The sequence below is a fragment of the Enhydra lutris genome, unplaced genomic scaffold, assembly GCF_002288905.1.
Source record: "Enhydra lutris kenyoni isolate GAN:26980312 unplaced genomic scaffold, ASM228890v2 scaffoldscaffold12, whole genome shotgun sequence".
Lineage (NCBI taxonomy): Eukaryota > Metazoa > Chordata > Mammalia > Carnivora > Mustelidae > Enhydra > Enhydra lutris.
The window spans coordinates 3,623,028-3,695,116 of NW_019154096.1; the positions used below are offsets into that span (position 1 = coordinate 3,623,028).

A 72,089-nucleotide genomic window follows, 5' to 3' on the forward strand; every position below is an offset into this window, starting at 1 on the left:
TCAACAGATGAATAGATTAAAAAAAGATGTGATACACATACACATACACACACACACACACACACACACACACACACACACCAAGGAATATTACTCAGCCATCAAAACAAATAAAATCTTGCCATTTGCAAAAATGAAGATGGAACTAGAGGGTATCATGCTAAGTGAAATAAGTCAATCAGGGAAAGACAATTATCATATGATCTCACTCATATGTGTAATTTAAGAAACAAAACAGGCTCATCGGGAAGGGAGGGAAAAATGAAACAAGATGAAATCAGAGAGTGAGACAAATCATGAGAGACTCTAAGTCATAGGAAAAAAACTCAGGGTTGCTGGAAGGGAGGGGATGGAGGGATGGGGTAACTGAGTGATGGACATTAAGGAGGGCAGGTGAAGTAATGAGCACTGGCTATTATATAGGACCAATGAATCACTGAACTCTACCTTTGAAACTAATAATACATTATATGTTAATTAACTGAATTTAAATTGGAAAAAAGAAAGCAGAAATTGAAAGAAGAAGAAGAAGAAAAAAAAAAGAAACCATGGATGTCAGTTTAGAGTGGAACAACAACTGTAAAATGTTGAGAGGGGTATCTGGCTGGCTCAGTTGGTAGAGCACACAATTCTTGATCTCAGGGTCATGAGTTCAAACCCCACACTGAGCTTGGATCCTACTTAAAATTAATTAACAAATTAATTAATTGTTTTAAATGCTAAAGAAATCTACCCAGAATTCTGTATCTTAATGAAAATACTCTTAAAAAATGAAGGCAAAATAAATTTTCAGAGGAAAGAAAACTAGCAGAATTCTTTGCCAGCATATCTGCTTTATATGAGATGATAAAAGAACTTCTTCAGGATTAATGGAAATTATATCAGACAAAAACTCAGATCCACAGAATAAGCCAAAGCATAATAAAAATGTTGTGTCAAAGTAAATTTAAAAAGTGAAATAAATTTTTTTTATTCTTCTTCATTTCTGTATAAAACACATAACTGTTTCAAGCAAATATATAACATTTCCTTGGGGTTTATAATCTATGTAGATATGATATATAATAATTACAACATGAAAAGTTAGGGGTAGTCATGGCAATATACAGTCACAAGGTTTGCTATATTTTACATGAACTGATACAGTAATAATAATACACTTAAAAGTTAAGGGCATATGTTTTATACAGGAGAGCAACCTCTTTTTAAAAAAAAATTTAGCTGAAGACCCAGTAGAAAAATTAAAATGAAATTCTGAAAATATTCAAATAAAAGTCAGTAAAGGAGAAACTGAGGAAAAAAAAATAAATAGAAGAGAGAAGTGGGCAATAAATAATAAAATGGTAACCCCAAATTCAAACATATGAAGAATTATATCAGATATAATGGACAAAGACTGAAAGAGGTTATCGGATGGAATTAAAAACTAGTCCCAACTATAGGATATCTATAAGAGTTACAAATATAAAGAGAGGTGACATGAAAGGGAATATATGGAAAACACTTGTCATGCAAACAGTAAGGACAGGAAGGCTGCAGTGGCTAAATTAGTAGTTGCTAAAGTCACCTGTGGGAAGCAGGTGACTCCAGGGCAAACCACTAACACAGGTCCAATAAGGATGATCTGTGTCTTTAGTATAGTCAGGGGCTGCGGTAGGAGCTGGGGTTGGGTCTGGGGTTGGGGCTGGGGTTGGGGCTGCAGTGGGAGTCACTGAGTTCAGGAAGCTCTTGTGAGCTTTTGGTTTCCCACCTACACAAAGGAGGAAGCACTCAGGCTTGCTTTTCCCTAGGAAAAAAAGAAAAATCGAACAGCAATATGATCTGTCACCTACCCTAAGGAATTAGAAAGAGAAGAGAAAGTATTCCCAAAGTATGTTGAAGGAAGGGGAAAATAAATTTAAGAGCAGAATTCCATCAAAGAGAATATAGAAAAATAGAGAAAATCAATGAACCGGTTATTTGAAAACTGGTTATTTGAGAAGTTTATTAAAATTGATAAACCTCTAGCAAGACAATCTAAAAAGAAAAAGAGAAAAAGCTGACAATTTTAGGAATAAAAGTGAGACATAGCTATCTTACATACATTAAAGTGATAATAAGGGATTATTATCAACAACATAATATCAGTAAGTTTGACAGTGTAGATACAATGGACATAATCTTCAAAAGGCAAAAATTATTTGAAATTGACTTGTAAAAATTAGAAAACTTATAAAAGCTCTATATCAATAAAAATAATCAATTAGATATATAAACCTTCTTCAAAGAAAATGAGGATATGGCTACACTGGTATGTTCTTCCAAATATTTTAGGCAGAATCATTATTCTGTTAACACAAACTTACAGAAAATAGAAGAGGGCCGTTACCACCATGACACCAAACCAGTCAAAGAGGAAAAGAAGAAAGCTACAGACAATTATCCCTCATGAACACAAATAAAGGCCACCTGTACCCCAATGTCCATAGCAGCAATGGCCACAGTCGCCAAACTGTCGAAAGAACCAAGATGCCCTTCAACGGACGAATGGATAAAGAAGATCCGGTCCATATATACAATGGAGTATTACAACTCCATCCGAAAGGATGAATACCCACCCAACTTTTGTAGCAACATGGATGGGAATGGAGACTATGCTGAGTGAAATAAGTCAAACAGAGAGAATCAATTATATGGTTTCCCTTACTTGTGGAGCATAAGGAATAACACGGAGGACATTGGGAGAAGGAAAGAAGGGAGTTGGGGGGAAATTGGAGGGGGAGACAAACCATGAGAGACTATGGACTCTGAGAGACAAACTGAGGGGTTTTGGGGGGGAGTGGAGGGTTGGGTGAGCCTGGTGGTGGGTACTAAGGAGGGCACATATTGCATGGAGCACCGGGTGTGGTGCATAAACAATGAATTTTGGAACACTGAAAAAAATTAAAATTATATTAAAAATTTAACAGAATTTTAGTAAAATGAATTCAATGATATGTAAAAAGAAAAATATTGCATGACCATATAAGGTTTCTTTCAGAAATTACAGATTTTATAAGAATTAAAATCATCCCAGGGTCCTGGGATCGAACCCTGTGTTGGGCACTCTGCTCAGTGGGAGCTTGTTTCTCCCTCTACCTGCAGCTCCCCCTTGCTTGTACTCTCTCTCAGTCAAATTAATGAATAAAATATTGTAAAAATAAATTTAAAGAATAAAATTATCAAATGTAATTCTCCATGTTAATGGAATAAAGAGAAAAAGAACACATAATCATTGCAAAAGATGCAAGGAAAAAAAGCACTTGACAAAATTCAACTCCCATTTAAGATCAAACCTCTCAGGAAACAAGGAATAAAAGGGAACTTAACCAAATTAAAGTCATCTGCGATAAAATTTGCAACTAGCATTAAAATACCAAGGTTTGGCTTTCTAGCTAAGACCAGGATCAAGGCAAAAATGTCTGCTTTTGAAACTTCTATTCAGTATTATACTGAAGGCCCTAACCAGTGCAGTAAGACAAGAAAAAGACATACAAATTTGAAGGGAAAAATAAAACTCTTAATTTGAAGTGACATGCTCAAACAGGCAGAAGTTCTTAATGACTCTACCAAAAAAAAAAATTAAATAAAATTACTAGAATTAAAAAAATAAGTTGGGCAAATTCACAGGATACAAGATAAATGTACAAAGATAATTAGTATTCACATGCAGTAGCAATGAAAAATTGGAAAATAAAATTATAAAACAATTCCATTTATAATAACATCAAAATACTTGAAATAAATTAATGAAAAATACACAATAAATATACTGAAAAATATAAAATATTGCATGTTTTGTAAAACTCAAGGTAGTTAAAATGGCAATTCTCCCCAAACCAATGTATAGAGTCCACACAATTCCAATTAAAATACCAGCAGGATTTTATTTTTAAAGAAATAGACATGTTGATTTTAAAATTTATATGCAAATACAAAGGACTCAAAGAACTAAAAGGAAAAGAGGACCAGATTTGAAGAATTTGCACTCCCTAATTCCTAGGGTTATTACAAACTACATTAATCAAGTCAGAGGGCTATTAGCTTAATGAGAGAAATACAGATCAGTGGAACAGAATAGGGTCAATAATAAACCTATATTTACATGATCAACTGATTTTTCCAAAAGTTTAAATGTAATTTAATAAGTGAAGGCAATGTTTACAACAAATGCTGTTAGAACAATAGGATATCTACTTGGAAAATAATAATGCTCCCTAACCTCACACCAGAAATAAAATTTAACTCAAAAATGAATCATAAACTTAAATATGTCAGCTAAAACCATAAAACTTCTAGAAGACACTAAATAACAAAATCTGAAACTGGGTAAGGAAAGATTTCTTATGAAGAACACAAAAAAATCTGGAAAAGAATAAAGCAATTAATAAGATAAACTTCACAAAAATTAACACTATATCTTCTTTGTATTAGGGTTTTCTAGAGAAACAGAAGCATCAGAATATGGATAGATAGAGGACAAATATAGACAGACAACAGATAGATGATTAAATAGATTATATAGAGGGGCACCTGGGTGGGTTAAACCTCTGCCTTCGGCTCAGGTCATGATCTCAGAATCCTGGGATGGAGCCCCGCATCGGGCTCTCTGCTCAGCAGGGAGCCTGCTTCCCCCTCTCTCTCTGCCTGCCTTTCTTCCTGCTTGTGATCTCTCACTCTCTCTGTCAAATAAATAAATAATGTCTTTTAAAAAATAGATTATATAGATAGATAATAGGTAGAGGATAGATAGGTAGATGATGATAGATATTTAGATGAAAAAGAAGAAAGAAAAAAGAAGGAGGGAAGGAGAGAGGAAAGAATGACGGAAGAGGAATTTTAAGAAATTGGCTCATATAATTTTGTGGAGACTTGGCAAGCCCAAAATCTGCAGGGTAGGCCAGCAGACTGGAGACCCAACGAAGCTACAGTTCTAGTCTCTGGGCCACCAATTTTAATCTATTTAAATGTCAGTTCAATCTAAAAAACACCTTTACTGAAACATCCAGAATAATGTCTTACCAAATATCTGAGTACCACTGTCTAGCATTGCAAAGTTGTCAATAAAACTAGCTATCATGTCTCCAAGTTAACAAAAGACAAGCTACATTTGGCAGAAAATATTTGCAGAGCATAAATCTGGAAAAGAGCTTGCATCCAGAATATTTACAACACAATATTAATACGACAAATAATCCAATAAAAAACAGGCTACATACTTGTTTGAAGCTGAAAGAACTAATATTATGTTGGCAAGAATGTGGAGCGATTGGAAAAATCATGCCCTGTCAATGGGAATGACAAATGGTACAACCACTTTAAAAATACTATGTCAACACACTCTAAGTTTAAACATAATTTTACCATTTGACCTAGCAATCCCACTCACGGCATTGTGCAATACAACAGCCACTAGCCACACGTGACTATTTAAATTTAAATGTAAGTTAATTAATTTAAGTTAATTAATTTAATTAAATTCAATTGAAATAAATTAAAATTAAATAATAAATAATATCCAAATAAATAATATCCAAATTTAGCTTTTTCAGTCACACCTGTCGCACTTCAAGTTCCAAAGAGTCACATACGGCTAGGGACTACCGTGTCATATAGTGTGGCTATAGGAACATATCTATTATCACAGAACATTGTATTACATCGTACTTCATTAAAGATATTATCTGAGAGAAACCCAAGAAAACATATATCTCCACAAAGACTTGTCTAGTGATATTCACTAGCAGCATTATTCATAATAACATCAAATTAGAAGCAACACAATTGTTCATTAACTGAAAAATGGATAAACAAAATGTGGTATATTCGTCATATGGAATGCCAGTGAACAATACAAAAGAACCAAATATTAATAGACACAACAGTAGGGATGAATCTCAGAAAAACGCCAGAGAAATCAGTCTAATACTAAATTCATGCAGTATAGTACGTTCATACAGTACGAACATATGTACATGAAATTCTTGAAAATGCAACATTAGTGACAGAAAGCCTGTCTTTCTGTCGGTAGTTGTGCCTGGCTGGTAGTCTGGAGGGATCTTCCTGCAAAGGGGACTGAGGAAACATTATAGAGTGACAGTACTCTATATCTTGAATTGATGGGGCTCCTCTGATCGTATATAATTAGTGAAATCCATATCTAATATCAGTGGTTTTTTTAATATATAGAGTATATTTCAATAGGGGTGCCTGCGTGGCTCAGTTGGTTGAACCACTGCCTTCGGCTCGGATCATGATCCTGGAGTGCCAGGATAGAGGCCCACATCAGGCTCCCTGCTCAGCGGGGAGTCTGCTTCCCTCTCTGACCCTCCCCCTTCTCATGCTCTCTCTCTCTCTCGTCCTCTCTCTCTCTCTCAAATAAATAAATAAAATCTCTAAAAAAATAAAGTATATTTCAATATAACTAAAAGAAACATGAACACACATACACATAGATACCAAACCACTATATATGACTTAGTTTACCCGAGTTTTGTATTTTTCAAAAGAGAGACCAACCACACACCCGCATAGGTATTTTGATAAAGATGTCATTGCAATGCAGGATGAACTTTTTTTTTAAATAAATATTACTGTGTCAATTGGATATGCGTTTGGAAAAAGTGACTCTTGATCCCAACCTCACACAGCATATCAAAATTAATACCATATTCATTGCAGATCTAACTGAAAAAGGTAAAACATATAATATCTTCGGAACTTTGGAGGAGGCACAGATTTCTTTCACAGGGCATGAAAATAAATAATCATAAATAATAACAAAAACTTCAATGGGTCAGAACATACTATAGTTAAGGACTATCATGAATAGAGAGAAAAAGGCATGTCATGGAGTGGGAGAAGATATTTGTGATATCTGAACAAAGGCTTGCATCTGTAATATAAAGAATTTTTACAAGGTGCTAAGAAGTCAAGATAAAATTTAAATATTGGCAAAAACTTACTCAGGAAATTTGTGCAAGTATATTCCACTGGCCAAAACGCATATAATGTGTGCTCAACCTCTTCGATATGAGGAAAATGCAGGAATCATGCCATATAATTATATTCCTATGAGAATGGATACAATGTGTAAAGAGGATGAAGGAAAGGGAGAAGAAAATATATACTAAGTTTTGGTGAGAATGTAGTAAAACTATGACTCTCATATATTGTCAGTAGTGTTTATATTGATGTATTCACTTTGGAAAACCATCTGAGAGTGACTAATAAAGCTGAGTATGAGGTGCCTCGTTAGTGCAGTAGGTAGAGTGCTATGATTCAGCAATTCCACCCATAGGTATATATCTGATACATATGCATTTGCATTTACCAGAAGACATGCCAAAAAAAAAATTGTTCATCAATAGTGAAGAAAGAAAATTACCTTTACTATTAGTTACTGTTACTTCTTTAACAGTGAGAATGATCTGCAACTATACGCAATGATATCATAAACTCAATGTTGAGTGAAAGAATCCAATCAGGGGGTGCCTGTGTGGCTCAGTGGTTTAAGTGTCTGCCTTCAGCTCATGATCTCAGGGTCCTGGGATGGAGCCCTGGGCCTGGCTCCCTCTCCCTCTGCCTCTCCCACCGCTTGCGCTTCCTCTCTCTCTCTCTCTCTCAAATAAATAAGTAAGACCTTAAAAAAAGAAAGGAAGGAAGGAAGGAAGGAAGAAAGAATCTAGATAAAAAAGGAGTACATAGTGTTAAATTCCAATTCCTAAAAATATCAAAAAACAGGCAAAACTATTCAATGCTGTTAAGAGATTAGGACAGTAGTTGCTCTTGGCGGAGAAAGTCACTAGACATTAAGGAGAGTTTGTGTTTTGTTTTTTTATCTCTATGCTCTATATAAAGATGTGAGCAATTTGTACAGATTTTATTAAACTGCACGCTATTTGAATGTTTAGTATATTTTAAGAAAAGTTGCTTTTAAAGACAGCAATTGAAGAAAAAGAAAGAAGTGGTTTATTATTGAAAGCATGGCATCAAAAGCCCAAAGGGCTGGAGATGGGACAGAAAACAGGAATTTTCAAGCTACACAGAGAAGCATTATTTATGGAGGTATGAAGAGCAGTTTTCTAGATACTCATCCCAACTTCCTCAGAGATCTATTAGCTAATTGAACAACATCACTTATTTTGCTCCCATTTTAAGTTGGTCCTAAAAACTAAAAGATCTCTGGATCTTCACACTGCAAATACTGAAGATGTCCACGTTAGTATCAGATGGCTGACAATGAGAGATAGTACAGTAATGGCTCTCCCTTGATAGGCAGTAACATCGTGTGAAATACAAACAAACATCTGCTTGTCTATTTGTGCAAAGTGTTTTCAATTCCTTATCACATTTTTTTTCGAGTTGAAGTTTCCTTTCTGCAAGAGGCTGGCAAAACCTGAAGGAAAAGGTCCGAAAGAGAATGTCTTTCAAATTCAGAAGGAGATAAAACACCCTATATGTTAGAGAAACAAAGAGAAAAAAATCTGCCTTCAATTGAGTCATTTGCATGATGTTATGAAGAGAAAACTCAGAATCTTATTCATGAAAAGTGAGAGATCATTGCAAATAAATGAAAAGGGCATGCAAGTTGTATGAGCTTGAAAAACCTAATGCAAACATATTAACCAAATACAATGGTTCCTATAAATAGAACAAAGCCAACGGGACTTTCCCTTTGTGAAACTGACATAGCAGATTTTCCACACAAATGGGAATCACATGAATTTTTGTCTACTTTAAAGTTGATAAATAGGATAAAATATTAAAGTGTAGGCAATCCATAGTAAAAACCAAATGGCAATGCTATTTCTAAGTAAAATGTCTTCCAATTTGCATGTGAATTACCTGTGGTGAAGAAAGGGAAACACACATAGGCACACAAAAGAAAAAGTTGCCCTGATGTCCATTATCTGCACAAGCTATCCAATAATTTGAAGCCTCCTTCAAAAGGAAAAGTGGTTAAGTATAACTTTTTCAGGAAGATTTTCCCCATGAAGAGCTTCTCCCCACCAGAAATTTAGCAATTAAATCTTCAGAAATTAATGTTAAGTCTACTGAAAATGAATTTCACAAAACAAAGGAACAGTGGCACATAACTCTTGAAATCCTTGAAGAAAAAAAAAATGGAATCCCAGAAGAAAAAAAAAAGCAAATAAGAAAAAAATCAGGGTAAGTTTCAAGGAAAACACACAAGAGTTTTTAAAGTATTTTATACTATTTTTTATTTTCCATAAGGGTGAAAGAATTTTTGAGGCTTAAAATTCAAGGTAAGCCCCTTCAGTTCAATTTCATCAGTTTAAATAAGTGGGAAATACATGACCAGCAGAGTTAGATCAAGTTCTCAAATCACATAATAATCCTGTTTCAGAGGCAGCCCTCGCCCCCAGCCTCCTGATTGTCTCATCCACGATTCATTGACTCTTCTACACCTCGTCTCTTTAGGACTGAGATACAGTGGCTTGCTATGCATTGCTGCAAAAAAATGAATGAAATTTTTCCCAAACTCCCAGTGCCCTGAATCAAACATTGCTGGCTATAAAAATCAAATTATCTCCCCAGGCTTTGCCTTCATGACATCAACTAGAATCACTGTGTGTTTTTTTCACCGTGATTCTTGGAAGGTCAGTCTCCCTTCTTGTAAATAATTCTTTAAATATGAGAGTTCTGTATCTCCAGTTTGTCAACCCACTCTATCATGCCTGCACTAGTATATTTGCGAGAGCTGATAAAATCCTGTTTTTATTCCCTCAGAAGTAGCCCTACACTAAGCCTAGTACAAAAGCTGACAGGAGGGTAGAGGTTAAGTGCCAGGGTTTGAGTTTAGGCTAATTGAACAAGAAAGCCATCTACTGGATGAAACATTGCATTTGAGATCTATTCCAATCTTGCCCGTGAGTGACGGTCCCCTGCAGCAGCTCTCTTTCCCTCCTTTCTTCTCCAGATAAATGAGATTTGGTAATAACATCTGAGAGCAGAATGGCAAGGATTAAAAAGCAAGCAGTTCCTTTCACGTACTTCCCATTTATCAAAGATACATGGAAGCTGGCATAAATAGTACAATTTCTGGATTCCATCCACCTGAATTGAGCAGTAAGAAATAACATAGAGAATCTGTGTTCACTCTTGACTCTTTAATCTCTCCTCTAGACACTCGGAACACCCCAGAGGTAGGTCTCAAACTCTCAAGCTATCTTCCTGTTGATGACGACGATGCCTCCACTTACCTAAGCGTAGGTACTGCTCACTATTTTCTTCTAAACAGTTCCACGTAGTAAGGACCGATAGGATTATATCATTGCCATGCTCAAGGCAATGGAAGTCTGCTCACCATAAGATACAGAACAAAGTCACTGGCATAGCACCCAAAGCCATCTACCAACTGGTTCCAACGTCTTTCTGTCTGCCAATATACCCTCAACCCACCACGGAAATTCACATTACTTTTCAAGTATTTCAAACACCTGTAGAACACTATCCTTCTATTGATTTTTTTTTTTTTTTTTATTTTAAGGAGTCTCTATGCCCAGCATGGGCTCCCACGTGGAGCTTGAACTCATGACCCTGAGATCGAGTCCTGCCTGAGCTGAGAATGAGTTGGATGCTCAACTGACTGAGCCACCCAGTTGCCCCCTTCCTTTTCTTGAATTCTAGCTGTATCCCTTTGTCAGCTTTTTAACAAATAAATTCCATGTTCCCTATGAAGTTTCCCCAAACCTCCCCTGTTCAAATATTTTTAATTTCCCTTTGTGTTTCCTCTATTCTGCCTCTCAGATCATGTCGCAGGGTGTCTTACATAAGCTGTGTGCTTTCTCTCTTCCAGCACGTGTCCTTTGAGCTCCTGAATCGTATTTATCTCCATGCTTGATCAGTACCCCGGGCAATGCTCCTCATAAATAAATAGTACACACACACTGTGGCAACTCGAGAAGTATGTATGTCACACTAAATTGAGAGGTGAATACGATGAGGCCTCGTCTGACTTGGCAAACATAGAAGGATTTACTCTGGAATGAAATTTGAGATCCGTTTTTTTCAGAAATGAAGAAAATTAGTGTATCAGTGTTTCATTAGGGAAACGGACATTACAGCAGCTCTTCCAAGAAGGAAGGTATTCGATACAGAAAAAATAGCAGCTCTCAAAACTATTTGGAGACCTCGCAAGCAAGGTCAGGAAAAATCTACTGATGTTCAAGAAATTAGGAACTGCAGGAGACAACAGCCAGTGAGCTCACAGCGACCTGCCGCTAGGTATGAGGGATGACTCGCAGGGGGATGCCTGGAATCACTGGAAATGCCAAGGCTTCCAAGGCCAAGGCCCACACTCCTGCCCCAACCTGCCAAGAGGCATCATGACTTCTGTTTGTTTTCCACCTCCCAAATTTCATACAAGTGTCTCTAACTGATGCCTCCGAGTGCTGGCAGAGGTTCTGAGAAATGTAGTTACACGATTCTAGGCCCTATTATGTAAGAGGCAATATTGAAAAAGGAACAAGATTGTTAAATGTTTAATGGCTAATTGGGCACACAAAGACCCGGAGGTCACCCTGAGTCAGGACTGTTTTTTTGAGCCGTGGAATTGAGATACAAACATACAGGACTAAGTGAGAGAATTATATGCAATGGCCCAGAACTTTAACCCAGTTCAGCTAAATGAGTTGACTCAGGATGTCACAGTGTAGTTACTTAGCTGACAGAGACCCAATTAAAGACTCAAAAAACAATAAATTATGCATTTCTGAAATGTGTCTTATTGCAAATTCTAAGTGATACCATTTTAAAAGAGGGGAACTAAGATTAATTGAAAAGAAGAAAAAAAAAACTTTGAAATTTCATTATTTTCATGTGAAAGAAAGATTGTTTTTACCATAACAGCGATCTCAGTGTTTTAAGAGGCTGAAGTTTCCAAATCCATACTAAAACCTATTACTTCGATGTGGAAGAAAAAAAAAAAAAAAATAGAGCCCCTGACCTGAACTCCACCAGAAAGCCACCAGTGTTCCATAATTGGCTAGAAGGAAACCAACATTTTCCATGCTTCTTTCTTTCATGTAACTACATTTATATTTGTAATGCAGCAGCTTCTGGAACATTAAAATTCTGTCAATTTCCACTCATTTCTTCAGTCTGGCTTTTTATTTCTGTATTCTTCAGGATTTGCATGAGTGTGTTTTAGGAAAAAAACAAGACCTGGATTGTAAGAAAAGCATGAAACCCACAGCTGTGAGGTTCAGCATGAGTAACGTTTAAAGCAAATACTTTCAACATCTAGGATGACACATTTTTAGGACATTTGTCCCCTTGCCAAATAGGATGGGGGCTATAGGGGTGTAGAAGAGGGGGAAAGCGAGAAAATATACACAATGTATGTACGTCTGTGAAGCACTATGAGATGTTGGTGTTTATATCACTAAGAGGTGTGTGACATTCGACAAACTATAAAATATCTCTGTTCCTCCATTTTGTTTGTTCTTTAACCATATCAGTGATGTAAAACTGTCTGCCTCTAGCCCAGTCAGGCATTTCTCTGATGGGAGCACCCCAAACTGTGAGGCTCGTGACCCTCACTCTGCTTCAGCCTGTGCGGTCATTCTCCCTGGGGAGTCTGCGTCAGAGTCCCCCGGAGCCGAGGACGGCTGAGCCCAAGAACAATTTCAGAAACACTGGTTTAGTGAACTACGAAAGGTGATGCCCTAGGAATGTGATGTTTTCTTTTTGTCGGGTGGCATTAGATGAAACCTCCCAAGGGATATAAACATCTGTCTATTTTAAGAGGTGTCCAGGAAAGAAGACTTCATTATGGCTTTTGTGCTATATTCCTCAGCCTTACTTTCCTCCTGAACTTCTCTTTGGGGGATTTAGTTCGGCTTCACCAGTAATCAAAGAAATAAATGAATGCCCCTATAAAAGACCATTTTTCACCTATCCGATGAGGGGAAAAAAAAAAAAAACTCAAAAGGAGAAATTTTCTAAAGGATGTGTATAGACAACAATTTCTTATATTTCCAAAGGGGTTCTAAATTGGAACAGAGTTGTGGGAAGGAAATAAAATTGGCAATACATGTCGAAAGCATGCCATGTTCCTGCACATTGAATCCGTAGTGTCGCTTCCACAAATGAAGCCTAAAAAACAGTCCAATGTTTCCAATTTTGTCCAACAGTACAAAATTATTTGTCAATCCAGATACTCTTTCCTGCACTATTCTCTAGCACAGATTAAGGGTATCACATTAATTGTGCTACATACATGCATATACTGGTATATGTAGGCAATAAATACAGGCTTTCGAGGATTATTAATGACACAGGAGACTCTTCTATGATGTAATGTTAATTGTAAGAAAACAGAAAATGCATAGCAGAAATGCTACAATACAGTAACAGGGGCTAAGGTGGTGAATATTTGTAAGATTTTCCATTTATAATATGTTCTGTATTTTCCAAAGGATAAATATCAAGTTCATCATAAACAAAAGATTATTTATATAGAAAATTGAGCAATTTTATATGCAGTGGAGTCGCAGAAGAAAAAAATGCGTGCTCTCTCCAAGATAACTATGATGTAATGAATGTGTTTTAGACTGTGTCTATCCTTTTAAGTCAAAGTGAAGAACATTGTTGGTCTACTTTATTTTATCTCAATTTCAATAAAGTGCAAAGCATTCTTTCTTTCAGCAATCTATTACTTGGCATGAGAGTTGACATTTCACCTCATAGTACTGACTCCTCTAGATTCAGTTTCCCAATACCTAAATTTAAAGATGATCACTTGTTTGCTAAACTACCATCAACAATGAACAAAGTCCGACACGAGTTAAAGTGATAAGGACAGATTTTAATCAGTAATAACTATTGCAATGTGGAAAAGAATGCACCTTGCACAGAACCCCACCTCGATTTGCAGACGACTGGATGTGTTGAAGGAGGAATGATGGAGTAGAAAGGGAGGCAGGCAGGTGGGGGCTCAGGAGACTCCGGGAAGGGAAATCGCCAAGGGTTGGTCAGTGTAGATGTGATTCGGCCGGTAGTTATCAAAGTTAGGATTCTATCCTCCCACAGAGGTCCGGAGACAGAGGCTGTGTCCTTCCTGATGATTACATTTGAAAGGATGGCTTTCAGATTCTTGAGAAAGACCCTCCTATGTGGTAGTAGATACACATACACCTCCAACAGTCAAATGAAGTATCGCCACTGGCAAGTCTTTTGAATAAATGCTTCACAAAAACATAGTCAGGGGTGTATTCTCAGGTGCTGTAGAACAGTCCATCCTTGTGAGGGTCTGGTGCTTTCTCAGGCAGACACTTCAAGGGGGCTGGGGTCAGTCTGGGGATGCGACCTCGAGCTATTGGAAACTATGTTAGAGTTTGTTCAAGTCATTGCACTGCAGAGTTCAGACCTAGTGGAGACAAGAGCTCAGAGAAGCCTGGCTAGAATTTGGTCAAAGAGAAAATCTTTGTCAATACCAACATCTTCCAAGTGGAATCCCACTGCCTAAAGTACATCACACAAGAAAGAAGAAAGTTCTTGCAACTTAGAAAGCCCATGCATAATGTATTTATCCTCTTATCCTTATATTTAGCAGAAGTTTTTTTTTTCTTTTTTAGCTCCCAAGGTTCTGACATATATGCTAGCCGAATAATATTCAGAGCTTGAGGATGATCTATTGAAGTCATTATTACTCTTTGTTTTTACTAGAGAAGCCCAAATAAAGTACTTTTTTTAAAAAAGAATTTTTTAATTTATTTATTTGACAGGAAGAGACACAGTGAGAGAGGGAACACAAGCAGGGGGAGTGGGAGATGGAGAAGCAGGCTTTCCACTGAGCAGGGAGCCCGATGCGGGGCTCGATCCCAGGACGCTGGGATCATGACCTGAGCTAAAGGCAGAGCGTTAACCCACTGAGTCACCCAGGTGCCCCTCAATAAAGTACTTAAAGAAATCAATAATACATATAAATCAAGTTCATACTACAGATTCAGCTATATAAAGGTAATATTTATATATAAAAAGTAACTTGGGGAAAATAGCTAAATTTTTAAGTCATATACCTGTGCATAATTCATTCATTACATTCAATTCAACAGTAATTTATTTAGAGTCTGCTTATAACAGGTAATGTGTTTTGTAACTCACTCAGTACCCATCTCAATGAGTTCTTCCCATGGTAAGACAATAATTAAAAATGAATGTTTTTGTGGAAGATGTTTCAGGAATCTTTTAAAAATAAAGTTAGTAGTCAAGCAGGCTTCATCCTGATCTCTAGTGTGAATATTCCCATACTAAGCTGGGATACGATATCTGTATTTTCAAATACAGTTGTATTTCAAGCTGTATTTTCAAGCTGTACATGTTTGTAGTTTCAAGAAAGATATATTAGAAACTGACCAAAGACTTGTATAATTTGATAACTTTCCAGAAGTAAGATCATCTTAAAGGAAACATCGAATATTGGGTTTAGAAGAAAGGTCTTTGGAGTCAGGCAAACCAAGAACGATAGTTCAATTGTTCTCCAGGAGTGTGACCTGGACAAGTCACTAGGCTTCTCTGGGACTCCATTTCACCTGTAAATTAAGGCTAAATTTTACCACATAGAATGTTGCTCTAAGGTTAGATGAGAAAATGTAAGTGCAACCCCTGATACATCATTATGTCTCAGTAATAATTGTTATGTAGATTCTTTTTTTTTTTTTCCATTACAGACATGCCTTGGAGATATGCCAGGTTCAATTCCAGATCATCCACAATAAACCAAATACTGCAATTAAGTGAGTCAAATGAATTTTTTGGTTTCTTGGTACATATAAAAGTTATGTTCAGGAACACACAGGTGGCTCAGTGGGTTAAGCGTCTGCATTCAGCTCAGGTCATGGGATCGAGCCCTGCTCAGTAGGGAGTCTGCTTCTCCCTCTCCCTCTGCTGCTCTGTCCCCCACCCCACTCATGTTATCTCTCTCTCTCAAATAAATAAATAAAATCTTTTTTAAAAAAACTTAAGTTTAAACTATTCTGTATTGTCTATTAAGTGTGTAACATTATGTCTAAAAAGTAATATGCATACCTTGATTTTTTTAAAAAAATACATAATTGGGACACCTGGGTGGCTCAGTGGGTTAAGCCTCTGCCTTCGGCTCAGGTCACGATCTCAGGGTCCTGGGATCGAGTCCCGCATAAGGCTCTCTGCTCGGCAGGGAGCCTGCTTCCCCTCCCTCTCTCTGCCTACTTGTGATCTCTCTCTCTCTCTCTCAAATAAATAATAAAAATCTTCTAAAAAAATACATTATTGCTAAAAAATGCTAATCATCATCTGAGCTTTCAGAAAGTTGTAATCTTTTGGCTGATGGAGGGTCTTGCCTTGACGTTGATGGTGCTACTGATCAGGGCAGTGGCTGCTGAAGGCTGGGGTGGCTGTGGCAATTTCATAAAATAAGACAACAACGAAGTTCACTACATTCATCAACTCTGCCTCTCATGAATGATTTCTCTGGAGCATGGGATGCTGTTTGATAACATTTTACTCATGGTAGAACTTCTTTCAAAATTGGAGTCAGTCCTCTCAAACCCTGCCACTGCCTTATTAATTAAGTTTATGTCGTATTCTAGATCTTTTGTTGTCATTTCAACAATCTTCACAGCCTCTAGACCAGGTGTTGATTCCATCCCAAGAAATCACTTTCTTTGCTCATCCTTAAGAAGCAGACCCTCATCTATTACAGTTTTATCATGACATTGCAGAGATTCAAATATAATAATATGAAAAAAATTGAAATATGCTGAGAATTACCAAAGTGTGAGACAGAGACACAAAGGGAGCAAATGCTGTTGGGAAAATGACACCGATAAACTTGTTCGACACAGGGTTGCCACAAATCTTCAATTTATAGAAAATACAATATCTGCAAACTGTAATAGAGTAAAGCATAATAAAACAACGTATGCCTGCCATTGGAGTTCTTCTTCTTCTTTTTTTTTTTTTTTTTAATATATAAACATGGAGCCCAATGCGGGGCTTGAACTTGAACTCATGACCCTGAGGTCAAGGTCTGCACTGAAATCAAGACTCAGACCCTCACTTAATGGACTGAACCTCCCAGGCATCCTTGTAATTAGATTTTTCTATGGGACCCCTGAATTAGAAGAATATAATGAATTAGAATAGACAGACCAACTAAATGATTCATATCAATATATGAAAACACAGATGTACTAAGTGTTCAAATGGAAAATGAAATATAACAGGATAATAGTTGATTTAAATCTAACACTGCCTAAAGAAATTCCAGAAAGATCAGAGAAAACATAATACTTGAATTCAGTCTCAAGGAATAAATACATTTCCTAGGTAAATCAAAAGAAAAATTTGTATGTAAGAAGCATCATGTCCAAAAACTAAAGGATAAGGAGGGTGATCTGGGGAAAGATGAAATTAGTGTCATTGAGGTAGACTCTTGGTTGGGGGGAATGCAGTGATTTGGGGAGATTAAAGCTTAGTTTGGGTCACATTATGTGGGTGTTGACCTGGAGTTGTCTCTTTTAGATAGCATGTACCCAAATGAAGAATTATTATTGTTGTTGTTGTTATTGTTATTATTTTAAATTTTATTTATTTATTTGACAGAGAGAGAGAGACAGTGAGAGAAGGAACACAAACAGGGGGAGCAGGAGAGGGAGAAACAGGCTCAGGCTCCCCACTGAGCAGGGAGCCCAATGCAGGGCTCCATATGGGACTCCATCCCAGGATCCTGTGTGACCTGAGCAGAAGGCAGACACCTAATGACTGAACCACTTAGGGGCACCTAAGTGAAGACTATTATATGCACATCTGTGTTTTAGGATAATGGCTTGGGCTTTGCCCCATAAAGTATGCAAATCCTACCTTTTCTCTTAATAGACATACATTTGGAACAAGTTCATGAGTTACAGAAAGGCAGGGAGAACTTTCAGTTTGCAAATTAGTAATATTATTGAGATTTTTAAAATTTGTTTGCCTTGGCATTTACAACACCCAGCCTTACTTTTGGGCCTAGAAAAAGTACAAGTCCCCTCTCCTAAGTGCCCTGCCACAGAACCCATAACAAATCTGCAGCTGAGGGTCTCTGCCCCATGTTCCCTTGCACCAACAGAGAAGGATTCAACACACACGAAAGCAGAGGTCAGCTCTGAGGGGATTTATTGCACATAAGGAAGCCAGGAAACCATGCCATCAGTGCACAAGTAGGCTTAAATTGGAGAAGAGCTTTCCATGTTTGCTGCTCTGTTGGACATTTGTGATAATATCTGAGGAAGATTTCTGTTTCTGAGGAAATTTATTTATGTATTTATTTTAGAAAGGGAGAGAGCCATGGGAGAGGCAGAGGGAGAGGAAGGAGAGAATCTTAAGCAGACTCCCCGCTGAGGGCAGAGTCCAATGTGGGGCTCTATCTCATGACCCTGAGATCGTGACCTGAGCTGAAATCAAGAGTCGGAAGCTTAACCGACTGTGCCATCCAAGTGCCTCTAAATTGTCCTTTCATTATTGCACCAAAATAAGCTGTCGAATACCCAGCAGTACCACACCTTGTTTCTATGCTACCAAGTTTATTTCCTAACATAAATAATACACCTTTCAGAGTTTAAAAGTTCATGTGGATAAATGGCTTTGCATACTTACTATGTAGTGCAGATCACCTTGATGGTCATCAAAACTCTTATTACAAAATTTATTTTAAAACCATAAACTGTTAGAAGATAAGGCTACACATACTTCAGGCCTAATTGTCATTTCACACAGGTAGGTTTCATCAAAAGGACTGAATTAATCTTTAGTAACATGATCATTGAGAACTAGTGACCAAGATGACAATCTTGCAATGCCCAAAATCAAATCCTTGATATATCTGCCAGCCACACCAAACCGAATTGTATTCCGTATTCCATTTCCTCTTACTTCTGTTAATAGAACCACTATCCTTCTAGATAGCCACGCTTTAAACCTCAAAATTGTGTTTAAATTCCTCTCTCCCTTATCCCTTCAAAATCTGGTTGGCCAAAGCCCTATAGGTTGAAATATACTATTTCAAAGATATCTCTGATTATATACACATACATATACATATATATAGTGTGTGTGTGCGCGTATGTATTTTATATGTGTGTGTGTGTGTGTGTGTGTGTGTGTGTGTGTGTGTGTGTATGCTTGTTATCTCACTAGTTCAATCATTATTTCCTTATCTGGACTATTCCAATAACTTCTAAATTGCCCTATTGCCTTCAGGCTGTCTCCACTTAAGCCAAACCACACAGTGTTGTCATAGGAACTTTACTCCCTTTGGTCCCTGATCAAATACTTTCAACAGACTCCCCTATGCCTACAAGATAACTCATTAGCTTTACATACCAGACTCTCCAAAAACTGTTCTCAAACTCTCTTTCACTGTACTTTTTCATTCACTGTCTATTCTTCCCAAACAGGATCTCACCATTGGTCTGACAATCATCAGTGGTATTTTGAGATTATTTTGGTTTACATGATGCATATCAATAGTAGTGATAATTCTTCCCACTTAAAGGACTAGAAAATTTGCTTCTAAATATTGTTGCATCTTACGCCTTCTAGCATGCATTACACACAAGCATGCACACACACACACACACACACACACGTAAATTTATGTTAGGTTTTCCATAATAGCATTTTTCTTAAAGATTTTATTTATTTGACAGAGAGAGAGAAATCATAAGTAGGCAGAGAAGCAGGCAGAAAGAGAGAGGGAAAGCAGGCTCCCTGCTGAGCAGAGAGCCTGATGTGGGGCTTGATCCTAGGACCCTGAGATCATGACCTGAGCCAAAGGCAGAGGCTTAACCCACTGAGCCACCTAGGCGCCCCTCTCCATAATAGCATTTTAAAGCTTTGTTAATAGGATCTAACTGGAGGGCACAGGGATTACTATTAGGAGAGAGAGAGGCCTGGAGAGAACTAGCAATAGCATAACTCTTCACAGACCCACCACTACTTCAATCCAATAGCTAGGAATTTTTTTTTTTTTACTTTAATAAAGTATCATATGGTATTCAATTTTATTTTTTAAGTAGATTTATTTGTTTATTTATTTATTTATTTATTTATTTTTAGAAGAGAGACAGAGAAGGAAAGTACAAGCACGGGGTCAAGGGTGTAGGGAAAGGGAGAGAGACTCTTAAGGAGGCTCCACGCTGGGCATGGGCTCGATCTCATGACCTTGAGATCATGACCAGGGTGGAAATTCAGAGTTCGCTGCTAAACCGACTGAGTCACCCAGGCACCTTCCCCCACTTTTTTTTTTTTAAGTAGTTTCTACTGTTTTTTTTGTTTGTTTGTTTGTTTTTAAGTTTGGATGCTTATTTCTAAGTTTAAAAGACATTTTACCCTGACCTCCTAAGTATCTGTATGGACAGGAGATCTAACACACAATCTCTCGGGATTCTCCAGAATCAAACTTCACCTAGAAGGGGGTAGTTCTCCCAAGAACTTCGAATGTAGCATCAAAGGTGAACTTTAAACTGAGAACCCCATGCTCCAGGCCTCTGGCTGACAGTCTACTTAGTCTTTCCACCATTCTCTTCCCATTGTCTTCCCCCACTGCCTTGCTTTAATGTATTTGATTGCTAGAATGAAGTTCTGAAAGTTTCTTCTCCTAACCCTGGTTGTCTGGGCAAATCTTGAGAATGAACACAGAGGCATGGGTATCAAACCTACCTTATCTAAAAATTCCAAAAAGGGTGGGATCTATTCTTCTGACTGATTCCTGCTGGGGCAGAATTTGTTGTAAGAGGCATGGTCCCAACATTTCTGATACCCGTCCTGTCCATGCTTGGTTTTTTGTTTACTTATTTGAAAGAGAGATTGAGAGAGAGAGAGTATGAGAGTAGAGAGGGTCAGAGGGAGAAGCAGGCTCCCCACTCAGCAAGGAGCCTGATGTGGGACTTGTTCCTGGGACTCCAGGATCATGACCTGAGCTGAAGGTAGTTGCTTAACCAACTGAGCGACCCAGGCACCCAAGGTAGCTATTTCAGAAGTCAGCAACAGTTTCTCTGCTGACCAGAGGACGGCCCAGAAAAAGACCTTGAAAGACTAAAAATTTCTACTGTGGCACTTGCATTACTTTGACCCCCGGAGCTTTCTCTCCGCCCTCCCCCCCATTTTTACAAATGACTTTAGCCCCTGCAACATTTCCTATTCCACCTTCTTGCTAAACCTAAACTATCCCACCAGCCTCTGCCAACTGCAAGAGTAATTCTTCCCTTTTCCAAAGATTCTTTGACCTATTCTTCCTTAAACTAGCTGAATTTTTCTTATGCCTCTCTGGCTAACGCTCTGTAAAAACTCCACCTTTCTTTCCCAAGGAAGAACACTACTTCAGAGTTCTCATGCCAGAGTATTACAAATAAAGGCTTAGGTTTAACATGTCTTGGTTCATCTCCTTCCACATTACCCTACTCAAATCAGATAAGAACTGGCAGAGCCCCAACTCACAGTCAGATCTTCTGCCGATCTTAGTGGTATAGGACACTAACTCACAATCACAGCTGTCACAAGAACATGAAGTAGAGAGAGATTTTTTCCTGGTGACAGGTGATGGAGCTGATGCTTAGGAAAATACAAAACTCAAGCTTAACACTCTGGACACGAACATGTAATGAGATATCCTTCTAGAAGGCATATATGAAACAAACAAATACCAAGCGAGCTATAAAAATTTCAAGACAACCTATTCCTACTTACACTCATGGAGGAGCAACACTATCATTTCCTGAAGTCCCTCATTTAAGAATTCTGCTTCTTTGCATTTTCACTTGTAGAGATCAGGAAGAACCTTGCTTTTAGTGTCCAAAATGAGCCAAAAACAATGTTGACATTTCATTTCTTCAGGGATCAACGATTTATGCTCAAAGCCATGGAAATAAAGGTTAGAGCCCTCTTGCAGCTTTTAGGAATGGTCACTGGCTGCTCTGAGTAGGAGCTCACAGGAAGCTGCTGTGTGGACGCCTCTGTTGTCTGACCCCTTCCCTATCACCCCCGCCACCATCAAGCAACCAAATATACCAAACTGTAGAGCTCAGGAGGGTCAGGACGATAAAAGTCTTCCACCCTCAGGAAAATCGCTAGAAGCAGGGAAGGAGAAACCTGAGTGTGATGGGATAGGCACTCTATATCAAGGATGCATTGCTTTTAGAAGGTCAGAAAGAACTTTGACTGATTTTCAGGCTTTTGGTCCCCTTGTGTTGTCATTAAAAAACCAAAGCACAGCACAATTCAGAGATGTAGGAAGTACTAAATTCAGCAGACTACATGAGATGGGGTTAGAATGCAAGCATATACCGAGATGAGAATGGCACGGAGCCTTGCAGATTGTAAGGAATAGTTAAGCAGGGCAGTTCTTCACAGCTGGATATAGAGTGACATCTCTGGAAAGAGGAGGCACCTAAAAGGATAAATACTACTTATCAGCTCTGCCTCAAACTACGAATCAGTGATCAGCTGTGTTGGCTGTCGTGCTGCCCAGATCCCCTCCTCAGGACCAAGATGCTCGATCCCCAGCTGGTGAATCCCTCTCTAGGTAAGGTCTTCAGGCCAAAGGGAGCTGCTTTGATCAAGGTTGTAACTCCATCCAGGGACACCCAGCATCCACTGACTGGTGGATATGCAGTGTGAGGAACGCATCTGATCTCCAGTTAGAGCAGTTCTGAAATTGCTGGGAACTGTGCTCTCAGTTTACAGTAGGTCAGCTTCTCCATCAGCTCAGTCTTATGTCCTTTGCTGCTTTGCAGGTGTTAAAGCACCCACAGAACACCCACAATAAACTTCTGCACACATTATTTTTCAGGAAACCTGGCCTAAGACAACAGCTTTCCTAGGGTCAAACTTCTCAAATCACCAATTCGTTCATAGATGTTATAAAACCACCAGCAACAGAACCTTTGAGTTAAAAAAAGGACAACCGGATGAATCATCAGAATACATTTAACTCCAATAGAAAAATTTGTATCCTGAAGTTAATTTTCCTGATCTTACACGGGACACTCTGGGAACCATGGTTCTATTTTTAGAGTCCACTAGTTTAGACAAATGTGCATAATTTGGAGAGGTTTCAAAGGCAAGTTAAATGATTAAATAATGAGAATGAAATTAGTATAAAAGTGCTAGGAATATTTAGCTTTTTGAAATAAAGGGGAAGAGGCTATCTTAATAGCTTTCACATAATACCTATTTATTCAAACGAGTTGAGGATAGAGGGTTGTGAGGTTGAACTGGAGAGACAGACAAGGATGGGAATCACCATGGACCCAGGTTCTTGCCCTGGCCTCTGTTCGAGGCACCCAGTTTCCAGTCTTGACCCCTTACATTTCAGTCTCTTACCAGCAATTCTCTAAAAAGCATCATGACAAATCAGTTTGTTCTTCCTCTCAAATCTGTCTCTTTGCTTCCCATGACACCTAGAATAAAATTCTAGGTCCTTATCATGACTTAGAGATGTTTGGGGATCAGGCCCTTGCTCTGTGGCCTGTCTCCTCCCATCGGCCCTGTACTGGGGTTCATGGGGGCCTCCAACAGGCCAGCCACAGTTGGGTGTAGGGATCTTTCCATAGCTGGGCTGGTAGACCAGGAGTTCTACCACATCCAACACCCTCTCACTTGGTCCCTGCTCAGTGGCTCCTAAGAAGGGATTTGAAGTAAGACTGCTACCTACACTTTATTCTCTTACCCTGGTTTATAATGCCTCAGAGAATGTTTTAGTTCTCTAATAAACTCAGAGTATTTATAACTTTTCAATTTTCTAATATAGGTATTGATATATTGCTCTCTCTATATCATTATAGATTAATGCATATATAATTTATATTTAATGCACATATGTATATTAAATGCATGTATATTATAGGTTAATGCATATATATCATTATAGGAGAATGCATATTTATATTTAACAAATATAAATACATAATGCATATATACATGTGTTCTTTTTTTTAATGTAGACGAATTCATTTAGACTCATTTAGACTCATTTGGCACCCCCACCAAAATGTAAGCTTCCTAAGAGTAGAGTCTCCAACACTTACTTAACTGCTCTAAGACCAATGTCCAGAAACATGTCAGACATTTTGGTAGATAATAAATAGTGGGTAGCTGGGCGAATGTGTGAATGCGATTGCTGTACTCTGTCTTCTCACTGTACCACCTCCCTTAGGTATCCAGTAGATAAACAACCCAAACTCTTTTTATCCACTCAAGTTGGGGGTGGCCCTGGTCTTTCCCTCCTGCTCAACCTGGTACTATGGAGAGCTGCCCAAGGTTCCTACACCACCAGGCTCCTTCTTCTGAATGCTAGAATAGAAAGAGGATTATTTATTATTTATAAACAGTGATCTAGCCCTGGTATCTTCGAGGAGTACTAAGGGTAAGGTTTTTGGAAAATTTAAAGCTACATTTGGTCTTTAGTTAGGAACACTTAATCACATGTTTGTTTGTTTAGTTGTACCATCTGTTTTCCCTCTTCACTAGAATTTTTATTTATCAGGGTGCTTGGGTGGCTCAGTGGGTTAAGTGTCTGACTGCTGGTTTGGGCTCAGGTCATGATCTCACGGCTGGTGAGAATGAGCCCCGGATTAGGCTCCACTCTCAGCTGGGAGTTGGCTTGAAATTCTCGCCCTCTGCCCCTCCCCCAACTCATGTTCACTCTCCCTCGCTCTCTCAAATAAATAAATAAATCTTTAAAAACAAAAGAATTTTTAATTATCATTTATACTATTTGGGTTTTTAAAAAAGATTTTATTTATTTGAGAGAGAAAGAGAGAAAGCATGAGCAGGGAAGGGGTGGAGGGAGAGGGAGATAATCTCAAGCAGACTCCACCCAGAGCATGGAGCCTGACTTGGGTCTCCATCCCAGGACCCTGAGATCATGACCTGAGCCCAAATCAAGAATCTGCCACTTAATGGACTGAGCCACCCAGAAACCCCTGGCTTTGTTTTTCATTTATGTTCTTTCCTTTCTCATTTATGTTCTTTCCTTTCTCATTTCCATTTTAATGTTGAGTTTATTTTTGGTTTTCTAACTTCTTGAATGGAACACTACATTAATATGTATATATATGTGCTCTCATATATATTATACATACTTATATGAGAACATATGCATATTAAGTAAATATGATATATATTATCTTAGATGACAGGTAAAGATATACATTATATTTTATATATCTTGGTAACTCTTAATATAGTTAATTCTTTAAATGTCTTGTATTTCTTGAAAAGAATATACAGTTTTTTAAAAGATTTTATTTATCTGAGAGAGAGAGAGAGAGAGCATGAACGGGGGAAGGGACAGAAGGAGAAGGAAAAGCAGACTCCCCACTGAACAGGGGGACCAGTGCAGGGCTCGATCCCAGAACTCTGAGATCATGACCTGACCTGAAGGCAGACACTTAACCAAATAAGCCACCAAAGCACCCCAAGAATATACAGTTTTATTTATTGGGTATGATGCTCTGTGTTTAGCTATTAAGTCAAACTTTTTAATTGTGTTTTTCAGTTTGACTCTATGCTTAATGTTTTGTATTTACTTCATCAGTCTCCAGGAGACTAACATTGAAATCAATTTCTGTAAGAAAACATGTTCTCAAAAGTCTGCAAAGTTGATTACTTTTAAAACAGTTTACTTATACAGTATTTATTATGGCCCAGACACTCTTCCAGAACTTTGCAAATATCAATTCACTTAAGGCCAGCATTATTGCATTTTCTCAAATAATTTTTTCTGTTGTTATAAAGTACTTTTCCTATCAGGATTGAAGTTGTTAGATTTTCTATTACATGATGCTTAAGATGTAAAATTATTATCTCACACATGATGCCTTTATTTTAGCAGTAGATTTAGTTTTAATGTGATGGTGTTTGGGCTCATTGGTCTCTTTTGCTCTGCCTGCATTATTAAAGGGTATTTTACCTGGGTATACATTTATAGATTAAAGATATAATTCTGTTGCCTTTTAATGTCAAGTCTACTAACAGTATAATTACTGTGGATCTTAAGATAATCCTTTTTTTCTGGTTGCTTTTAAGAATTTTCTTTTTTTTAATCCTTGATATGGTTAAATTTCACTGCATTTTATCTACGTGTGGGTTTATCTATCCTTCACAACACTTGTATTACTCAGTTACCATTGTATAAAAACGACTCAGTGCTTTTAAAACATCACTCACTGATAATCATGCAGCTACAGTTACTCTTGGGATCAGCTGACCTAATATGACTTGGCAAGAGGGAGCCCGCAGCTGTAGGCTGGCCCCGGACAGAACACTCTCACCCCTGCTCACATGTGATTGGCTGAAGCCAGACATGTGACCAAATACAGAATCAAGAGAGAGGGAAGGGGACGTTTCCGCTAAGTGGAGGGACTGTCCCGCATGACAATGGGAGTGTTTCATAAGGGGGCTAAGATTCATTCTACCATAATCCTGTAAATTAGTCCCAGGCTGAAAACTCTCCTACCAATTTATTATAAATATTCTCAAACTTCATCCTTTAGAATATTGTTTCCAACTATTCCCTCTGTTTTCATCCTCTGTAGCTTTCTTCAGAACATGTGTTGCAGGCTGAGAAACTATCCTCCACGTTTCAATTTTATTTTTCATAATTTTTTCTATTGAGTGTATATCCCTTTTTTATTCCTGACAAGAAAAATTACATTCTAGCAAGTAATTTTTTCTTCCTTTTGGGTAGCTAAAAATAAGTTTTATTTCAATTACATTAATCACACAATAATATATGCTCATTCTACAGAAATCTTAAAATGTCTATAATGTTAACTCTTCAGACTTCTCCAGTCTCTACTCAGATGCTGAATGTTAATTCCCAACTCCAAAAATAAACATTTTTGTGCATTTAGTGTATATTCGGAATTCCTAATCTGCTTGTTAGAAAATGTATATATACATGAATATATAAAAATACATCTTTGTTTTGTGAAAGCCTTTTTTTACACATGTGATATTATAAGGTACATATTTTCAGGGGCAGATCCAAGAATTGGACAGGCCCCATGAGAGTGGTAAATTTGCCCGTCCATATATACATCCACTTGCTTTTTTTTCACTGAGACATTTACATTGGATCTATTTTCATTGCAAAATAATACATAGCTCACATAGTCTATTTTAAATATTGCATTTAATGTTTGTATTAAATCATCATATTGTAGTTTTAATCAAAATGTTTGTCAGCCTTGTTGTTAATGGATAAATATTTCTTCAGGATGCACAGCAAGAACCCTAGTCTTTGAATAAAAGATATACATATTTTTAACCTGAGCATATATTGTGAAATTATCCTCCAAAGAAACTGTTATAATTTATACTCTTTTTCAACAAGTGGTATTATTAATCATTTCCCCCATTTTTAAGCATTGCACTCATTGGTATATCTTAATGCTTTGTATTCTATATTGATGAGTTTGAATTTTTAAAATGTGTGCTTTTCTTTGTTAAAGAGGATGAAACTCTCGAGGGATGAGATGGGAGAATAAAAATAAAATATATATCATTTAATGAGCTTGAAAAACAAAACGCCAAGTGAGACAGCCCCATTCTACTTCATCAAAGAAAACATAAAACAATGGAAACACTTACACATACACTTTGGAATAATAATGTGGCATTATCTACTGACCTGATGATACATGTATTCACAGTTTCCCCCAACAGTCCTAATTTACTTGTTGTGCCAGCATACTGTTCCGTTTAGTACTAATGGTTAGGGCACCATTGTTGCCCTTGGCTGCCACTTGGTTTACCAACCATCTGTTCCTATACCAGCATGCAGTCGGCAAGATGTGGAATCTTCCACATCTTGCAAGAAATTATAATTAAAATAGATGTGAAATATACATCTTTTTAAAAGCTGAGCCATCCTGCCACGAAATTTCTTTTTTTTTTTTTTAAGATTTATTTATTTTAGAGAGAGCATATGCATGCAAGCAGGGAGAGGGGCAGAAGGAGAGAGAGAATCTCAAGCAGATTCTCTGCTAAGTGGCAAGCCTGACACTGGCCTAGATCTCATGACCCTGAGATCATGACCTGAGCCAAAATAAAAAATTGGATGCTTAACTGACTGAGTCACCAAGGCGCCCCCAGGAATTTCTAAATAATAATCTGAATACTTTTGCTACAGTACCTTTGATATTTATAAGCTGTACATTTATTACTATTTTACTTATTATGATGTTTGATAATGTTCTTTTTATTTTGTAATAACCTCTTTAAGAATAAATGGCTCAAAAGTCAAAAGTTACATATAAAATGTAAGTAATATAAACTGAAAAAATGAGCTATGGGATTTTCATTTCATTTCATTTCATTTCCATTTCTTAGAAAACTGAAATGGACAAACATTTCACAAGCATTAACAATGTTTATGACATCATAAACATTAGCATTAACAATGTTTATGATTTTCTTATGTGTTAAAGTGATATTGTTGTCAATACTTTTTTAAAAACTAAAGAAGATACAATCCTGTGGAAGGATACTCAACATCCACTTTAAAAGTTAGTAAATTAAACACAACTACCCCTAAAGTGGTGATTTAACACACAAAACTGGGGTGCCTGGGTGGCTCAGATAGTTAAGCATCTGCCTTTGGCTCAGGTCATGAACCTGGGCTCCTGGAATGGAGTCCCTCAGGGGGTTCCCTGCTCAGTGGGGAGTTGGCTTCTCCCTCTGCCTCTGCCTTTCTCTCTCTCTCTGTCTCTCATGAATAAATAAATAAAATCTTTAAACACACACACACACACACACACACAAAACTGAAGAAGATGCATTTGTTTTGAGAGAGAGCACACACGTGTGGGGGGTGGGGTTGCAGAGGGAGAGAGAGAATCTTAACCACATTCCTCACCCAGCATGGAGCCCAGCATCAGGCTTGATCTCAGGACCCTGAGATCACAACCTGAGTGGAAATCAAGTTGGTTGCTTAACAACCCGAGCCACCCAGGCACCCCAGAAGATGCATTTACACATGAAACATTTAAGTCTGTGAAGCACGACTTTTCATTTAGATCAGATGTCTAGTCTCTTAAATAAATTTTTCTCATATCAATGAGTTATTGTGAATAATGACAAAATGAATTGACTCCCAGAGGCTTCCATTGAGGTTAAACAACCCGTTAATATGGTGACTCCTGCAGTTTCATCAGATGCTTGAAATAGAAATCAATTAATTCCAACAGCATTTTTTTTTCATTGAAATTAAGGAGTCAAAATAAAGTGTTTAGAAATTCATTCTGACATGACATTATAATAAATGCTTTGGTGAATTTATTAAAATGTTGGAAGATAAAACTGCTTGGTTCATGGTAATAATAGAAATACAAATTTTCATGGACCATGAGAACGTCCATGTTTCACAGTGAACACAAAGTTCTTACAAAATTAACAAACCTGGGCCACAGAAATGAACTTGGATCTGTGGTGCATACAAAAATTCATAAGTGTTTCTGAACAAATTATAATATCCCAATGACCTAGACAGAAGCTTAAAAACTAGTTGTTAACTTTTACAATATGCATGATCTGAGCAAATAAACCACAAAGTTTTTATGATAAAGTTGACGTTGAAAAAAAAAACAAAAAAAATTCTTGACCACCTTAGTATGCACTACCCACTGGATTTTAGAAATGTCTGAGTCTTTGTGGCACCTGGTTGGTTCAGCTGGTTAAGCATCTGACTCTTGATTTTGGCTCAGGTCATGATCTCAGGGTTGTGAGATCGAGCCTCACATCTGCTGAATGTGGAAACTACTTAAGATTTTCTCTCCTCCTCTCCCTCTCTCCCCCCACTTCGTCTCCCTCCCTCTCTAAAAACATAAATAAATAAAGGAAAAAAGAAAAAAAAAGAAATGTCTAAGCCTTTGAAGAATTATTTGGCAAAAATCGACCTAATGGAACTACAACTGTATTAATTTTTTTTCTTTCTAAATGGAATTTACAAAGAGAACCTTGTTTTTCTAACACCAGTAAAAATATTCAAATTATTTACTAAATTTAGTATCAAAAATCTTTGAAGCTTTCACTGAATTAGTAATTGAAAATAAAGTATACAGTCAGTCCCCAAATTAGGATAGTTGGACTTAGGATATTGTGTCTCTATAATGGTGTAGAAATGATATGCATTTTGTAGAAGACATTCTTTAAATTTTGAATTTTGATCTTTTTCCAGGTGTGACATGTGGTAGGATGCTCTCTTGGGATGCTGAATGGTGGTAGCCCCCAGGCAGCCACACTATTATGAGGGTAAACAATGGATACAACTAACCATTCTTTACCCATTCAACCATTCTGTTTTTCTCTTGCAGTATAGTATTGTAAGGACCTATTTTATATTTTTATTTTAGCCAGAGGCTTCCATTGAGGTTAAACAATAACTTCGTTGTTTAGCCCTTAAACTGTCCCTGCTCCCCTTCCCCCAGGGGACTTAAAAACAAGTCCCGGAAAACCAGCTCCAGGTGTGAAGGCCAAGAAAAACAAGGCTGTACCCATACTTGAGTCTAGCCCTGACATAAGTACAGCCATCTTGGCAAAGCCAAAGCTGGCACCTTGCACTGTAAGAGTGGGTTAGCATAAGAATGGCCATCCTGAAGGCCGGGAAGCCATTTTACTGGGCATCCCTAACCAGCCCACAGGGCGCATGTAACTTGAGATATCTCTTAGATGGTCCAATTTCCAGAGACAATTTGGCTCAGTTCCTCAAGGCTTAAGGTCGCCCTCCCCACCATAAAACTGAGGGGGGCTGAGGCAGAAGGAAATGGAAATAAAGTTAAATTTCTTCTAAACCTAAATCTCACTTAACCGCCAGGATGGTGCCAGGGTGATGCTGGGGTGGCGAAAGGTTAAACAAAGTTAAACTGTCAAAGTGGGGTGCAAGATATGTATGTAGCTATGGGAAAGTGCCTTGAAAATGCTATATAAACCCTTGGCTTTGAGTGCTCGGGGTCCTTGTTGAAACCCACTGCGCCAGGCAGATACTTGGACCCCAGCTAGCTGGAAATAAACCTGGCTGTGTGACTTGCATTATCGAGAGTGTTCTCTGTCTGAGGGGTGGTCGACTCCGTACCCTAACAGTATTTAATGTTGTATATCAGCTTTGTGTTCCATATTTTGTCTAACTATACACTAATGTAAGTTTTCTGAAGATGTTTAAGGTAGGCTAAGCTAAGCTGTGATGTTTAGTATGCTAAGTGTTTTAGGTGTACTTTCAGCTTATGATGTTTTCAAATTATGGGTTTATCGGGACATAATCGCATCATAAGTCAAGATCTACACAAATAAAAATACGAGATCAAGAGAAGAACTGAATAAATTAAATAAAGACCATCAATCTTCTCACAAAACTTCATTTCTAAATTATATTATCCCTTTCTATAGAATCTTGTCTTGCAGGATGAACTTTTTTATGGAGTTTCTATTTTTAATAGGATATGTGGTTTTGTGGGTTTTTTTTACTAGAATGGAATGAAATTAAAAAGGCCTATAATTTTGCAACTTGAACAATTTGAGAGGATTTTTTCCTTAATGAAACTATTTGGAAGAAGAAAAATATTCTTAGTAGAGCCTAAAAGATAGTATATGTGAAAATACTTGGTGTAAAATAATGAAAATTTTCAATAAAAGTATTCTTCAGTGAGTAAAATCTTTTCTGAGTTTAGATTTATGTCAGGCCCTTCATAGAATATCTTGCTCAATTACAGAGAAGAGTGGAAAATTCAGATTTATTAATCCACTAGATAAAATTCAAGGAACACTTATGGCAATTGCAGAAAAAATTTGAAAATATTAAGACTACATTAAAAAATACATTCAACATACAAATAGTGACCAATTAATAAACTGGTTAATAAAAGTTATTTATCCAAATCTAAGATTATTTTGCTTATTTATTTAAATCCTTAAATAATAAGCATAAAGGCTTTTTTCAACTTCATATTCATTGTACACAGAAACTATCCTTATTTTTCAGAACTAATTGTATTACTTAAAGCTGTTTTAGAACGGGACTATTTAATTAGCCAACCAATGTATTATAACCTATTTGTCAGTCAATAAATACAAAAAAAAAAACTTAAAATTACACAATGCTTTTTTTTTTTTTTTAAGAACACTTCAACTCTCCAAGTATCCCAGTGTCTATAATAACTTATATGGTAACCCTGTCTATGACTAACACCGTTCTTATTATTTGCCGAAAACAGGAACTAGAAGTGACAGAGTCAAAAATGTTCATAGCTCTATTATGAGCTTAAAATCAAAATCCAATTGCTTGAATTGTGTGATATACAGAAAAGTCATGAAGAGAGTATATCCTAAGGGTTCCCATCACAAGGAGAAATTTTTTTTCCCTTTTTTATTTTCTTCTTTCTTTTAAATTCTATCCATATGAGATGATGAAGGTAGACTGAACTTACTGTGGTAATCTCCTCATGATATATGTAAATTAAGCCATCACACTATATGCCTTAAGCTTATACAGTGATGTATGTCAGTAATTTCTCAATAAAACTGGGGAAAATACAAGGGCTCAAAACCGGAACAATGACTAAATATAGTTTGCTATCGATTACTACATTACTAATGAAAATGAAACTATACAACAACACAGATGAATCATACCAACATAAAACTAAGGAGAAGGAGACATACATAAGGGGATACATACTCTGTGAGTATACTCACAAAACACCAAAAACAGATTAGATTATCATTATTACCCACATTATTCACAGGAGACAAAACTAAAAAGAAATTTCAAGAGTGTTGTTACTGACAGAGAGAAAGAAAGAATCAAGGTTTTGGGGGTTCCAGGAATATTCTATTTCTTGACTTTGATGGGGTTCAGACAAATGTCTCCCTTACACTAATTAATAAAGCCTACATTTGGATTTCATTTGTTTTACTGTAGATGTGTCAAAAGTTTTCATTTTAAAAAGGAATATAGAGAAACATTCTGAAAAACATTTTGAAAATTTTTACTCTAAAAGCCTCTTTTTGTCATTTGCCACAATAGTTGATACTTTTGAAATACAAAGCTATTAAAAATTATATATCAAGGTGATTGTTCTAATCTAAGTGAGCATGTGTGAATGTGTATGAGTTGTTTTTACATGTATGTTTCTGTAGTTTCTGCATGTATAAATGCACACCTCTGCTTATGTGTTTGTCTGCATGAGTGTGTGTGTGTGTGTGTGTGTGTGTGTGTGTGTGTGTGTGTCTACACACGAATTTGCACATGAGAATGTTTTGTATGCTTTGGGGTAAGGTAAGGATACATTTTTTTGACATGGGAAAATATGATTTTCACAGAAAGATGAAGATGAACTGGGAATTTGAAAACGAAAGCCCCAAAACAGAAAGAAAATTTCAAGTAAACGAAATAAAAGAAATCGTGTATTGTTTTCATCAACTTTGGTGTTTTAAAATACATACTTTAATATTAGCTTATTCCCAGATTTTTGTTTTCTCCGTGTGTGGTTCATGCAACTCTAATGACTTTGTGAAAATAGAGCCCTTAGCTAGGCAAAGAGGAGCTCCTCCTGCTATTCTCACATTACTCTCAGTTCATACTTCTTTTCACTACCTCCTTAGGAGTATTATCCCCAAACAAAGCAAGAAACACCTGCTGTATTATACACAACTTTCAATCAATTCACCAGTAGCTTTAGCATAATAGAAAGAAATCAAGCAAATTATTAGTCTGTTTGGGAACTGTGAGAACAGATTTAAAGGATGTGAGTATTTTCATTTCAAAGTAATTTGGTTTCTTTGCCTTTTTGTAATTATGGAGCACCAAATTCTTTTTGCCTTGCCACTTACAATTTTCATCATTGCCTTTTATGATACTTGTTGAAAAGTCTCTGAATATTAGGCACCACCAAATATAAAGACACACACACACACACACACACACACCAATCCCACATACACAGATAACATGGTCCAACATTTTCCAAGAGATTCAAGTTTCATGATAATCATTCTGCCATTCCCTCAAGTTCTGAATTCATTTATTTAATCCTCTCAGTCTTTAATTTGGTACTTTGATTCTCAGGTAGCAAAATTCACTTAAACTAAACTAAGCGAAGATTTATTGATTGTTACATAATATATTGGATAAAAGCACCAACTCTTACAGATCTGCCTTTGAATAGTAGCTCAAATGAAAATTAATGTTGTACATACGGGGCACATTAGTTCATCTCCATACAATTCTACCTCCTCACTTATAAAATAATTATAATATCGTGAGATAAAACTTTAGTAATGTGGAAACTAGCTATCAAAATCAAGCGAAAATGAAGTCATTATTAGAAAGATAGACAATTAAGATTATTGAGCAATTGTTAATTTCCCAGCTTTGTCTAGTAATGCAAATATTTGGTAATTTTTTTTCTTTTGTTGCTTGGTTTTACCTTAAATGAATGGGATGCAAACCAAAATATTTTATAGGGTTATATCAAATTTTATGTATCTATTGCAAAAGTTGAAAAAATAATAAATAATTGGACTTTATCACGAAAACAAGTCATTTGTATTTTTGCATAATCAAATGCACATACAAGTGCAAACCATTTGCTAATATTAGTAAATACAGCATAGCAAATAACTTCATTGCTCCTCATCAATCTCCAGGTTGGAAAGCTTAGGGAAAACATAACAACCCATTTTCATTCTATGGGATTGGTTTAATGAAGAAAAGAAAGAAAAAGAAGGGAGGGAGGGAAGGAGGGAGGGAAAGGAGGAGGGAGGGAGGAAGGAAGGAAGGAAAGACAGAGAAAGAGGGAGGGGGGGCACCTGGGTGGCTCAGTGGGTTAAAGCCTCTGCCTTCGGCTCAGGTCATGATCCCAGGGTCCTGGGATCGAGCCCCGCATCAGGCTCTCTGCTCAGCGGGGAGCCTGCTTCCTGCTCTCTCTCTCTCTGCCTGCCTCTCCGCCTACTGTGATCTTTGTCTGTCAAATAAATAAATAAAATCTTTAAAAAAAAAAAAAAAGAAAGAGGGAGGGGGAGAGGGAGGGAGGGAGGGAGGGAAGGAAGAAGGAAGGAAGGAAAGACAGAGAAAGAGGGAGGGGGAGAGGGAGGGAGGAAGGGAAAGAAAGAAGGGAAAAAGGAAAGAAGGAATGAAAGAGGAAAGGAAAGGGAAAAGAAAGAAGGGAGGGAGGAAGAAGAAAGGAAGAGAAGAGGGAGGGGAAAGGAGAGAGAGAGAAAGAAAGAGAGAAAGGAGAGAGAAATACGGGGCATCTGAGTGGCCCACTTGGTTAAGCAGCTGCCTTTGGTTCAGTTTATGATCCCAGGGTTCTGTGACTGAGCCCTACATTGGGATCCCTGCTCAGGAGGAAGCCTACTTCTCTCCCTGCTTACCACTCCCCCTGCTTGTGCTATTTCCCTTTCTCTGACAAATAAATAAAATCAGAAAGAAGGAAGGAAGGGAAGAAAGAAGGAAGGAAGGAAAGGAGGGAGGAAAGGAGGGAGGGAGGGAGGAGTAAAAAGAACTAATGTTCTCATTTACCATCCTTAAGTACTACTTTCTAAATTTCTAAAATCTTTGGAGGTTTGTTTCCAAAATACATAGTATGATCTCTCCACAGGATGGTAAAGTTAAAATAATTGTTGGGCTGTGAATTCTTTTTTTTTTTTAATTTAATTTAATTTTATTTCTTTCAGTGTTTCAAAATCGTTTATACACCACACCCAGTGTTTCGTGCAATATGGCTGTGGATTCTATTACCATGTTCAAGGTACAGTTTGAGTTTGAAAGTGTCTGACCTGATCTTTCTAATCATATAGGCTATTTACTATAATAGCCCAGGTTATTAGTACCTCTATTTCCTTGTGCAACACAACAGATCCATAAACTGGTGCAACTCTGGGTAGCGGGTGAAGAAAGCTAAGGGGGGACGATAAGCCACCGCACGGATGAGACCGTGATGAGATGAGCGATGCCTGGAGCAAAGAGGTAACTTTTTTTTTTCTTTTTTTGCAAAGAGAGAACTTTTCACATCCCCTTGTCTATGAGAACAAGTCACGCTAATTCCCTCAGGTTGGTGGTTTTGTCTGTGAAATAGATGTGAGAAATAGAGTGGCAGTAGTATAGTCTGCTTTTTTATTTGAAAGGCAAATTTGCTACATTTGGGGAAATTATGGGTTTGATGCTCAGGACTATGGACACGAAGGCTACAATGCAGATACAAATTAATGTCTTCTCACAGCCTGGGGCATGGCTAATGGACTGACTTGGCCTGAGGGCCCAGGGTGCTCAGAAGGCACATGTATTAATGGAAGGAAAGAGCAAGAGTCAGGCAATATGAAATCCAGTGTTCTGACCCTATACTTGATAAAAAGAAGGTACAGGGGTGGCAGTAATTCTGGTGGAGTCATGGCAAAAGAATACTTTGAGTGACTCTATTGTTCCTGTATGATCCCATAGAATGAACCTCTAACCTCAGTCCACAAGGACTACAACAAGCAAGGAAGCAGTCCTACGTGGCTGGTGTCTAAGCCCTTAAGCCTTGAGTCTTGGATCACTCACCCTACAAAGACTCATCTAGCTTACTGAGAAAAATATCAGCCTTCAGGGAATTAGCCAGGACTCGCTCTCGCTGATGCATGGAGGTGAAAAGTTGTTTGTTTTCTCTCCAATATTGGTTGGCTCACAGTTCTCATTCATTTATTCAAAAATATACATATTTAGAAATGACTATACCAGACTTTGATTTAGGTATTCAATCGCAGGTGAAACAGACATATTCCTTCTTAGAGCTTACTATCTGAAGGACGAGAGAAATAACATAGTGTAAACAATCAAACACAAATATGAAATGATAATCTGAGAATACTATGGTAGAATCAAATTAGACATTCTAACTATATGAATTCTTCTGATCCATGAGCATGGCATCTTTCCATTTTCTGTGTCAACTTCAGTTTCTTTCACTAACGTCTTATGGTTATAGGATACAGGTCCTTCCCCTCCTTGCTTAAATTTATTTCTAGATTTCGTATTCTTTTTGATGCAATTGCAAAAGGGGTTGTTTATTTTCTCTTTCCTCTAGTTCATTAGAAATGTATCTCATTTCTATATATTAATTTGAATCCACCAACTTGCCTGAATTCATTGGTTAGTTCTAATAGGTTTTTTTTTTTTTTTGGTTGAGTGAAAACAAGTTTTAGTCTGAATATTATTAACTTTTCAAAGCTTCTCTTAATTTTGTATGCTTCTTTATTTGGTTTAGAGAATCCTTCACTAGTCCAAGGCTAATTTTCCGCTAAGATTTTTTAAATTATGTTTATCACATTTGTCCTTAACCTATCTGGAACTGGTTCTTGCATATTGTATGAAATAAAGACCTTATTAATTCTTTTAAAGTGTGATTCTTGAAGAGTCTGCCCAATCACTACTGACCTATAATACACGTCATTCATATACATGCATGGATCTGATCTTGGGATCTTTACTCTGTTCCTTTTTTTTTCATTACTTTTTCTTTCTTTCTTTCTTTCTTTCTTTCTTTCTTTCTTTTTTTTTTTTTTTTTGAGAGAGAGAGAGAGAGAGACAGAGAGACATTGGGTAGGAGCAGAAAGAAAAGGAGAAAGAGAATCTTTTGACACTGAACTCATGACCTGAGCAAAAATCAAGAGTTGAACACTTAATTGACTGAGCCATCCAGACGTCCCTGTTTCATTTTTCACTTTTCCTATCATTCAACCAAAAGAATACACCCCTAGTTGCTACAAATATATATATTTGTATATACACACACTCCGAGTACAAAGTCCCCCCTACTCACTCTTTTTTTTTTTTTTTAAGATTTTATTTATTTGACAGACGGAGATCACAAGTAGGCAGAGAGGCAGGCAAAGAGAGAGAAGGGGAAGCGGGTTTCCTGCTGAGCAGAGAGCCTGATGCTGGGCTCGATCCCAGGACCCTGAGATCACGACCCGAGCCAAAGGCAGACGCTTAACCCACTGAGTCACCCAGGTGCCCCCCCCCCACTCTTACATATACATTGTGGAATCAACTCTTCAAATGGAAAATAAATATTATTGGCATTCTCATTGGAATTACACAAAATAGAGCTAATGTTTTCAGAAAAATTGATAATGTTATGACACCTAATGAGCCTTTTATATCTCTCTAGTCAACTTTGATCTTATTTAACAACTTTCATTAAAGTTCCAGTTTACTCCATAAAGGTTTACATAAATTTGTCATTTATATATATGCAAGTACTTATTGTTGCTGCTATGCAAAATGGATTTTTTTGTTATTGTTGAGGAATGTTCACATGCTTTTAATAGCATTCAGACATAATCCTTGGTACTTTATTTTTTTTAAGATTTAATTTATTTATTTGAGAGAGTGAGAGGGCACACGTGAGGAGGGCGAGGGGCAGAGGGAGAAGCAGACTCCCCACTGAGCAGGGAGCCTGATCTGGGACTCGATCCCAGGACCCTGAGATCATGACCTGAGCTGAAGGCAGACGCTTAACTGACTGAGCCACCCAGACATCCAATCTCTATAGTCATTGCTATGCTAGGTAAAAATTTTCTTTGGCTAACATAAGGAGAAATGAACTTCATTATCTAATCCTGCACTTACTTTCAGTAAATTCGCTATTTTATTAATGTGAGTAATTTATAAGTCCTGCAGAATTTCTCTTGGAAGAGTTCTCACGTCTGTCCCTTCCTCATGTCCATCGGTTTGCACACAATAGCACTTTCATACCGCAGCCCCCCATCACATCAAGCCCCAATTTCCAGAATAGCTTCTCAAATCAATCCATTGTCTAATGCTCCACCAAACCCCAGTCTAGACTACAGAAAACCTCTGAATGAATGAAATGTACCTTATCCACGAATAAAAATGTTCAATGGCTAAAATTCAGATCCTATTAGATTTTCCCTGCCTCTCATTTAACTTCCTCTAGAAGAGCTTCTGTAATACGTACTTACAATCTGTTTTTCCATCTTGGTATCCTTCTTTCCCATCAAATCAGCAGGCCTCTTTGCCATCTCTCTCCCCTTATCCCCACAAGCCACATTCACTCATATCCCTGAAAGCTTCTTTCATATTTGTCCCTGTCTTCCAATGTTTTCCATACCTCCCACAAAGAAAACAATACTCTCACCTTCAAAATCCAAGTTAAGCCCCACTTTGATTTTAGGTTTTCTCTTGCTACTCAACCCCCATTCATAGCTCACAATCCTAAATTCCTTAGTATTTATTCTTCACATGTTCATACTATTAGAATCTAACCATATAATGTGCTGTTTTTGTGTTTTTCTATTTCATCTGTTGGCAATAATGGATTGAGTTTGTAATATGGCCTGACATTGTTTCTGCAACCAAACCTCTTTGGTATTTTTCAAATGGGACTTTTTGCATCTCCCAAAGGAAACATGTTAACCTAAAAAGCACTAGCTGCTCAAGCAATATTTGTTTATTAATTTCCCTTATTTACTCTTCAATTCTTGTAACAGAGCAATTGTGCACACATTAAACACTGAATGTTTATTTAACATACTTATGTGCATTATGTACCTCTCCTGAAGGTAAAATATGTAGTATTTTTTTCTCTTTCAAACTCGGAAAGTTTTTATAAAAATGATAGTGTTTCTCTGGAAAAATCTGTATATAGTGTAATGAAAATGCCAGAATCTTCATATAGGTGTTGTGTGATTTGCCTAATCTTTATTATTATAGTTGCTTATTCCAAATCAACTTAACAGAATAAGAATTCAGAATAAAGCATGAACACTTCGTTGTTAACATCAAGTGGAGGTATGTTAATACCTCATTATAAGTATATATTACTAACTTCTCTCTCATAGCCTATCAGTGATGAGTATATATGACTATCAAACACCTTATTTATAAAAGAGGATATTTTACTTTAATATCTTACAGATAACTCACCATTTATAAGGTACAATTTCTACAGTCCATTTACCCATCTAGGAGTCAATTAATTTGCTTCCAACTGCCTCCTTTAAAGACTGCAGCATTTCTAACTTCATCTACAGCTTAATCTGTTTGAACTTTAAGTTGTGAAAACTGTCATGACGGGAGCCACTTCAAAATGGAGCCGGAGCGGCCACTGCAGAGAGACTGCCTTACCCACCTTTGTTTGATCTGGGCTCAAACCATTGGCCTGGTTAAAATAGCAATTGTTTTAAGCAATTACTTGAGGAATCAGTAGGAGAAGGAACATTTTGATCACAACACTGATAGTCGTGGGGTTTCTGAAGATAAAATGAGTCACCAGTTGATGTCTGAGTTAACTTGTTAATACCTAGAGAAAACTGTTTTTTTCTTTTCTTCAACTTATGTAATCAACCCCCTTCCTATTCCTCAAACAAACAAAAAACAACAACAAAACAAAAAACAGTGCCTTCACCCTAGAAGGAGGAACACTATTTGGGTAACCTCCTGAATTCAGGAGGGCAACCTCCTGAATCTGTGTTCTCCAAATTGCAATGCTTTAACCCCAAATAAACACTCATTTGCCTCTCATTGTGGCTCTTTGTCTCCAGGTTGACAAAGACAGGAAGTATCCATTAATGATATAACACTTAAAATAAACTCCCTAAATGGAAACATATTTTGTAATTCCAAATATATGTTTGTAATTTATAATTGAATGACAAGTATTTTTAAAGATTTATTTATTTATGGGGTGCCAGGGTGACTCAGTGGGTTAAAGCCTCTGCCTTCACCTTGGGTCATGATCCCAAGGTCCTGGGATTGAGCCCCACATCAGGCTCTCTGCTCGGCGGGGAGCCTGCTTCCTCCTCTCTCTCTTCCTGCCTCTCTGCCTACTTGTGATCTCTGTCTGTCAAATAAATAAATAAAATATTTTTTAAAAAAGATTTATTTATTTATTTGAGAAAGAGCAGTGGGGAGGGAGGAGGTAGGGCAGAGGGAGACGGAAAGTATCTCAAGCAAACTCTGCACTGAGTGCAGAGCCAGATGCCAGGCTTGATTCCAGGACCCTGAGATCACGACCCGAGCTGAAACCAAGAGTTGGACATTTAACTGACTGAGCCACCCAAGCGCCACTTGAATGACAAGTATTTGAACAAATGAAGAGAAAATGATCCAGTTCTTCTGTCCATTTTATTTCAGGGAAGTAGTAGATGATAAAAAATACTGGAAGTTTGTTTCCAATTATAGGTCCTATTATTCTAGGGAATATGGGTATAGATAACTAGTTAAGCTCTATATAAATACCCTTAAGAGTACAGAAAACTTAAAAGCTATCAGTTTATACTCGTAACAGCTTCTTATAATCTAAGCCTATTTCTTCCAAAATGTATTGACTATGATATTTCATCATATTTTTTACCAGTGATATAATTTTTTTTTTTTACTATTATGGATAGTTACCATTTCCTGCCCTTTTCCTCCCACCTTTCAAAAAATATATCATCTAAAAAAGAAATAAAGTGGCACCTGTGTGGCTCAGTTGGTTAAGCGTCTGCCTTCAGCTCAGGTCATGATCTCAGAGACCAGCGACAGGGCCCCACATGGGGCTCCCTGCTCAGTGGGAGCCTGCTTCTCCCTCTCCCTCTGCTCCTTTTCCCTGCTTGTGCTCTCTTTTGTTCTCTCTCTCTCAAATAAATAAAGTATTTTAAAAAAATAAAACAAAAATTAAAAAATTAAAAAGACATAAAAACTGCAATAAGTCACCTTTGAGAAATTCCAACAAAAACAAAATTTAAACAATAGTTCAACTGAACATTTTATCAGAGCTTTCTGCCTATGGATGCCACCATGTAGGCATCCGTAAACACTCCCTTCCCACCACTGTCATATCTAAGTCAGAGTCTCCTAAGGAGCCTGAACAGCTGCAGAAGCTCTTCCCCGGAGGTTTGAGCTTTGAAGAATCTGATGAGGAGCCATTATGAGCCATCGGGGACACTTATGTACTGTGTGGTGATGAGAGACCCAAACTCCAAGCACCCCAGAGGTTTTTGGGTTTGTCAAGTAAGCCACTGGGGAGGGGGTGGATGCAGTCATGAATGCAAGGTCACACAAGGTGGATGGAAGAGCTGTGGAACCAAAGAGAGAAAAGGCTCAAAGACCAAATGCCCACTTAAGTGAGAAAAGGATTTTCCTTGGTGGCATTTAAAAAGACACTGAAGGACATCATTATTTTGAACAGTATAGGAAAATTGAAGTGATTGAAATCATGACTGACCAATGGAGTGACAAGAAGAGAGGATTTGCTTTTGTAACACTTGATGATCATGACTTTGTACATAAGATTGTCATTCAAAAATACCATACTGTGAATGGTCACAGCTGTGACATAAAGAAAGTCCTATCTAAGCAAGATATGGCTAATATTTCATCCAGCCAAAGAGGTGGAAGTGCTTCTGGAAACTTTGGTGGTGGTGATGGAGGTGGTTTTGGTAGGAAAGACAACTTTGATCATGGAGATGACTTCAGTGGTGAGGTGGCTTTGGTGGCAGTCACGATGGCAGTGGATATGGTGGCCGTGGGGATTGCTATAACAGATTTGGTAATGCAGGAAGCAATTTTAGAAGTGATGGAAATGATAATGACTTTGGCAATGACAAAAGTCAATCTTCAAATTTTGGACCCATGAAAGGAGGGAATTTTGGAAGCAGAAGCCCTGGGCACTATGATGGTGGAGGCCAATACTTTGCCAAACCATGAAACCAAAGCAGCTATGGTGATTCCAGCAGCAGCAGTAGCTGTGACAATAGCAGAAGGTTTTAATTACTTCCAGGAAACAGAGCTTAGCAGGAGAGGAGATCCAGAGAAGTGAAAAGAAAGCTACAGGTTACAGGATTTGTGAACCTAGCCAAGCACAGTGAATGCAGGGTCTAGCTGCTACAAAGAAAACGTATTTTAGACAATACATATGTGTATGGGCAAAAAGCTCAAGGAGTTTATTTGTGACTAAATTATATAAAAGGTTATTTTAGTTTTTCTGTTCTGTGGGAATTTTAAAGCATTTCAAGGGATTTTAATGCCAATTTTTTTTTTTACACCCATGCTATTGATTGTTAAATGCTATGGTCTGATCATGATGCTGAATAAATTGTGTCTAAATAAATAAATAAAAATTGTATCAAAGATTTTAACATTTTAATATGCCATATGAAATTTCAAGAAGGACAATACTCTACAAGATTTCCTGAAAATTTGTAACCATGGAACTGAAGGACCAAAAATTCTTCCAACCCAAGAAATGGCTCTTCAGCATGTTGATTATTTTCAGCTAGGTTTTTTTGTTTCTTGGTGGGTTTTTGTTTTTGTTTGTTTGTTTTTAAATTTTAGAGCAAGAGAGACAAAAAGCAGGAGGGGCAGAGAGAGAGGGACAGAGAGAATCTCAAGCAGACTCCATGCTGAACATGGAGCCCAATACCGTGTTCGATCCCAAGACTCTGAAATCATGACCTGAGCTGAAACCAAGAGTCAGACACTTAACTGACTGGACCACCCAGGTGTCCCTGGTTATTTATTTATTTTTTAAATAAGCTCTACACCCAATGTGGGCTTGAACCCATGACCCCAAAATCAAAAGTTGCATCTTCTACAAACATTGAGCCACTCAGATTCCACCTTAAGATGGTTATTTTTAAGAAACTGCAGAGAAGGTCTGAAAACTGTAGAAGTTACTCCTTTGTAAGAAACTTTTACATTTATAATGGAAATACCCATTTGTAAGGGTGTCTCCTTCACTATACCTGGAAGAGAGAATGGCTCAATCTCCAGAAATTTATCTATGGAGAGGGCAATAAGTGAAATCTGTGTAACAGCCTTTTCTCTGCTGACTGTGCTTTTCCTGGCAACCTCCCATTATGAACACCTCATCTCTAATACCTGCCTTTGTCTTTAGCTGAAGATGGTATTTAAGATGCTAGGTTTAGTCATTTTGAGGTGTTGCTCAGTTCTTGGGTCTTTCCATGTATACATGTTATTAAACTTTCATTTGTTTTCTTCTTGTTGATCTGCTTCATATCAATTTAATTATTAGACCCAAATGAAGAACTTAGAAAGGTAAAAGGAAATTTTTTCCCCAACAGAACTGTTCTTTTCTCAACTTTACTGTAGAATTGAAGATATTTTGAAAAATCTTGGTACAGTGGAAACACTGTGCGTTTTTGGATTCCTGGAGAATACATTTAAATCCCAATCCCTTCCAGCTCTGTCTCTGTTAATTAAATATTTGAGCCTTGATATCATCATATGTAAACAGGAAATATTACTGACCTAATAGGACCATTGTATGAATGCAATAAGCTAATTCAGATAACTCATTTCAACATTTACTTAGGTCCTAGGCAAAGACCAGCACTTGGTTAGGAGCCAGAGATAAAGAGATAATTAAGACATAACCCCTATACTCAAGGAATTCACTATTTTCAAACTCACTGTCCATTTGTTAATATGGGAATTCTCTCTGGCCACAGTGTTCTTATTTTCTATATTCTTCTCTGTATCTTTCGATGACTCTTTTGTGTCTGGCAGCTCGAAACTCTCACTTTCCTAATCAGAGCATTTTAGTTCTCCATTTCCCCAAACCAAATATCCTTCAACATCTAAAGCCCATAGATGGAAATCAAAAGGCCGTATATTCTGGATATCTGTCCTTACAAGTACAAAGGATGGAAAATATTTGAAATCAGAGATTTTTCATGAACAGAGATCAGATAAGATTTGTAACAATTATCTCATCCAGTGTTGATATAGGTATAGTGAAGCAATGTCACTGTATTTTCTTGAAGGCCCTGAGATCATCTGGAAGTGTTTGTTACTATTATTTTGTCCATCTTCACTTGGCTAGTCCTATTTAAAATGATAACTTTTTCAGGGTGCCTGAGTAGCTCAGTGGGTTAAAGCCTCTGCCTTTGGCTCAGGTCATGATCCCAGGGTCCTGGGATCAAGCCCCACATCAGGCTCTCTGCTCTGCAGGGAGCCTGCTTCCTCCTCTCTCTGCCTGCCTCTCTGCCTACTTGTGATCTCTGTCTGTCAAATAAATAAAATCTTAAAAAAAAAATAAAAAATAAAATGATAACTTTTTCAAGAAAACAAATTAAAATAAAAGCTTTTTGAGCCAATTACTATCTATACATGCAAAGTGTGGGTCTCTTATAAAAATCAGCAGTTGTTCTGATGAATATAGCAATGCATTCAAATGAGAAAAGAAAAAAATAGATATAAAACAGCAAATTCACACAAAAAACATATTCATATGATTATTAATGCTTATTTATTTATTTATTTATTTATAGATTTATCAGAGATAGGGGGAGGGACAGAGGAAGAAGGATAGAGAGAATCTCATGCAGACTCTGCACTGAATGCAGAGCCTGACACAGGGCTTGGGGCTCGATCTCATGGTTCTGAGCCGAAGTCAAGAGTCAAACACTTAAGCAACTGAGCCACCCAGGCACCTCACATATTAAATGTTTCTTAAGTAATAGATTAGAATGTGCTTAGCTAAAGAAATCATAATTTATTCCAATTCAAAATGAATGAGTAACCAGTATATCAAAACAATAAAGGCAGTTGCAAAATAATTTAAAAAGAAAGTACCACCTCAGCATTGAAATAATTTAAATGTTATACTAATGACAAACATAAACCATTTATTGAGCCGCTGCTGTGTGTTTAGCACTGTTATAGGTCTTTTTGTTTTTGTTTTGTTTTGGATGTGAAGGAAAAGATTAGAAGCTGAAGCTTCAGGTTAGAATTTGCAGGAAAGAAAAAAAAATCTTGTAATCTGGAGCAGACAGGGCTTACTTCTACCTGTTAGATAGCAATAATCATAGAACACTTCAGATATATATCTTAAGGGGAAAATTCACCCAGGTAGTGTGTTAGTTTGGGTTGATTTTGTTTTCCAAGTTGGTTACTCCTAACTGAACATAATAGAGGCAAATCTTTTATTAAATTATGTTTTGCTAAAGCAATCAACAACAACAAAACCCAATAAAATACGGTAAAATCAAACATACCAAATAATGAGAATCAAAGTTAAATTTTTTAATCTGCTCTGAGTTGGCACAAAAATATTTCCAACAGTGTTTTCTTTCTACTCTATTGCCTGCTTTGAATTTGGTTAGCAGAATAAGCATTAGACACCCATGTTTTTTATCTCAATCCATAAAAATCCAGGAATGAGAATATATGGAAGAATAAAGATTATAAGGGCAAGATTGGATTCTTGAATCAACTAATGACTTAGAAAATAAGGTTGTTTATTTTTTTACATTTCATAATTTTATTCCCAACTCTGTAAAAATGTAACATCATTCTGTCTTATCTTATAATTTTTCATCATGCAAAAGGAAAATATTATTACTCACTTATTTCCATGGAGGTAATATATGGAAGGAAAACTTCTCCTCCACCCTATTAACTGTAATGATGGGGGCCTAAGAATTAAATTGACAAAAGACAGATTAACAGGAAAAAGGGGATATACATTTTACTGATGTTAATATTCTTTCATTTATGGGAATTTCACAGAAAAGAAATGAAAATCTAAAGAGGTGGTTAGACCTGAGAGTTTATATACCATTTTAATGAAGGGTGATACTTTCTGGAGAAGTAACTAGATAAGAGAGAAGGGGTTTGGGGCTTCTAAGGACAATAAATTGTGGGAAGGTAAGTATATGGAGAAACTCATAGAAAATGAAGGTCATTTTGTTTGTGCAGAATCATTTCACTGTTTTCTGTCTTCTCCACAGCCATAAAATTCCCCTAGAGTGGGGATTTATGGCAATCTTCATTTCTTAGTAATTTCTGCTTTTCATCAGATAAGGGAAGCTCCAAGACCTTTCTGAATCTGTTAATTCTCAACTGCTGTTAGCACAAAATAATCCACATTCCAAAGTGGCATATTTCGAGGTGGCATATTCAGATCCCCTTCTGTTTCAAATGGCAGCTCCAACAAAAGCATTGTCATTATACTTTCACAGTTTCTGTTACTGGAAACTAAAGTCAATTAACTCTTGGTCATGAACAGTTGTCAGGAGTCATACCCAGTCAATATTCCAGCTGTAGTTTCATTCCTGGAAGAGCTTCAGCTCAAGGTAGAGAGCCAGATTCCCTCCAGCACTTGGAAGATTCTTATTACTTTAGGTAATTCTAGAAGCTCCTTCCCTCATGAGTTTCACTTATATTTCCAAAGATCTTACAATGAACAAATGTACCCACATATTCAGAACATAAGCTCCCAATTTTTGAAAATGCATTATTTCTGTGATGTAAATATCAAGGAAAAGGAACGTAGTCTCCCTTGATTCACATAGTCCTACATGATGCTGTGGATTCCAGAATCAGACCCATTAATCAAATCTGTCACCACGCAAAAATCAGAGATTAATAGCTTCCCTTTGTATTTCATCTTTATATCTTGTTCAAATGCCAAACGTCTCTTGTTAACAAAATCCAGGTAGAATACTGCTGGCAAGTAAGTCAGAGAAAAACTGTTTCCGGGGTTTACCTTCCTTTAGTAAAGGGAAGACTTTAACAAGGTGAGGGTAATAAATGCATCCTGATATGTTACATATAGGTATGACTTCGAGTTATCTGAACAATTCACAAATATTATCAAGTAGTTCCCCTGACAGTTTTTGTTCTACTCAACAAAACATCAGGGTCGTTTTCCTTCAGATTATTTTATCTGCTACGGAACCTTTTTTTTTTTTTTAATTGTACAATCACCAAAATAAGTTTTCCAGAGTTAAGTTCTTACTAAAAAGATCAGTGAAATGACTGAAGCATTCTGTGCATTTACCCCAAAAGAGTACTGTGTCTTTTCACCAAGGAAATAAGGCTTACATGCCAAAGCAATTACATGTAGGTTTCAGAGTTGGGTAAATATAACAAGTAACAAAATACCAAATCTAATGTCCCTTACTTTAGGCAAAAACTAAACCAAAGGATGGTGCTCTTCCGGGTTGTCCTTTTCAAAATTTTCCCTAACCTTTTTTTTTTTTTATCAAGATTTTATTTATTTGTCAGAGAGAGAGAGAGAGAGATCACAAGTAGGCAGAGAGGCAGGCAGAGAGAGAGAGGGGAGGAAGCAGGCTCCCTGTGGAGCAGAGAGCCCGATGCGGGGCTCGATCCCAGGACCCTGGGATCATGACCTGAGCCGAAGGCAGAGGCTTTAACCCACTGAGCCACCCAGGCACCCCAAAATTTTCCCTAATCTTAGTATTAAGAAGCATGTTAAGTATCAGCGTTTCCTCCAAAATATTCACGCCCAAATCTGCTAAAACACTGTTTGCTATTAGACTATAAATTTAAAAAGTAGCAGTAATTCCATTAAGGACTAGATCTTGTCACATTGGGCTATCTCTTGGGTGTCTTATCAGCAAATGTGGAAACTGAAAGACAATGTGTCAGTCCAGTTCTCTATCATCTTTCCGTCAAAGGAGCCTTTATCAGGCAGCACACTCAAACTAAAAAAGGATAAAAGAGCCAACTCCACTCATTTCTTCTTTGTATATAGGGATGGAAAGTAAACTACAGCTCCCAAACCGGGCCACGGTGTATATTTTACTCATTCGTCTAGATAAGCGCACTGTACATGCTATATGATATGACACAGAACCTATAGCAGTATCCACTTTTTAAAAAATGCCATTTCTATTACTTTAAATCAAAAGGTATGGGAGCTGATGGGCAACTGCCTGGCATGAGAGAGAAGATCAAGCACAGGATGAGTGATCAGAGTCTGACTACGGGGCGACACTGCAAAACAAAGGCAAATTTCAGTTTTTGGTAATGACTTTTCTATGTAACCTACATTTTTGAGTTTAGGTGATATACCATTTTTGAGGTTACGTTACTGCTTACATTTTAAGAATGGAACATTGAATCGCATCTCCAATGAATTCAGTTGGGTAATAAAAATGTTGCTAAGTGAATTGAGTGTAAATAGGAATAAGAACGTAGGCATTTATTCAGCAAGGAGAGTGTACGATGTGTTACTTGGAAGTTACAACTTCTTTTATCAAAGCTGCCCTTAGCAACTTCTCCTGTGCAGTATTTGGCTGTCAAGGATACCAGCTGTTCTTCAGAAACAGCCAGGTTAATAATTTTTTTTCTGTTGCATAACAACAGAAACGGAGATAGGTTATATAAACCTTGGAACAAATACAGAACAGAGCGTGTGTTATTTTAAATATTTTGAAAGCTATAGATATACATGGAATTTAAAGTATCAAATGAAACTAGGTAATTATCCTCTTAATTTGGAAGATCCATTTAATCAAACTAGAAATTTTAAGCAGTATCAGAATATCAGTATTTGGGACTTGGGGGTTAACTTAACTGAAGTGGTTGTGTGGGCTCTACAAATTCATTTTATTACATCAATGTGATTGCATGAAAATATATAACTTTAAAGTAAAACTGTAATCATGAATAAGGTAAATATCATCTAGGTTGTTCTTCCAACCCAAAAGGACGGTTATTTAGTAAGTCTCTTATCAATATTTACGGTTTCAGATCAATCATACAAAGAGCTTGAGAGACATCAGTCCCATTTTTACAAAAAGAAAAAAACTACACAAACTGAAAACCAATAACTTTTCTTAGATCCATCAGAGAATTGAGGTCACACGGCAAATAGCCTCCCAGAATTCCAGAGTACCAGGTATGTTCCTTATGTGACACAGATCAGAGAATTACAGACTGGCTCAGCTTACCCAGAGCATAAATCAGTGTATCCAGACACAGGTAGGAAGATTAAAATGGTAAAATTTTCATGAACTACTAAAGCCTGAACATGGACTAGCTCAAAAGCAAAAAAATCTTGAAGTCTTTAGTTTTATGAGAACCCCATACTTCTATGGGTTATGCCTCTGGGTGCCCCACAAAATTCTCATGGTGAAGAGCCAGGAATGATCCCCTCATGGCTCTGGTATGGGGAATTAGCCAGTTTCCATGATGAAGGTTTGCTCTCCAATTTAAAAAAAAAAAAAAAAAAAAAAGACCTTAGTTACACCTAGAAGTAAGGGCAACTTACCCACCTGCTTTTTTTTAGGCTTCCTGTGTCATCTAGGTTGGTAAAGGGAAAAAGAAAAAAAAGCAAAGATACACTTGCTAAGATTGTATCCCAAGCACACAAACGACTAAAAGACTTAAATTTAATCAAAAGATGACAGAGTACTTCCCATCCCCTACTCCTTACTACCATCAAAGGCTCTGGGATCATAGCAGTGGATGCAGCTGAATGAGCTGCCAGACAGGGCTCTTTAAGAAGTTCTAGCGGGAAATCAGAGACAACACGAGAGACAAAGGTACCAGAGGAATCTGAAGACCCTAGAACCTGCACCAATAGCAAATATTACAGAGCACCCAACTCTCAGCTCAATTAATGTAACACTTCACATTCATTGACCTCATTCCTACTACTCAATATGTTATGTCCATTTCAACAAAATTACAAAACTTGTTAATAAGCAAGAAAAATATACAATCTAAAGAGACAAAGCAAGTATTAGAACCAGATTCAGATACATGACACAGAAATTGGAATTACCATTTTAAAATAACTATAATTACTATAAGAATTCTAAAAGGAAAAGTAGGTGGGTATCATAAGCAGAATACAATAATAGATGGGTAATATAAGCAGAAAGATAGACATATTAAGAAAGAATAAACAGAAATGCTAAAAGTAAAAAAACACTAAAAGGAATGAAGAATGCCTTTAATGGGCTCATCAAAAGTACTAGTGAATTTAAAGATACAGAAACTTAACAAACTGGGATACAAAGAGAAAGCAAATGAGAAAGGGAGTAAAAAGGGGACTTATACTTTTTATAGTTTTTTTTTTAAATACATCTTCTGAACTTTTTTTTTAAGATTTTTTTAATTTATTTATTTGACAGACAGAGATCACAAGTAGGCAGAGGGGCAGGCAGAGAGAGAGGGGGAAGCAGGCTCCCCTCTGAGCAGAGAGACCGATGCGGGGCTCGATCCCAGGACCCTGAGATCATGACCTGAGCCGAAGGCAGAGGCTTTAACCCACTGAGCCACCCAGGTGCCCCTAGTTTTTTTTTTTTTTTTTTTTTTTAATAATGAGTTTGTATTATGTTTGTGTTGAAAAAGAGAAAAAAAATATGTGAGAAGAATTGTCCTCCTTATGTAAGGGGTAAGGTGAGCTACTAAGAAGTCTAAATAAAAAATCATCTCATGGAGTTATCATAAGTTTTATGATGAAATATGAAATGTTTTTTATTATATGATAGTCTAGCAACGGAAAGTATGTTTTCACTAATTCTCATCCATGACCATTGGGATTCTCAATGATACAATCAGTAGGTGGCTGATGTATGTGTATTATAGAGACATGAAAAAGACATAAAAGATATTCCCTTCTGTCATGTAGGTCACACTCTGCCAAGGAGCCTGTAGTGTTAACAAACTTCTGCAATAATACCCAAGAACAATTAAAATACATTTTAAACTTTTAAAAAAGGAAAGAAAAAAGAAATAGAACACCCCCCAAACTGAAAATATTTCAAAAGATATAATATCCATATAATTGGAATACCAGGAGAAAAGGTAATGCAGAAGAAATATTTGAAGTAATAATAGCTTAAAACTTTCTAAAAATTAATGGCATGCACCAAGTCAGATCTGGGAAGCTAGGAATACAAAACAGGATACCAAAAAAAAAAAAAAAAAAAAAAAAAAAAGCCCAAGTCTACAACTAGTCATGTTCTATTCAACATATAGAAAACCAAATGAGAAGAGACGTTTTGAAAGAAGCTAAAGGCAAAATATACCTTACCAACAAGAAAAAGAATAAGAAATACTGCCCACTTCTCATCAAAAACCATGCAAACAAAAAAAGAGTGGAGCAACATATTGAGTGCTCAAAGCAAAATCCACCCACCTAGAATTCTATATATCCAAAAAGCTATCCTTCAAATGTGAAAGCAAAATACTTTCTCAGAAAGACAAAAAGTGAGGGAATTTATTGCAAGCAAACCAGCCCTACAAGATGAAATCAAAAGAAGTTCTACACAAACAAAAGTGCTAAGGTCAGAAACTTGGATCTATGCAAATAAAGAAAAATAGTCAGGAAAAGGATAAATGAAAGCGAACGAAATATTTTTGCATTCTTAATTGATGTAATAGGCACCGTGTGTTCAAAGTAATGATAATAACAATGTGTTGTGTGGATAAGTGAAATGAATCATAGCAATATTATAAGAAAAGGGAGGGAAGAATTGAAAATACTGTGTTATAAGTGAGTTGCGCTATCTATGAAGTGGTATCATGGAATTTGAAAGTGGATTTAGATTTGTTTTTAGTGTATTCTGAAAGCAGTAAGGCAATCCATAATTTAAAAAATCAAAAAGAGATCCAATATACAAGGAGAGGAGAGAAAATAAAGTTAAATAAAATCTTCTTCTAAGGCCAGAGTTGGCATGAAAAGAAAATATTTTTTTTAATTTATTTATTTATTTGACAGACAGAGATCACAAGTAGGCAGAGAGACAGACAGAGAGAGGGGGGAAGCAGGCTTCTTGCTGAGCAGAGAGCCCGATGTGGGGCTCGATCCCAGGACCCTGGGATCATGACCTGAGCCAAAGGCAGAGGCTTTAACCCACTGAACCACCCAGGTGCCCCAAGAAAATATTTTTTTAAAAAGAAACAAAGAAGGGCACCTGGCTGGCTTGGTCCGTATAGCATGCAACTCTTGATCTTAAAGAAAAAGAAAGAAAGAAAGAAAGAAAGAAAGAAAGAAAGAAAGAAAGAAAGAAAGAAAGAAAAAGAAAAAATGAAGGGCAATGAATAGAAAACAGTTACAAATGTGGTATAAATATATATATGATAAACACATGATATAAATAAGTAATTGAATACATAAGTAAAAGGAAGAGAAGAGACAAATTTCCATTGTAGAAGTCTGCATAATTTATATAGATACTCTTCCTTCAGAGGGAGAGCACAACCACTCCCCTGCCTTGTTAAGTATTATTTAAAAAGCAAAATTCAGCTGATACATTTTAAAGATCTTATTGGCTTCATTCAATGACTCATGAATTAGGCAGCATCCCTTCTAGTAGATAGATAAAAGCTCCAAAAAGCTGTACAAAATGAGAGACATTTATAGGCAGAAGGACGGTGGATAAAGAAAAAACTAGCCAAGCAAAAATAAAATATTGGGAGCTACATCAAAATAAAAAGATTCTACACAACAAAAGAAACAACCAACAAAACTAAAAGACAACCTATGGAATGGAAGAAGCTATTTGCAAATGACTTATCTGATAAAGAGTTATTATCCGGAATATATAAAGAACTTATAAAACTCAACACCCCCAAAATAAATAATCCAAGTAAAAATGGGAAGAAGACATGAATAGACATTTCTCCAAAGAAGATATCCAGATAGTCAACAGACATATGAAAAGATGCTCGTCATCACTTACCATCAAGGAAATGCACATTAAAGGTGCAATGAAATACCACTTCACACCTTTCAGAATGTCTAACTTCAAAAACACAAAAACCACCAGATGTTGGGAAGGTTATGGAGAAAAAGGTCTCATGCAGTGCAAACTGTTGCAGCCATTCTGGAAAATAGTAGGGAGGTTCCTCAAAAAGTTTAAAATGGACCTACCTTATAATCCAGCAATCAAACTGGATTTGTATTTACCCAAAGAATACAAGAACACTAACTTGAAGGGATATATGCACCCCTATGTTCATAGCAGCATTATTTACAATAGCCAAGATATGGAAGCAGCTGAAGGGTCCATCAATTGATGAATGGATAAAGAAAATGTGGCAGATGATAGAGAGGCAGATAGATAGGGAGATAGAGAGATGGATGATAGATAACAGATAGATAATAGAGAGATAGATGGTAGATAGAAAGATGATAGATATGGCATATATCTATATCTACATCTATATGTCTATATTTATATATCTATAGATGTGGCATATATGTATATATGCATATATATTATTCAGCCATAAAAAAGAATGAAATCTTGCCTTTTGCAACAACATGGATGGAGCTAGAGAGTATTACACTTACAAAATAAGTCAGAGAAACACAGTGCCATATGATTTCACTCGAATATAGAATTTAAGAAACAAAACAAGTGAGCAAAGGGGGAAAAAGAGAGAGAGAAACCAAGAAACAGACTCTTAACTATAGAGAACAAACTGATGGTCACCAGAAGGGAGGTGGGTAGGGGGTAGGGATGGTAGGTGGGTAGGGATGGGGGAAATAGACAATGGGGATTAAGGAGTGTACTGGTTGTGATGAGCACTGTGTGATTTAAAATTAAAATTTTTTTAAAAAGTAAAATTAAAACTAATTACTAGCAAAGAGGTAATTGTTTCAGGCAAGGTCACCTTCATTTTGGGGACAACAAGGTTCCCTCAGGCAGATTACTCTATTAGTTTTGACCAGGTAGTTCTAGAATGACTAGGTAAGATTACATTCCTGTAAGAAGCTAATACTGTAATTATATTAGGTATTAAGTCTTGGTTTTGGACACGGGCTTAGCATAAGTAATTCCATTTTGAGTCTGTTGTCTCTTTTTTAACAGGGTAAACCACACATAGTAACTTCCTACTTACATACAAAAGTGTATTTGAAAAACAGAGGAAAAATATAAACTTTACAGTGTAGAAAACTGATAAATACTATGTCAGCCAGATGGCCAAGGTCAATATCAAGAGTGATATGTCACAATGATAGCATGTAACCCTGATAAGATGTTAACATGGTACCTGACCTCTGTGGTCTTTCTCTTAAAAACCCATAATTCCAGGCTAAGCATGAGGAAAATATCAGGAAAATTCCACTATACATGAATCCCACAAAATGCCTGACTAGTACTCTTTAAAACTATCAAGGTTGAAAAACAAGAAAACAAGGAAATTTTGAGAAACTATCCCAGCCAAGAAGAGACTAAGAAGGCAAGACAACTAAATATAGTGCTATATCTGAGATGGGATCCTGGAACAGAAAATGACATCAGATAAAAATAAGGAAATCTGAGTAAATTATGTTTTTTTTTTTTTAAGATTTTATTTATTCGACAGAGATCACAGTAGACAGAGGGGCAGGGGGGTTGGGGAAGCAGGCTCCCTGCTGAGCAGAGAGCCTGATGCGGGGCTCAATCCCAGGACTCTGAGATCATGACCTGAGTTGAAGGCAGAGGCTTTAGCCCACTGAGCCACCCAGGCACCCTGAGTAAACTATGTTTAATAACAATGTATCAGTATCTGTCCATTAATGGTAACAAATGTACCCCACAAACATAAGATGCTAGTTATAAGGGACACTGGATGCACAGCATCTGGGTATATGGGAATTCTAATACTATCTTACTAGCTTATCAATTTTTCTGTACATTTAAAGAAATTAAAAATGCAAATGTACCAAAAAATTAAATCTATTACTTAAAAAATGTTTGCATTACATACTAGTAGTTTAATACAATGTCCTTATTGGCACTCTTAAAGAATATATGCCTATAATATTTCCTTCTGAAGGCATACACTGGAATTATGTTTTAATATTAATTTAATGTGATTGGTATTGCTTATATGGATAATTAAATAAACATAAAAGCTTACTTAAGAAATAAAATAATAACTGTTTTTATATGTTGCTCAATGGTCTAAAATGCAGATTCCATGAATATTAGTGAAAGAGCTCACATTATGAACCTAAGAACCATTGTTGAAATCCGTGTGAGCAAGAAAACACAAGAACTAGTTTAAGAGGGACTGGGCTTGGTGTCCTTCGAAACAGTCCAGGGGACTTGAAAGCAAGACGTTAAAAGAGTTAACCCTCGAAAGAAAATAGACACAAAGCACAGTGGTCCTGTTTAGATGCTCCCTTTCATATAAAGGTGGACATAAAATTCTAGAAACTCTTCCTGAGACAGAATCTGGTTTTCTCCACACCAGAAGCTGTGTATGCATCAAATTACAATCTGGTGTCCTTGCTGGTACTAAAAGCTCTCAAGGAATCCTTTAAAGTCTGCTTATTTGAAAAGATGAACTTTTTCTTAGTAGCAACAACAAGAAACATGAAATCATGGGGCAGAAAATAGATCTTCTGAGCTAGGGCAGAAGAACCCAATGTTGCATCCAGGCTTAGTGGTGAGAATATGCATTACGGAGGAGGAGAAGAACCCATGTGTCTTTTTAGATTGTATTCAAAGAATAAGATGCCACCAGAGAGAGTGAATCCCATCATGAGGAGATTCATTATAGGTCCAGATGGGAGAAATGCCTCCTGGGGAGCTGGTTTCCTGCTGGCGGACACGCTCAATAGTACGGAGGACTGTTCTATCTTTTGCGGTGTCCCTCAGTTAGAGATGATGAACCTGCCAGCAGAACCTCCACACGAGGGTCTGTACTATAACCAAAAGAAGGGGAGGAGAATAAAACACCTTGGAACAAAGATAGTGTTTATGGGTTTTATTCTATTAGGAGGCTGAGACATTGGAAAAGAAAGAAGGGTCTGGAGAGAGAAGAGGAAGGATTTGGGGCCTTGGAAGGATGCTCACGTGTTTGCAAGTCGAGCTTCCTCCTAACCAACACCCCCTTCCACCGCCAGTGAGAGTGGCTGCAACCAGGTGGGTGTCCACCAAGGCCTGCCTATTCAATATGTGTCATAGCATCAGCCACTAATACTGCCTTGTCTTACTAGGCTGCAATAGAAGATGGAGGCCGTGACTCGCTGTGGTATGCCCCAGACTTGACTTACAGGTCAAGTTTCATGAAGCATGCACCATGAAGAGAGAGGACAGCTGAATCTGGAAAAGGGGAGGAGTGAACTGAATGGAACACCAAGGAAGAAGACAGTTTCTGTATCTCAATATAAACTCAGCATCTAGCATCATGCTTGGCATAGAGTAAACTCTCAGCAAATGTCTGTTTAATTAAATGTTAATTCATTACCGGGAGATGGTGGTGTGCATTTTGGAAGGGGAGAAACCACTGGGGTTGTGTGGACATGGACTTAAATCCTAGCTCTGCCACTCTACTAACATTGTGACCTACAGGAAGTTATTTGAACCTTGGTTTCTATATGTATAAAGGAACAGTAATAATATTTATTTTACAGTGCTTTACACAGGATCACAGTGTACATATATGGCATCCAGTAGAAGACCAGGTGTAGCAGACCGCAGACATTAGAGAAATGTTCCTATGATTAGTCTTGCTATAGTTTCACATTACTTTTTCCCAAAATGACAAGGGTTATTTGTTATCAAAAGTAGAAGAAATCTCTGATCCTTTCTGTCTGTTGCAATGTCCTAGCAAAATACACAAATGCTTGTATTTAACCAAACCTATGTAAGTGAATAAAACTATTTTCACTACAGGGCACCTGGGTGGCTCAGTGGGTTAAGCCTCTGCCTTCAGCTCAGGTTATGGTCTCAGGGTCCTGGGATCGAGCCCTGCATTGGGCTCTCTGTTCAGTGGGGAGTCTGCTTCCCCCTCTTTCTCTGCCTGCCTCTCTGCATACCTGTGATCTCCCTGTCAAATAAATAAATACAATCTTAAAAAAACACTATTTTCACTACAATGTAGGGTTGATATTCAAAGCATGCAAAGATAGCTGATGCCATGAAGTATGTGTATATCTTCCAATGATATAGGGAGCATACGTGTCCATTCGCGGTTACTTACTTCACCTAAACATTCACAAATAGTGTAACTATGCATTCCAGAGCTCATCTACTTCATCTACTAAACCCTCTGCAATCAAGGAAGAGTGTTCAACCAGTTATTTAAATTAAAATTTTGTCACTTTTGAACTATCACTCTGAGGATCTCTGTTAATCATGATTTCTAGAAACAGAACTAGCAGTTTCTATGTCTTCTTCAATAAATAAAGTACTCATCTAATAAACAAAGGCCCATTTAGTCATTTTCTGCCAATGCTGAAGAAACAAACCTCTGCAAATTCATTTATTTCTACCCACCAAGGAGGGATGACACCAGTTACTTCCTTAATACATATTATCTTTCTATGATTACTAGTGGTAAAAATAATTCACTTCTACTTTTAAAGTTTGTTCTGTACTAAAATATGTAAAGAATAGTAGCAAATTTTATGTTAGTTTCAGGCAGACTTTTAAAAAAATATTTATTACTGTGTATGCATTTAAAGAAAAAGCAGAGATTTAAGGAAAACCTAGCAAGTCTCTTCTCTTGCCCTCTCACTCATTATTTTGAATGGCTTGTAGCATCTTCTGAATGTTTAATACCAATTTTGAAAAAAAAATAAATCTAAGGATTATCTAGCCCTTTTTGGAAAGCTGCTTTCTCTCAAATTCACAAAAGAATGAAAGAAAAAACAAACCAACCAACCTCCTTGTCAATGAGGCCCCCTGATAACAAAGAAAAACTGCTAACTTTGCTCAGTCCTTGCCTGAAAACATCCTCCCTCTCTGCTCCTTCTGCCATTCACTGTCAAAATACAGTAACGGCTTCACGTTTCTGAATCTTTTGTTAATGCTAAGGGCAGAAGGAAGGTAGATGCTTGCCCTTTAAAAAACAAGCTAGAAATCAAGTAAACCAAAAGAAAATATTAATAGTAATATTAAGAGACTAACTTCAGTTTTTATGTCTCGAAAGAGCAACTCGATGGGATTTTTTTTTTTTATTTCCATGTTTGTCTGCAGGATAAGAACAATAACACATCATAGAATGTGTGTGTGTGTGTGTGTGTGTGTGCACGCGCACATGCGCGCGCACGTTTGACTTATTTACATGGTAAATACAATTCTCCCTTCTGATCCCAATGTGCATAATCTCACTAAATATCTGAGCTTTATTGACAGAGTTTGTTCAGCAAGGGTTAAGACACCTCCACAATCAGGTTTGAATATAAGGTTCCCTTGACCTCCCGTAACAACTCTGTATATGAATGTCTTCCACAATAGTGTCAGACTTATATCTAAAAGGAGCCAGGCGTAAGTGCACAGTTGTTCTTCTGCTTGACTTATTGATCTTTACATAATTCAGTGGACTCATTCTTATTCTTTTCAACAATAGCTTTATTGAGACTATAGAAAGAGTGTATGAATTCTAATTCACATACAATAAAATTCATCCTTTTAAAGTGCATAATCCAACAGTTTTGAGTATATTGCCAGAATTGTTCCCCCATCACTAATTTTAGAATATTTTTATCCCCCCAAGGCCCATTCTCAACAACAGTCACTCTCCTTCCAGCCTCTGGAGCCTGAATCATCTACCTTCTGACTGTGGATTGGTCTCTTCCGGACAGGACATTTTCCTATTGCTCCTTTGTTTTTACACCCTTACATAGATTTTCTCACCACCAGTCACCTAGCGTGTTTCATTTGGGCCTTTAAATCAGAGTTATATCTCCATAGAGAAATTATATGTTAAAAATCCCTTCTTTTTCTTTTTTTATTATTTGAGGTGTAATTGACATTTAGCATGACATTGGTTTCAGGTGTATAACATCATGACTGGATATTTGTATACACTGTTAAATAATCACCACAATAAATCCGATAAACATCTGTCACCACACATCATTACACAACTCTCCCAGCAGCTTTCAAATATGCAATACAGTGTTCTGAGATGTGGTCACCGTGCTCTACATTACAACCCAGGACTTATTTATTTTACAACTGGAAGTTTATACCTTTGGACCCCCCTTCACCCATTTTACCCACCTGCCCCTAACAACCACCAATCTGTTTTCTGTATCTATAGGGGTTTTTTTTCTTAAAATTTTTAAAAAGATTTTTATTTATTTATTTGACAGAGACAGCGAGAGAGGGAACACAAGCAGAGGAGTGGGAGAGGAAGAAAGAGGTTTCCTGCTGAGCAGGGACACGAGTGCGGGACTCGATCCCAGAAACCTGGGATCATGACCTGAGCTGTAGGCAGAAGCTTAGCGACTGAACCACCCAGGCGCCCCCAATGGGTTTTTGTTTTTTTTTTTAAGTTTTAAGAGAATTCTTTACTCATTTCTTAAAGAATAATAAATTATGAAATGATTAAGCTCCTTAGATGAATTCATTCATTCCAACAAATATTTATTGAGGCATTTAACCAGTGTGTCTCCAAGTGTGGAGTTTGCATGACCTAAACAGAATCCATGTGGTCCTTTATAAAGAAGCAAAAATTTGGGATTCACCTCCCACCCATCAGACTTTCAAGCAGGAAACAAAGAAGGCTTCACCTTATAGGGCCTCTAGTTATTCTTCTTTTCTTTAAAGATTTATTTACTTATTTGAGTGAAAGCTAGAGAGAGAGAACCAGTGATGGAGATGAGCTGAGGGAGAGAGAAAGAGAGAAACATTGTCCTCATTGAGCACGGGGCCAGACACGGGGCTCGATCCCAGGACCTATGGGATCATGACCTGAGCTGAAGGCAGACACTTAACTGACTGAGCCACGCAGATGTCCCACCTCTGGTTAATCTTCTGCACACTAACATTTGTCACTTGGAGGCCAACCCTGAAAAAGGTCTGGAGATAAAACAGTGAGTTAGACACAGCATTTGATCTGAAATGATTTCAACACATTTTGTCTAGACATTTTGCCGATAGTATGTTAGTAAAATTACATGATTATGCTGATATGAAAAGGGCACTGAAAGAAAAGATTCCCAGTGACCAGCCACTTTCTGCTTCTTACAGAATATTCCACAAATACTTTTTTTTTTCAGTATTAAGTATATCATGTGGTACAAGATGCTGTGATATATGATACATTTTCCATATTTGATCTTGCATTAAAAATACTTCTGTTACGGGGTGCCTGGGTGGCTCAGTGGATTAAAGCCTCTGCTTTCAGCTCAGGTCATGATCTCAGGGTCCTGGGATCAAGCCCTGTGTCGGGCTCTCTGCTCAGCAGGGAGCCTGCTCCCCGCCCCCGCTGCCTCTCTGCCTGCCTCTCTGTCTACTTGTGATCTCTGTCAAATAAATAAATAAAATCTTTAAAAAAATACTTGTGTTAGCATGAATTCATTCGCTTATTTATTCATTAAAAGAGTATGTGTTGAATTACTTGTGTCATGCAATGTTAAAGATAGTAAATCAAATAAATTAAGTCTTCAAACTGTTAAACTAAAGGAGGAAGGTGAACACAAGAGACATTCAGAGAAGAGAACATTAGATCAGCAAAGGCTCCATGAGAAAAAAAATGAATTGTTTCTCTGAGGATATATAGGATTCCTCTGGGAACCAATACACACAGGCTATTCATATAGTGGATAACACAAAAATACAAGTGTATAGAGCACCAAAACATGTAACTCAATCCCAGTTAAATTAAGTTTGATTCCAGTTAGATCCAACGAATCAATCTACCTCTTTGGAGTCAAGTATCTGCTCGTACTAAGACTATACCAGAGAGACTTGAACAAAACAACTAGTATATGACTATCTTATATTTGGGCCATATAAGAACCTGGAGACCAGTATTGGGGATACCCAGGGAGAGACCCTTAAAAATAGTACATCCTAGTGAGAACAGCTCTGGGCACTCAAGAGGAAAATGTATCCATCTGCCAATATGACCTCGGTCTTTTCACTCCTTAATTGCTGAGAAGCAAATGGCTGACTGGATCCCTTCTCCAGATTAGAGAGGGAGAAGAGATGGAAGAACAGTGTCAACCTTGTGTGCTGCAATGGGGGACTGAGAACCTGCTGTTGCTCAATGATAAACCTGTAAGTAAAGAATCTTGTTAGTTCTGCCGCTAATGTGGCTTTTTCCTCTGGACGTGCCCCAGGACGTGGATCAGAGCATCAACAAACAAGGGGAAAAAAACAATACTAGTACATCTAACACAGTCAAGCAAGGAAGGAGAGAGACAGAGGAAAAAATAAGCTTAGATTAAGCAACCCAAAAATGTAAAAATTAAACCACTAGAAGAGATAGGCCAGACAAGGAACAATAGTGGGCACTTAGGGAGTTTCAATCATGCTACAAAAGACTTTATAGAAATATAAAACTAAAAATATTCAATAGATGTTGAAAAATAGGACAGTTACTGGTGAGATCAGAATTGGTGACCTCAATGATACAATGTAAGAAATATCTTAAAGCACAGAGCCAAAAGCACAAAGAAACAGAAAACGGTACCAGGAACCTGAAAATTTGGAAGAGAGATCTTATAGAAATGCATGTGGATTGTTTTGGAGTTCTGGGGGTAAGGACAGAAACAGAGGACAAGAAATGAAATAAAATAAACACGTATTTTTTTTCACTTGAGCTGAATAAAGAGCCAAGCCTGCAGATAAAAATTATTCATTAAAAAACCCGGGCAAAGTTAATGATTAAAAAAATGCTTGGTGAAATTCCAGAACTTCAAAGAAAAGGAGAAAACATGTACAAGCTTCCAGAGAGAAGAAACAAATTACCTAAAAAGGAAAATGGATCAGACCAGCCACAGGCTAAGTTATCTGCCACAAGGGCAAAAACAAAGCAGCAGAAAACCATGTACAGAATATTGAGAAGTTAGAATTATAGCCTGATCATTCCATTCCTAGTCAAAATTCTAATCTCTGACAGGGAAAAAGAAAGATACATGTGGATATGTTATATTTCTGGAAATATACTTTTCTTCTTCCTCATTAACTAACACCATTATATCAGGGAAAACCTCGAGAGACAGCAAGGCAAAAGGACTAACAGCGGAAGAGGGGAGGGATGGATAGGTACATTTCATATACCTATAACCGAAATGAATGCAATAAAATTTGAAGAGATTGAAAAGAAATCTTTAAAAATCAAATGACTATAAATCATCAAAATCGAAGAGAACTGACATCGAGAGGGAAAATATAAGACGAATTTGGGATTGAAAAGATTAAATTATGCCAATTAAAACTCAGAGTTAGGTTGTTGTAAAGGAGGGAGAAGGGGTACCTGGGTGGCTTAGTGGGTTAAGCCTCTACCTTTGGCTCAACCCGGTCATGATCTCAGGGTCCTGGGATCGAGCCCCCATCGGGCTCTCTGTTCAGTGGGGAGCCTGCTTCTCCCCCCTCTCTCTCTGCCTGCCTCTATGCCTACTTGTGATCTCTCTATCTGTGTTAAATAAATAAATAAAATCTTTAAAATAAAAAAAGGAAAGGGGAAAGAAAGAAAAAAAGAAAGCCTCTCTCAGATTGTAGCCAATAAGAAGACCAGGGAAATGAATATGTTCCAAAAACCTCAGCTTGGGGAGAAGCATGCTGGGGAGCGGGGAATGAAGTCCTCATGAGTTAATAGCTGGTGACCTGTCCCCAAGCCTAGCAGGGACACACACATGAGTGTGCCAAAGCAGTCAAGCCAGGGATGATGGCTACAAAGGACATAAAAGCTATGGGAAAAATAAATGCAACTTGTTAAATTCTTTAAAAAAATTTTTTTAAGGATAAAGGGAAAAGAAACTGCAAAGAAACAGATCTATTAGAGCACAAATAAATAAAAAGGAGGAAAATAATTGAATAAGTAATCAACAAGGTTGAAGATATGCACAAGATACATATTAGAGAGGCAGAGATACAGATCACATCTCTATCCTAAAACAAGTGAAATTGGCAATAAATTACAAAAACCATACCAATATAACCTAACCTACTTATAAATGAAATATAACAGTCCACAATAACTCTTGGATCAAAAAAGAAAATGCACACGATTTATAAATACAAAGGTATAGAGAGAACACACCATGCCACAACCCATACAATCTAGCAAACTGTCAGTGGAAAAATTGTATTGCTTTAAGTGCTTTAATTATTAAAGAAAACAGTTACTGTGCTGAAATTTCTCATTATCAACATGTAATTTTAATACTTTATTTTGTATCTAATTCAAACTATCTTTTAAGATTCATGATTTTCAGTCATTTTAATATCTACATTTAATCTGCCACATCAAGCAAATAATTTCAACAGAAGTCAAAAGAAAAGACTAATAAAAAATAGTCCACATAGTAGGTTATCGGATGAAAAGGGAAACATTCATTAAAACCTTAAAATAAGAGCATTTGAGATAACTGGATATTTTGGTGAATTTTTAAAAACAGCTTGGGCTGCCATAACAAAATACAACAGATTGGGTGGCTACAATGACAGGAATCTATTTCTCACAGTTCTGGAAACTGGGAAGTTCAAGGTCAGGGTGCCAGCCAGTTCTGTTCTGCAGTGAGGGCTCTCTTCCTGACTTGAAGCCAGATGCCTTCTCCCCGTATTCCCCCCGTATTCCGTGTAAAGAAAGTTATGGCAGAAAGAGACAAGAGTTTTGGTATCTTTACCTTTTTATACAATAATCCCATCATGACTGGGCATCCTCATTACCTCATCTAAATTTAATTACCTCTGAAAGGTCCCATCTCTAGATATAATTAAACAGGGGGTCAGAGATTCAACCTATGAATGGGCAGGGGGGAAGAGACACAATTCAGTCCATAGCAGGACCCATCACAGATTTTTGCATTTTCACTGTCTTTATTTAGAATTCCTATTCAATTTAAAATTAATCCAGTTTCATATACAAACACAACAGTTGTGAAATATACTTCAGCGTTATTATAAATGTTTATATGTACCGTGAGTTTGCAGACATTTTACTAGTTAAGAAGTCATTCTAAACTTGCTTCCTGCATATAGCCTAAGAAGGACTTTGATATCTAGGCAATCAGCGACCTGTAAGTACACTCTTTCTTCAAAAGCTTTCTAAAAAACAGTGCACAAACTAAACAGAGCCAGCTGTTGGAAGTATCCATTAAACATTAACTGTTCCAGGTAAAATTATCACAATTCACACTTTACACATAAGAAACTATCTCTGAGATTATTACTGTAATACCTAACTATACTGCTAACAATGGAAGAGCTTAACAGCTAGTAAACTTGCCACTCCAGGTATTACAAAGAGAAGTTAATGTAGTTCAAAGTAAAATAGCCAGGGCATCATAAAAGTAAGGTGAACAGGGGTGCTTGTGTCTGAGCTTCTGACTCTTGGTTTTGGCTCAGGTCACAGTCTCAGGGTGGTAAGATCCAGCCTTGTGAGATCCCACTGGGCGTGGAAACTCCATGGAGTTTCTCTCCCTTCCTCTTCCTCTGCCCCTCACCCCCATCGTGTGCATGAGCACAATCTCTCTCTCTCTCTCTCTCTCTCTCTCTCTAAAATTAAAAAAAAAAATCCTTTTTTTTGAAATTTATTTTTATTTATTATGTTCAATAAAGAAAATTTTTTTAAAAAACTAAGGTAAACAAAATCACATAGTAACGAATTAACAAGACAAATGCAAATCTTCAGAATTATTTGCTGCTTGAAATTCTTTATATTGAAAGATGATACAAATTCTATATATGAAATGATTTCACATAATCCTTTATATGAAATTTTCTTTTCCTATTCTGTGGCAATAAACAAAGCCCACCCAAATGAGAACAAGCAAAGGCTTTATTCAGAGCTTGCCATAACAAGAGTCAGTCCCCACCAGTCGTGCCTGGCAGAGACTCAAAAGGCAGACAGAGGAGTGGGAAAGCTTCACAGCGGGGAAAAAACTGAAAGGTTTTGGGTCTGCCCTGATTGGAGGCATGTGGTATGTGGAAACTGGAGGCAGGCTAAGTAGAAGTAAGGCATTCTAGATGACTGGTTAGGGGAGCATGTTTGGTTTTCTTTGTTTGGTCATAAGTTAGAAGTGGAAGCAGAAATTAGGAAAGCTGACAGTTATTGATTATTTCCGGTTTGGGCTGATCGCTACAGAAGTTATGGTTTCGTGTCCTGGCCTGGTTGCTGCAGATTGTGGTCGAAGAACCATGAGAGACTGTGGACTCTGAGGAACTAACTGAGGGTTTTGGAGGGGGGGGAGGTGGGAGGTTGGGTGAGCCTGGTGGTGGGTATTGTGGAGGGCACGTATCGCATGGAGCACTGGGTGTGGTGCATAAACAATGAATTCTGGAACACTGAAAAGAAATTTAAAAAATAAATAAAAATTTAAAAAATAAAATTGAATTAAATTAAAAAAAAAAGACTGTGGTTGAGGGCTCTATTTTTATATGTGGTCTGGCTATTGTCCATTTGTGTTCAGTCTCCCACTTTCCATCCTGATAAATGTCTGACAAATATTGTCCCAATAGAATTTGAATTCAGGGACACCTGGGTGGCTCATTTGGTTATGTGACAGCACTCTTGGTTTCTGCTCAGGTCATGATCTCAAGGGTCGTGGGATCAAGCCCCACCTTGGGCTCCATGCTCAGTTAGGAATCTGCTTGAGATTCTCTCCCTCTGTCCCTTCCCCCATTTGCCCCCACCCAATAAATACATAAACCTTAAAAAAAAAAAAAAAAAAAAAAAGGAATTTGAATCCGTAATGATTTGGGGCAGTGAAAGAAGAAATAGACAAGTCCTACTTCTAAGAAAATGCAAATCAATCTCTCATTTTAGATATATTGTTTTACAATAATAGTCTTCTTCCTTTTATTACTACATTTTGTGTTATCTCTTGTATTAACTAAGTTGCTTTTCAAGCATATAATTTTAAGCCCATGAAAATATATATGTAGGGCTAAATAGCCCTATTTCATTTTACATCACATATATATATATGATATATACATGATATATATATATGATGTAAAATCCTAAAGAATAGGTATCATTTTGTCATTTTACTATTATAACCAAAAATTCCTTAAGTGTTAAATTATATGATACATATTGATAGGGAATATATTCTAGGTATAGATTTTAGGTTCACTTGAATGAGGTTTTCAGTATCCCCAAGGACTCGTATCAACACAGATATTCTACCGTATTACCTGTTTTCCAAGGGCTGATGTCAGCTTCAGGGTAATAAAAGCCACCACCACCATAATAACAATTATTACCATTTATCAAGCTACGACGGTCTGCCAGGATTTCTGTGTATACTCACATTTAAGTTTACTTAATCTTTACAACACTTTCAATGTAGTCTAAAATAGAAAGCTAAGTTCAACAGACTCATTCATTCATTCAAGAAACATTTATTGAGCCCCTCTGAGGCCCGAGGCTCAAGGGGACAAGCCAGAAGTCAGATCCAACCCTGTTAGCATCCACTTTCTGTGTTCTTATTCAAATGTGCCCAGTCTTCTTTGTGACCTGAGGCTCATTCAAAGGAAATAAATCTTTTGAATTTTAGGCTCTAAATTACAGACAAGAATGTCCCCGATAAGTTTTCCTTTCACTAAAATTGAGTGCATTGGACACATAAAAAACAAGAATCCCAAAATCAAAGTTTATACTTGGTCTTTAATATATTCTTCTGAAGGGATGTTTTGTAATTTTTTTTTTTTTCCAATTGGCAAATAGTCATCATGACCTGCTGCTTGGGGATGCTAAGGGGTTGTCCATAAGAGATATGACAAAGAGCAGAAGACAGGAGTTCATAAAGCAGTAACAAATATATTCCATGTGATGGTTAATTTTAAGTGTCAACTTGATGGGGCCGTAGGATGCCAAGACATTTGGTCAAACACTATTCTGCGTGTTTCTATGAGAGAGTTTCTGGATAAGATTTACATTAATCTGTAGACTGAGTAAAGCAGATGGCTGTCCATAATGTGAGTGAATGTCATTCAGTCAAGTGAAGACATGAATAGAACAAAAATTCTCAGAAAACAGGAGATCCTCCTGCCTAAATGCTTGAGCGAGAACATGGATGTCTTTTCCCCCTTTGGACTTGGATTGATCATTGTATTTCTTGAGTCTCCAGTCTGCTGGTTTGCAGACAGGAACTTACACCATCAAAACCCAGATATGTTCTCAGGACTTTGGACTCAAGCTGGAAATACATATTGGCCCTCTTTGGCCCCTGGCTTGCCAATTCCTTATAATAAAACAATGTCTGTCTTTCTATAGAAAGAAGGAAAGATAGATGATAGATACATAGGTATGTATATATATAGATGTGTGTGTGTGTGTGTGTGTGTGTGTGTGTGTGTGTGTGTATACATATATTCTATGCATCCTCTCAGTTCTGTTTCTCTGAAGAACCCTGACTAAAGTAAACTACCTTAATTCTCTGCTGGTGGCAGAAAGCACCACAATTTTTATAAAGGGGAACTGACCTATTTATTAGGAATAAATATTTTTTAAAAAATGATGCATTTTGGAAATGTCTCCATTTCACAGACCTATCATAAAGAAATAATTAGAAATAAATACAAATTAATTTCCACAGAGACCTGTTGAAAAAAATAAAAATATATAATTTAGATATACAATGATAGAATATGGTAAATAGAATGTAGAATAGCCACGTGGGGAAATAGATAATTATAATTATCATGTTTTAAAAATCAAGATATATGTTAGTATCTAGATAATTTTCATGTTATGTATAATTCTCTGTTGTAGTAGGTTTCTTGGTTTGTTTGGTTGTTAGCTTTATAATGGCGACTATCTTATGTGGCAACGTCTTCAAGAATTGGGCTCTACTTCTCTATCCTTTGCATCTAGGTATGGTCATGTGAGAAACTTTCAGAAACATTAAAAAGCATCTATGCAGTACATTATAATGTATGGACCCTTTAAACCATTTAAAATAATACTGTGCATTGTTTATGGGTAGTAAAGTTAATAAATCACAGACAGGAAGGATAATCCATTACTTCATGATCATGGTTTGTTCTGATAATGAAGGGAGAGAAGAAGATTGAGAAGAGGTATTGTAAAAGGATTTTCAACCATCTTAATTTAGTTCTCCTTATATAACTTTTAAATACCAAAAATAAATATAGCTAAATATTATTTTTAAGAGATGGGTACAAATGTCTGTTATATCATTTTATGTGTTTGAAACATGTCTTCTTTAAATGAAAAGATATAATAAAGTTACCTTTATTATAGGTATTATTAAAGCCTAACAGACAGAAGGAAAAAATGTTTCAGATGAACACTTGCTAGTGATTATATGAAACATCAAATGTTTTTTAGCCACCATTTTAACCAGTGAGGATGTGTAATGGAAAAAATATAATACTCAAAATAAATATGAAATATAAAATTCCTAGGAATATTTTAACAGAAAATATGCAGCACATATGACAGACTTAATCAAAGAAATGGAAAAATGTGTGCCTGAACAGTTAGAAGGAAATTTTTCGAATGCTAATTCTTCAATTAAATAATTTTATATAATTTCAACTAAACCCTAGTGAGGTTTAAATTAAACTCCCGGGGAGACTGCAAATTCTGTGAAATCATAAATGGCCAAATAGCTCAGATATTTAATAAAAGGACATAAAAAGAAGGACCTTGAAATTTCAGTAATTAAAAGAACAGGTTACTTACGCAAAGATATTATCAAAACTTCAATGGATCCTGTTCAGATAGATCTTAGATATACCTTAGCATTCTTACTTATAAGAATTTCCATTTATATTTCTTATTTATATGAATTCAGTACATGATTACCTTTTCATTACAAAGAGCTAGGAATGAAGTCAATCAAAAATAGTGGGGAGTCAATTAACTATACTTTGAGGGAAAAAAATTAGTTCTCTGGGATCTCCATCAAACACGTTCTAAACAGAATAGTTGGATGCTGAAGCTTCTACCCATGTTGTTAGAATCATTGTGCCAGGTTTCATGCAAATACAGAAAGTTCACTGAGGAAGGGAAGACCTATGGCCACAGCACCTGCTGGAGAAATTATCTCTGGGCCACAGAATCCCCAGAAGAACCAGCAACAGCTCCCTAAACGAGGAGCTACCCTTTCATTTTTTTTAAATATAAGCAATCAGTTTACAACACTGGAAGCAGGAAGAAAAGAGCAGACAGAAATGATAACTCTATGCTCTAAAATGAGAAAAAAAAAATCTACCAAAGAGAACAGAATTAATGCAAGAAATTAGAGAGGACTTTACAAATAGCTCATTAGTATTCCCAGGCAGATTCAAGAGAATTGCTGGGATAAAAACAAGAGCAAGTTGCAAAGAGAGGTGATTGGACTGCAGGGAAAGGTCTTGGAAATCGAAAGCATGATTGAAAAAATTCCTCCCTCATTCGTGTAAGTAAAGAACAAACTGCAGGGGCGCCTGGGTGGCTCTGTGGGTTAAAGCCTCTGCTTTCAGCTCAGGCCCTGATCCCAGGGCCCCATATCGGGGCTCTCTGCTCAGGAGGGAGTCTGCTTCCCTTCCTCTCTCTCTGCCTACCTGCGATCTCTGTCAAATAAATACATAAAATCTTAAAAAAAAAAAAAAAAGAACAAACTGCAAGTTCCAGAAACAAAATTTGTGAAGATCAACTATTCAAACTATGGGAAAGTGAAAAGATTCAACACAGAGAAAAAAGGTAAAATACATGCTTGGCAAATGTAGGCAAGCATACAGCATACAGAAAGAAAACATATGGAAATTAAATAATCAAGCAAATTAATTACAAGTTTCCATAGCCGATGAAAACGTTTTAGGAAAACCCACACAGACAAATCCTATTAGAAATTTTGACTTCCTACAAGTTTCCAGAAACACACATATACACATGCAAAAAAAAAAAAAAAAAAAAAACACAGCGCCAAAATAAATGAAAACAGCAAACAAACACACAAAACACCCAGGTTTACAAAGGAAAGAGAACCACAATGGCTTTGTGGTTCCTATCTGCAATACCACAGTCCACGTTAACAGAATTATAGGAAGTCCATGTTAACAGAATTATAGGAAATCACTACAAACCTCTCAAACTCGAGTTCAATTGGGAAGACAAAAGCAGGAGAAGCAGGTTAAGTTACAGATTATTAAACATGTCCCCCCCCTTTTTTTTTACTATATATGCATGCATAGCCAAACAAAAAATATGGAAAATTTGGCACGTTAGCTGTTTAAACACAATGATAGCATGATATGTGTTAACATTCATGTCTAAAAGGAGTCTAAAAGGATATTCTGGAACCAATTCCAGGGCGTGAGGGGAGTGGATTTCCCCACCACCAACAAGCAATGCCCCGACACCAACTGGGTGTCCTCAGTTCTGACACTGGCTACCTGGAGATCAGATCCCACAGGTTAAGGACTCAGTCGCACAAGACTGCCCCTGTCCCCCTTTGTTCAGATGCCATTTGCAAGCCCAGGTCATCACCTGTGCTTCTGGTCAATCAGCTATAAATCTGAGGTTCCCACCATCTCCTCCTCAGGTTCAAATAATTTGCTACAGCATCTCACAGAACTCAGGAACACTCTGTACCTAGTGTACACTGGTCTATTATAAAAGAATATAATAAAGGATCCAGATGGGAAGAATGCTTAGGGCACAGTACGTGGGAAGGGGCAGGAGGCCTCTATACCCTCTTCAGGGATGCCCCTCTCCCCATACCTCCACATGTTCACTGACCTGGCAGCTCTCCAAACCCTATACCTGTGGGATTTTTATGGAGGCTTCATCATATAAGTCTGATCAATCATTACCTCCATTTTTAGCCCTTCTCCCATCTCAAAAGAATGAACTGGGGGTGAGGGGAAGTGAACACTGCTGGAAATTCCAAGCTTCTGATCATGGCACAGTCTTTCTGATGACCAGCCTTCATCCAAGAGCCCATGCAGACTCACCTCATTAGAACAAAAGACACTGCTGTCACACAGAAAATTTGAAGGGTTTCAAGAGTCCAATGTCAGGAACCCAGATCAAAGACCAAATACTAGAACAAAAAAATGTTCCTGGTGTTCTTGTCATTTAGGAATTTACAGGGGTTTTAGTTGGGCTGTACCACAAACAGGGATGGAGATATATAGAAGAAAGATATATTTCTTATTTATAAATCACAATCTCACAATGTCTCTGTTAGGGGCCAAACACTGTGATTTATCTGCCCACAAGGAGCCCTCCCTCCATTAGGGCAGACAGAAAACCCAAATGCAAAGCCAATGAGGACATATGGTGAGGACGATCTCTTTCTCACACTACACGGAAGCCAGGTTTGAAGGGATCCTACCCCGGCCACATGGATATGTGCAACGGGGCCCCTACTGCTGATGCTCAAGTCGTAGGGGTA

The 72,089-nt window shown here is 37.2% G+C and overlaps 1 pseudogene; it reads left to right on the forward strand.

Moving 5' to 3' along the window:
* Nucleotides 1-6,626: 6,626 nt before the first annotated feature.
* LOC111144749 lies at nt 6,627-42,820 on the forward strand (annotated as a pseudogene).
* The last annotated feature ends 29,269 nt before the right edge of the window (nt 42,821-72,089 follow it).